General features: G+C 35.7%; 3 protein-coding genes and 3 long non-coding RNA genes across 10 annotated transcripts; 4 read left to right on the top strand and 2 right to left on the bottom strand.

Annotated features, from left to right (window-relative positions):
• Positions 1 to 7,073: 7,073 nt before the first annotated feature.
• On the top strand, positions 7,074 to 7,478 carry LOC147485942 (uncharacterized). Its single transcript, XM_086573613.1, has one exon. The coding sequence runs from the start codon at positions 7,074 to 7,076 to the stop codon at positions 7,476 to 7,478; it is 405 nt and encodes a 134-aa protein (XP_086429739.1).
• A 3,229-nt stretch (positions 7,479 to 10,707) lies between these two features.
• Positions 10,708 to 15,900, top strand: LOC147485943 (Sterile alpha motif (SAM) domain-containing protein). 4 transcript variants are annotated; one of them, XR_015200861.1, is made up of 5 exons: positions 10,937 to 11,069; positions 11,504 to 11,562; positions 12,291 to 12,358; positions 13,854 to 14,998; positions 15,568 to 15,900. XR_015200861.1 is itself a non-coding variant. In XM_086570171.1 (4 exons), exon 4 carries the CDS (start codon positions 13,866 to 13,868, stop codon positions 14,718 to 14,720), a length of 855 nt encoding a protein of 284 aa, XP_086426297.1. In that variant the 5' UTR covers positions 10,708 to 11,069; positions 11,509 to 11,562; positions 12,291 to 12,358; positions 13,854 to 13,865; the 3' UTR covers positions 14,721 to 15,233. The 4 variants fall into 4 exon arrangements, 3 of the variants coding, with proteins under 3 accessions (XP_086426297.1, XP_086426296.1, XP_086426298.1); XM_086570171.1 differs by lacking the exon at positions 15,568 to 15,900 and having other exon boundaries at positions 10,708 to 11,069; positions 11,509 to 11,562; positions 13,854 to 15,233; XM_086570170.1 differs by lacking the exon at positions 15,568 to 15,900 and having other exon boundaries at positions 13,854 to 15,233.
• Positions 15,901 to 17,799: 1,899 nt separating this feature from the next.
• Positions 17,800 to 38,484, bottom strand: LOC147485944 (uncharacterized). Of its 2 annotated transcripts, XR_015201463.1 has the most exons (4): positions 38,270 to 38,484; positions 33,716 to 34,611; positions 30,994 to 31,064; positions 17,800 to 18,035 (listed from the first exon to the last, which is right to left on the bottom strand). It is a non-coding gene; the product is annotated as an uncharacterized LOC147485944 (long non-coding RNA). The 2 variants fall into 2 exon arrangements; XR_015201462.1 differs by lacking the exon at positions 17,800 to 18,035 and having other exon boundaries at positions 30,561 to 31,064.
• Positions 38,485 to 38,683: 199 nt separating this feature from the next.
• Positions 38,684 to 40,266, bottom strand: LOC147485945 (uncharacterized). Its single transcript, XR_015202690.1, has 3 exons — positions 39,899 to 40,266; positions 39,400 to 39,507; positions 38,684 to 38,918 (listed from the first exon to the last, which is right to left on the bottom strand). It is a non-coding gene; the product is annotated as an uncharacterized LOC147485945 (long non-coding RNA).
• A 1,424-nt stretch (positions 40,267 to 41,690) lies between these two features.
• Positions 41,691 to 50,023, top strand: AMP1 (Peptidase M28 family protein). The gene is made up of 10 exons (XM_086571238.1): positions 41,691 to 42,959; positions 45,120 to 45,362; positions 45,968 to 46,120; positions 46,518 to 46,586; positions 47,370 to 47,457; positions 47,965 to 48,048; positions 48,152 to 48,240; positions 48,902 to 49,015; positions 49,221 to 49,355; positions 49,607 to 50,023. The coding sequence occupies exons 1-10, from the start codon at positions 42,018 to 42,020 to the stop codon at positions 49,787 to 49,789; spliced, it is 2,100 nt and encodes a 699-aa protein (XP_086427364.1). The 5' UTR covers positions 41,691 to 42,017; the 3' UTR covers positions 49,790 to 50,023.
• Positions 50,024 to 60,216: 10,193 nt separating this feature from the next.
• LOC147485947 (uncharacterized) lies at positions 60,217 to 60,619 on the top strand. The gene is made up of 2 exons (XR_015201231.1): positions 60,217 to 60,361; positions 60,556 to 60,619. It is a non-coding gene; the product is annotated as an uncharacterized LOC147485947 (long non-coding RNA).
• Positions 60,620 to 63,364: the final 2,745 nt, after the last annotated feature.

Below are 63,364 nucleotides of genomic sequence, written 5' to 3' on the forward strand. Positions count from 1 at the left end.
CTCCAAAAAATTGAATTCGAAACCCCAAACTTAAACGACCCGGGTAGGTCGTTTGGACTAAACCCCAAACGACTTGGCCACACCATTTGGGACTTAGTCCAAACGCGACCCGAGCCAGTCGTTTGGGACTAAGTCCCAAACGATTTGGGGACTTAGTCCAAACGACCCGGCCACACCGGTCAAGAGCCCAAAAAACAAAACTTTATATTTTTTCAAAGTTCAAATCCCAAACGACATGGCCATATCGTTTGGACTAAGTCCAAACAGTGTGACTATATCATTGGAGACTTAGTCCAAACGGTGTGGCCATATTGTTGGGGATTTTTCTAAGTCCAAACGGTGTGGCCATTTTTTTCTAAGTCCAAATCCCAAACGACATGGCCACATCGTTTTGGACTCAGTCCAGATGGTGTGGCCATGTCGTTTGGGATTTGAAATTTGAAAAAAATTTAAAGTTCTATTTTTTGGGCTCTTGACCGGTGTGGCCGGGTCGTTTGGACTAAGTCCCAAACGGTGTGGCCAAGTCGTTTGAGACTTAGTCCAAATGACCTAGCTGGGTCGTTTAAGTTTGGGGTTTTTGAATTCAACCTTTTTAGGACCAATGGCATACTTGTAATAATTGTTTTTAAAGATTTTTTTAGACCAATGGCACACTTATAATAATAGTTTTTTTTGTGGGAGTCTGCCCAACACAAATTGAGGTACGATTACCGTTTATTTTTGAAGTTAAAGGTATAATCATTATGGAACAACAAACAGAAGTAGAAATTCATAGAGCAAGACTTCGGGAGCAATTGCGCGCTCAAAATGCTGAGAATATTGAAGTATCTTTTTTACTCATAGCACAACTTCTCCAGTTCTTTTGTACTTTGTTAGCATCTACAATCTAAAAAGTAACAAACTGATTATGAGTTGTTATTTTTTATATTATTTATCTTATTCCTTATATTGTTTGTTTAAATCAATTTTTGTCACTTTTTGGATGAATGTATTACTATTAGCATTCAGGAAGGAAAATAAATAACGACAGAAACGATTACAATGTTTCTCAGAATTCAACTTCTTCAGCTCTTTCTCAACATTCCATCTCACAAGGATTAGTACAGAAGAAGTAGAAATTCATAGAGCAAGACTTCGGGAGCAATTATGCGTTCAAAATGCTGAGAATATTGAGGTATCTTTTTTTTTATTCATACCACTTTTCCACTTTTCCACTTCTTCTGTACTTTTGTTAGCCTCTACAGTAAAAAAAGTCAAAAAAACTGATATCTTGATGAACTAAGCTATAAAATACCTGTTTCTTTCTACCGTAGTATGAAGAATTTTTCATCTAATTCATGGAATATTAACCATCATCATGTATTAATAATTGAGAGGTAATACTACAAAGATGCATTGCGAATTCTTATTCTATATATTGTGAAGCAAAGATTTGATATACTATGTTTGTTTTTGTAGTTATCTCATTTGTAAGTTGTTGGTTAAACTATTAATTATGTTTAAAGTATTTTTGACAATTTTCAGATGCATGTATTAATATTAGCATTCATGTTTTTTTTTTTTTTCTAAAAGAAATATTCTTCATCTTATTCCTTATATTGTAAAGTGTATGTTTGTTTAAATCTATTTTGCACACTTAATTTATCTATTAGCATTCAGGAAGGAAAAGAAATAACAACAGAAACGTTTACAATGTTTCTCAGAATTCTACTTCTTCAACTCTTTCTCAACATACTATCTTACGAGGGTTAGTACCTACTCGGCGACAATTGGCTCAATGCGCTCGCCAAGAAAAGAATCGCATGCAACGAATATTCACCTCTCCAATGGATGTAGATGTACCTACTCCACGGAAAGGACAACATTATCTTGGTCGAATGGATGTGCAATGTGGATTCTGTTCTGCCCTACATTGGAAAGATGAACAATTATCAAAATCAACCAAAAACATACCTATATTTGGAATGTGCTGTTTACAAGGAAAGATCAAATTGCCTTTGCTTTCTGAACTGCCCCTAGCCTTTAAATCATTGTTTGAAGGATTTGATGCCAATGCGAGGTCATTTCGTGAGCACATTCGGTCATACAATACATGTAATGCTTTTACAAGCCTTGGTGTTAATCCGGACATGCGTGTATTGCATGGGCATGGTCCAATGTCATTTGTTATACACAGAGGACTCTACCATAGAGTCGGATCACTACTGGCAGATCTAGGAAGGGATCCTGTCTATTCACAGCTTTACTTTTATGATGGAAATGAGGCTTTGAATCACCGCCTTCGTCAGAATCCTCATTTGTCACGGGACGTCTTAAAAATCATTCAAGACCATCTTATTCAGTACAACGACTTCTACAAGTTCTATAAGAATGCTTTTGAGATTTTAAATTCAAATGGTTCTGCAAATAACAGTATTTCTGTCCGTCTTCATTACAGCTCTGGTAGTGACCGACGACGATATAACCTTCCGTCTACAGAGGAAATTGTTGTGGTATTACCAGGTAATGGGAATGAGGTTGATAGCTTGCGAGATATTGTTCTTCGTTTGAGAAGGGGAGGGTTAGAAAGGATAAGTGAGTGTAATCCCACTTATTTGCCACTACATTATCTTCTTCTATTTCCTCGAGGATAACTCGGTTGGTCTCCTGATCTACGCCAATGGGACGTCATAAATAATCGTCCAATAGATGTGCGTTTGACCCAGACGCAGTACTATGCTTATCGTTTGTTTGATCGCCCAGCAAAGTATTCAACGATCTTGCAGGCAGGGCCTCTATGCCAAGAATTTGTTGTTGACTGTTGGGCTTCAATCAAACAGAACAAGTTGCACTATTTCAGAGATCATCAAGCTGAGATTCGTGCAAAGTTGTATTCATGATTGACAGATGTTGAAGCACAGGGACTGAATCCAGATCAAGTGGGCCAGCGTTTTATTCTGCCATCGTCTAATACAGGGAGTCCAAGGCATATGTATGAGATTTATCAAGATGCAATGGTGATCACACGATACAATAAACATCCGGATGTCTTTGTTACGGTCACTGCAAATCCAAATTGGCCAGAAATTCAAAATGAGCTTAAGAGTCACCAGACAACACCTAATAAACCTACGTTGGTCGCCCGAGTATTTGAGATGAAGCGAAAAGCAATAATGAATGAAAATCTTAAAAAATAATTTGTTTGGACGTGTAGTGGCACATGTTTACACCATTGAATTTAAAAAACGCGGCCTCCCACGCATGCACGCTCTCATATTCCTTCAACATGAGGATAAGATTTGCACCACTGAACAAGTGGATCAAATAGTTTCTACCTAGATTCCAGACCCAGACACTCAACCTGCACTCTTTCAGACCGTTATGAAGTGCATGATTCATGGTCCGTGTGGTGCTGAAAACCCAGAAGCACCGTGTATGCAAGATGGCAAATGCAGGTTCCATTATCCACGAGAATTTGTTGAAAAGACAACGATGGATCGAGAAGGGTACCCTCTTTATATGCATCGTAACACAGGAAAAATGTACAAGGTCAAAAGCAAGATAAGAGGTGAGCGTATATACCATTGACAATCAAAATGTCGCTCCGTACAATCCGTATCTCTCTGAAATGTTCGACTGCCACATTAACGTTGAAATATGTGCATCAGTTCGGGCGGTTAAATATATCCCTAAGTATATTTACAAGGGATTTGACAAAATAACTATGGTGCTAACTGGAGTGAATGACGAGATCCAACAGTACATCGACGGAGGTATATCGGACCACCAGAAGCTGTGTGGCATCTATTAGAGTTTAGAATGCACGAGGAGGTACCAAATGTTGTTCGCTTTGCAGTCCACTTGCTTGGAATGCATCGGGTTATTTATAAAGAAATATTACCGATGGAAGAAATTCTTGCTCGAGCCAAGTGTTAGAAATCAACTCTAAATGCATTCTTCGAATGTTGTACTAAATATCTGGTAAAACGCGTTTTATTGTACGTTTATTGGTTTTCTTGATTAATTAAGTCCGAGGTCCACAGTCCAAAGTCCAAAGACCAAAGTCCCAAGTCCAAAGTCCGTATAGTCGTATGTTTTAGTCAAGTTACCTTACTCATGTGGGTTTGGTAGGATAGGTTGAGTAAGAGATCGTCCAAACCTTAGGGCTCGGAAAAGGTTCACAACTGGAATTACAACTGTTGGTGAGTAGGATTTTAGGTTTTTTAGTTGGTTTTAATTAAATTAACGGTAATGTAAATAATGTAAATTACTACGGTGATTTTGATGTAGATAACCAAAGATAGAGAACAGGGAGAGAGTTAATCATACTCATGCATGAATCATTTTTCAACAGTTTATATTACCACATCACTACATCTCTAATTCGTCTCGTGTTCGGAGACGACGTCGAGTATTGATCCCTAGCGCATGCCCACATCTCTGAAGCCGCATCACACTAGCATAAGAAGTTGAACTAATATTTATCTCTGGAATATCATTTCAGCTCCTGGCTCGATTCCACCACATCAGCTGGACAAATTGGAGAGTTGTCTGACACCATAAAGTCGCTACGACATTTTTAGGTCGCAAGACGAGACCTGTTTTGGAGCATCAACACTCCAAATTTGTACAGTCTTAGTCATTTTAGGACCGGATGTCTAATTTATGCCTAATTCCTAAGTAGTGATTCTAGAATATTAAATAGTCAATCCGGATTCTCACACGAAGCAAAGATAACCCTAACCCTCCCCTCCCGAGGGGATTAGCTCATGGTCATTGAAGGAATAATAAAACTTGCTATATACATTAAGTAAATAAATGCAGGACAGGAATTATGCTAGAAAAGAAATGATTGTTATTAAGGGTAAAATAACTTACGATTTTAAGTTTCTTTGGAATGAAAATGACAGAGTTTAAGTGCTGGAATGAAACTACAGACGTTAAAGTAAAACTAATGTATAGCTAAAGCATGAAAATGCTGAAGGAAAAATAATGAAGGCTACCCCCTCATATATATAGGCGAGAGACTGGAGACGGATTAATTGAGTTTTGGCCTTATGCTAATTGAGAGATTCAAAACTTTGAAATACAAAGTTTTGGTTTTACCTGTTTTAATTTAGCTTTGTCTTTTTCTTTATAAGGTTTTGTCTTATATGTTTTGGTTTCGTCTTTTAGCCCAATTCAATTCAAACATTGAATTGGTACGTGTCTTTCCTATTGCGAGGTGGAACCAAATTAAGACCATCACTTGCCACCTGCCTATGCTGACTCGTCATGCCTTTTGGGCCCGTAGGGTGGGTCCACTTAGTATGTCCAGTGGCGGCGCCGATTTTGGCGTTTTTACAACTTTCTGTCTTTGCATAGAGTTTGTCGCCCTGGTCACTCTGGCAATTCACTAGCCAACGTCGGCACCCTAGATTTATCGATTTGAGCTTCGAAGTTTGTTTGCTTCTTTATATGTGGACCCGCTCGCGACCGGGTTTTATTCTTTTGGAAACTTCGGCTCTAGTCAGGCTCTGTTGGGCTTCACTGGGGTTGAGTGGGAAACTTCAAATATTCCAGTATTCCCGTATTTCGATGCATGTTTTATCATTATATTCATTTTAAATGCGGAAACCTGCAAAAGTATGAAAATATAATTATTACATGATTATTAAACACATAATCGACCAAAATGCTATGTCTCTCGAGGTTTAATATTACAGTTTTGGGTGCTTATCAATATCCACATGCCAGAAAGTACATTTATCAAGAATTCCCTCAACACTTTGTTTACGACAATTATGAGAAAATTTGGACACCCAGGAGCAAAAGTTGTTATGTTATTGGTCAGATGTATTTTGTAAGTCCAAATGCAGGTGAACGTTTCTATCTTCGCTTGTTGTTAACTGTTGTAAAGGGCCCGTAGTCATTTGAATCATTGGAATTTGTAGATAGTGTTTCATATAGTACATTTAGAGCCGCATGTATAGCACGAGGACTGTTAGAAGATGATGAGGAGTGAAAATAGTGTTTAGAGGAGGCAGCTGTGATGCAAATTGGGTATCAACTACGAAGACTTTTCAGTGTTATCCTTCAAGAGTGCACTCCAACACGTCTAGAACTATTGTGGGATAGATTTGCATTACAAATATGTGATGATCTTGCACCCAAGATGAAAACATTATTTCTTATTTCAAATCTATCTGACGACCAAGTTAAAGACTACAACTTATTTTTATTGGACCAAATCCTTTTTGAGAGTGGTAAGAAGCTTTCAGATTTCCCAGACATGCCACTACCAAGAGAAAATTGGAATAAGGTAGTTGGAAATAGACTTATTTTGGAGCAACAACAACTTTAGTATGAGGGATTACAACAGGTGGAAAATGATAATGTCAGTCTTCTCAATGAAGAGCAACGCCAAGCTTTCAATGCAGTGATGGATTCTGTGCACAATGCTAAAGAAAAATTATTTTTCTTAAATGGAGATGCAGGTACTGGAAAAACATTTCTATACAATACAATTGTAGCATCATGTCGTAGTATCGGTAATATCTTGATTATGGTGGCTTATTTTGGAATTGCGTCTTTATTATTGTCCGGAGGTCGAACTGCCCACTCAACATTTAGGTTGCTACTAGATGTGTTAGAAGACACAGTATGTGGATTTGGTAAAGAATCATTGCAAGCGGGACTTTTCAAAGAGACGAAACTTATTATTTGGAATATTGAAGTCCCCATGCAACATATACATTATGTAGAAGCTGTTGATCGATCGCTCCATGATATATGTTGCAATAAGCAGCCATTTGGTGGAATCACTGTGATTCTCGGAGGGGATTTTAGGCAAACTTTGCCTGTTATACCAAAAGGTGTCCGTGAAGAATTTGTCGCTGCATCATTGAGACGATCTCCGCTCTAGATACATGTGGAAGTCTTGCATCTGGTTCAAAACATGCGGCTTGATATGACAGAGCCAGATAACATCGACTTTGCAAACTATTTGAAAGAGCTAAAATATCTACTTTAACCATTTATTTTGAACTATATTTTTGCAAATACTCTTACATAGTAGCTCATCGTCTAAGTTTAACTGATTTGTTTAGATTTGAATGAATCTGAAAGATACGGTAGAGCTTCCATCTGGGATACGACATTGTAGAAATCTCGAAGAACTCATTTACTCTGTGTACCCAAATTTGAACGTGGAGGGCACAACTTCAATTGATTTTCTAAGAGAGCGTACTATTCTAGCTACACGTAATGACGATGTCAAGGAAATCAATGACACTGCCTTAAAATTGTTTCCTGGAAATGTTATTGAATATTTAGTAGCAGATAAATCAATTGAAAAAGATGGCAACTCTCCCACGAATGGAGGTGATTATCCAAGTGAGTTTTTGAATTCACTTGATCCCTCAAGTTTACCTCCTTTCCAACTAAAGCTAAAACGTGGGAGCCCAATTATGCTGCTCAGAAATATAGCACCAAGAAATGGACTTTGCAATGGAACATGACTAATAGTTCTTCAATGTGCTCCTAAAGTGATTCAGGCTAGGATTTTAACTGGAGACAAAGCAGGTGAGCCAGTACTTCTCCCGAGAATTTCTTTGACCCCTTCATCTAATGACATGGCAGCTCCAATGACATGACATCAATTCCCTATAAGACTCTCGTATGGAATGATGATAAATAAATCACAAGGACAATCAGTCAAATACGTTGGGATAGATCTACGGACACCTATTTTCAATCATGGACAATTGTATGTGGCCCTCTCAAGATGCACATCATCAAAAAGAATTAGTGTCATCCTTCCACCAGATACTTCTAATTGCACTACAAATATCATGTATCCAGAAATTTTGTTGGAATAAACCTATATGTCATCCTTATTTGCGGAAGTTGTAGTCTTTTGGTTACTTTACTTCGTAATTTTGCAACTTAAATAATTCATTTTCTTGGTGATTCTGCAAAATATGTTGCAAGTTTTTTTTTTCCTTATTTTTTTGTATAAAGATATTAGTGTGGTGGAAATTTAACTTTATGCGCCTGTATCACATGAGAAAGTTTTATCAGTATTTCGATGTGGTACATTGAGATTTGAGGTGAAATCAGTGTGTGGTCCAAGTAGTAGCCCGTTGTGGCTGGTGAATGGACAGACATGGCCTGTTGGTTTTTACACTTGATTTCGCAAAGTTTATTAGGACATTCACATAGAAGTTCTATAATTCTATTGACCATGTTTATTTGAAGTGATAACATAAGACAATTTCTCACTTGTAGGTAATTTCTCAATACACTGACGTAAAGACAGTGTTGCCAATCCATGCAGGATGCAGGTGATGGCAAACTTAGATTCAGCATGCATAGAAAACTGTTTTATAATTTTTGATTTGTAATTTAGTTTGTTGTTCACAATATTCAATTGCTATGTTGAAAACATCAGCGTCCATGGAGTAGCCTCCTGATGGTCTGTTGTAGTTGTTGAATGGTTTGTCCCGTCCTATTGGTGGCCTCTATATGACCTTTAATTGCTTGCAGGTGGCCTAATATAGAAAAAAAAAGGTTGGAAATTAACTCTTTGCCTAATTCTATTGACCGTGGTTAGTTGAGCATCAATATTTGGGTAAAGTAAAATAAAGATGTATACTTATCCAAAAAAAAAATGTTCCTCACCTATAATCTCATATATTGTAACAATTAAGTGAAAAGGTTAAATGTACAAACAAGAAATAATTAGGAGAACAATTATTTTTAAAAGCTTCGTGACAAAGTCACGGGCAATTTCTAGTATAATAAAAGCAAGAAAGGAGGCTTAACCCCTTCGTTCTAACCCGGTTGAGTATAAACTCCCTCCCATCGGCCCATACCACATAACCTTCCTATTATTTAGGTATCATTAAATAACCTTCATGTTTTCCAAAAAAGAGAAAAATCCGGTCCGTTCCCATTTTATCTTATTTCTTTTTTTACCCTTTTGAGATTGAAAATTTCCCAACACCGGACAAAATACATGTAAAACTATATTTACATAGTCACTGGAGCTATAAAAACTTAAATTTGCATAGTAACTTGATCTATGAAATTTTAAATTTAGAATAGTGTGTTTACAAGTTTGCAAGCAGATAAGAAAACTATGCATGATAAATTGTTTTCACATGCATTTCCTTTGAAATTAACCAATCTAACATCTGACATAACGAACTCATGTAATTTTTATATGACCTGTTAAAATGTATTTTTATACAATAGATTATTACAACTGATATCCAACAGAACTAATCTATGTAAATTTAAATTTATACAATAACTTGACCTATGAAAAGATAACTTTTCATAGAGAAAACAGATCGATCATAACCTATGCAAAATTATGTTTAGACGGTATATTTCTGAAAACATAACAAACCCAATTGTTTTACCAATTGAAAAACTAGCTGAAAAAATAAACCAACTGAAAAAATAAAACAAATTCTCATTACATCATTTACCAACAACACATTAAGCCAAATTAGACTTTTTACATTCAGAATTATAACAATTGTAGTTATTACATCAAAGATCTAACAAATCCACCAAAAGCTAATTAAACAAAAATCAACTAATCATTTATTGCATTCTTCTTTTGGATCCCATGTTCTTTGTTGGGATATGGTAAGCTCTAAGCCGTTTCTCAAAAATATACCACAAAGGCCAAACGTAGCTAATGCGGAAACTCTAAAGGTCTTGTACGACTTATTTTCGTTTACCTTCTGTCACAATAAGAGAAAACCAATTAATAACAAAGATTATTTATGCAAACTTTAAAATGCATAAATGAATTACTATGCAAATTTAAAAGTGCAGAGTAAAACTAATATGCAAATTTAAGAATGCAGAGTAAAACTACTATACTAATATAAGATTGTAGAGTAAAACTACAATACAAACATGAAAATGCAAAATAAAACTACTACACAAATTTAAGAATACATAGTAAAATTATTATGCAAATTTAAAAAAATACAGAGTAAAACTATTACCACACATTACACAAACATAAAAAAAGCCGAGTAAAAATACTACACAAATTTAAGAATGCAGAATAAAAACTACTACGAAAATATAAAAATACATACTAAAACTACTACATACACAAACATAAAAATGCATAATAAATCTAAACTTAAAATTGTAAAAAAATATGAAAACTATAAAATATAGAGTAAAATAACAAAACAAATGTAAATTTATATTTACAAACTAACTAGTATATGAAATTTTAATTTTTTACACAAATTTAAAAAAATATGATTAAAAATTGAAAATTCCATATTTGGTTTGTTCACCGTAGTTTTTGGAGCAACCATTTTCTCAATTTCATTTTCATTTCTTCTAGAAGTGAAAGGTTTGATTTTTTTTGTTTAATTTGGATTTTCAGCTTTCTCGAAATTGTAGAGTTCTTCATTTTATCTTTTGTTGCTTTAATATTTTTTGTTGATGATTCATCCACTTTATTTTACTAGTCCTATTATGTTTAAGTGGGGTTTTTTTTTTAAGTTTCTTATTTCTAAAGAGGGTTTGTGAGTTATTACGATTTGAAGGGGTTTTTGCCATAAAAGTGGTTCCGTGCGAGCGAAATTTTCCCGCTGGCAAATCGATATTTTGCCGGCTGATTGTTGCGATATATGGGTCCGGCAAAAATAAAACCAATTTGCCGGCAAAACAAAAAAAAATCCAAGTCGGGTGGGCAAATCACAAGCGCTCCCTCTCTCTCAATTTTTAATGGTGATGCGACAGATGTATTTTCATTCTTGAAAACTCGATCTACTAGCACAAAACCATCCATATCCATGGTTTGCTATTGATCCAATTTTTCACAAGCAGGCTTTTAAGAAAGTGATTGGGCAACATCTAGAATATCAAGTATTTGAGTGTGCTTTCATTTCTGTCATTAGCTTTTGCACCCGAGTCCAGACTCCAGACTCAATACTGATTTTTAACACTCTTGGACCAAGTCAAAATTTTCAAATAGCCTAATTTGTTATAAGATGCCCTTATTTTGAAAAGTAATCCGACTGACCGTAGGGATGTCTCTTGACTCTTGGGGCATTGCTTGGTGCACGGTAATGTCTATTCTCTTGTTTTCTCTTTCATATTCTCACAAATGTCTCTTTCATAGTTCCAGTTAGTCATGATGCTTGTATTGTTTTGTGTTTGATCTTGATTAATGAATGATTTCCAATTCAATTATTATTGTTTGTTATGTTTTTGCTTTTGTTGGATAGTTCGTGCGGTTCTTGCAGTTTAGGTATTTTTTATTAGTTTGAATCATACGAAATATGAATGACAAGATATGTGTTTGTTGTATATATATGTCATTCTCTAAAAAGTTGTTACTTAAAAATTAACTTAAAATAAGTATATACGGTTATTGTTTTTTATTTTTTATTTTCCCTCTAGAATCACAATAATCTCATAGAACTATCTAATTGTACAGACTTTATACCTGTTATACTATTATTAGTTTGGAGGTTTCTTATTGTTGATTGATATATAGGACAGGACGGCCTGGCTTGCCGTGACTCAAGGTGACAAAACTAGATAAACACTCAAGAGGTAAGGATCTCTAGCTTTGAATTTTTTGAATATGTTTGTGCAAAGTTATATATGCGTATTTGTTGTGAAGTTAGGGTACTGAAGTTTCTGAATTAAATATTATAATTGCTAGGATTTCTTATATCACAAAGTAGAATTGGATGTCTTGTGAACTTTTCCCAGTAATGTAGTCTGAACGTGTAATATCAATTTTGAATTTTATCTTAAATTTTTTGCACTTCAGCTGATTGGTATGCTTAGCTTGACCTGGGACACATTCCCATGTTAACTTTGTAAAAAATAAAAACTATAAGAAAGGTTTATACAATGAATATTTGGCCACTACTGAAGTAAAATAGGTACTCTCAAGTCTTAGAAGTACTAGTGTACTACTGAATACTTTGCCACTACTGAAGTAAAATAGGTACTCTCAAGTCTCATGATGGCTCACATGCTCATCAAAATATATTCTCCTGAACCCATACCCTCATTCCTGTATCACCTTTGTATGAAACTCTAAGTGAGTTGTACTTTTTTGGTTGTGTTGTTGTAGATTCTTAAGCACTGACTTAAAAATATAATGGTATGTCCTTGTACATAACTCCTGTTTTTCTTCTACTTCTTGTTCTTCATGATGAACAAAGGGGGATACTTGGGCAAAAGAAAGACAAATGTGTTAACTATAACTGTTGTTGTTATGTTTTGATCGATTGCTGTGATTTATGTGTTGTTTGTTGTCTTTTGAGTAGAAGAGGTTCGAAGAAGGAGAAAGCAGCAAAGGGTCTTTATAAGCCATCAAGTGCTTTCTTCGTTTCATGTATGTAATTTGTTATTTTTTTCTTATGTTTTTATTCCCACAATCTGAGAGAAATTGATACTTTCTTTGATTACATAGATAAAATTGGGGACTTCAAAATTTGTGATTAACGGTTGCAACTTGCAAGCCCTCAATGCTATAAAAAGATAATAACAAAACTCGAGAAAGAAAATACAACAGTTGCGTCGTTGCAATAAACGAATATATATGAGAAACTATTTTGTTAGGGACGTGATTTATTTTATGATAAGTTATTAATAAATTAATGTAATTAAGGAAATGTGATATTGATCATTCCATCTTGCGTACGTGGCATTTGTCATTTTGTTTGAGTTTATGGGCATTTGTTCTATTTTGAAAAATCAAGACACTAAAAATAAAATTAAGACAAAACAATTATTAAAAAAATTGAATAAAATAAAAACCTAGTGACCTAAAACTTGAGACTTTAGAATGGGTACAAATGGGCTTCCATTTGTCAGAGTTGTGGCCCGTGGACTGAGGACACTACCTTAAAAGTTACAAATCAAAATCATTAGGGTTTCTTCAGTAACCATTTCAACGCTCAATTTAAAAGAAAATACAACCAGGTAATTCAACTTACCCCATCTTCTATTTAACTAGCTCAGTTACCATTATCATTCTTTTTCTTTTGAGTTCATTATAATTTCAATTCTTGTGAGTTTTAGCTGCTTAGATCATATTAATGATTAAATTGAATTGTTGGTCGTTTTAGTCAGTAGAAATATGCTTCTATGGTGTTTCTTTCGATTACGTTTGTGCCATCCATGGTCACCCAAAACCCAACTGCTTATTCACTTCAATTAATAAGAAATCAAAAATATAAAATGGAAGGAAGAACAAATGGGCGTTTTTATCTCCAGCCACAACTTACAACACACAGAATTAAGTTTCATTGTTCTTTGGGGTGAAGATATCTTCGAAACAAATCAAAGTCGACTCTGAAACCCATAAAGAGGTGGTTATTTGGATTGAATTCATTTTTATTTCCAGAAAACACGAAAGGGCGGCAAATGTTATACATCCTCTTTATATATATATACAATCATTCTCTAAAAAATAGCTACTTAAGTTAACTTAAAATAAGTACGTAAATAAAACTTCACCTAGAAAATGAATTTAAACCTAATTTTTTGTGGTTATGAAGCACTTACCATGAATATTATCTCCACAAAATTTCAGCTCATTTGGAAACCTCTAACATAAAGAAATCTAACAGTCCAGAAATGTTGAGTTTTTGCAATCATTTTTTGCCAATGTTAGAGGTTTCCAAATGAGCTGAAACTTTGTAGAGATGATTTTTATAGTGAGTATATCATATCCACAAAATATTAATGTTGAATTCATTTTCTTCCCCCCCCCCTTTATACGTGACATACTTCTTAATGCAAACATATACCCTGTTAGATGAGCACAACCATCTGATCGGTATTGCATTTTGTTTATGTTGTATTGAATATGTATGATTATGCAGGGTTTGTATCTAATGGTGAAAAGAAAAAGTGGGCAGACGGCTCCCTTAGCCACAAACAAAGAGAAAGTTCATAATGACCATGTGGAGTCTTCGAATGTTGGGATTGAAGACCTGCATGAAGATGACTGGGTGATAGTTAAGAAACAGAAAATAACCATTCTGATTCCTCCCATAGAGTTGCCTCTACAGCAAACACTGAAAGGATTAAGGTCAAATAAGGTCTCTGCCAAGTTCAGAAAGTCAAAAAGAAGTCGTGCACAAGTTCTGAATGAGGTAAATCCACGTACACGTTCTGGTAAACTCAAAAATTCTTTTGATGAAAGAAGTTGGGCTACTGTTCCCAATCGTAGGAAGAACATCACCAGGCCCACTTTGAAATCTGCACTAGAAGGTCCGGAACGTGTGTGCGGGAAATCAACGGCTCATCTATCATCATCGAAGTTTGTTAATGATCATAATATGTATGGTGGCCTTGGATCCTCGAAGCCTTTGATGGTTTATGGAGGTTTGAAAGCTGCCAAGAGACAAAATACTTGTCATCAAGGATCCACAGTTCTACTCAGACCAATCAGCTGCTTCAGTGTGACAGGAGTGCAAAATAGAATGATACGGGCGTCTAACCTAGAGAGGAAACTTGAAAAGGTTGGTGGACTGACCAGATGGCTCATGTCACTGGGTCTTGGGCAGTTTGTAATGATGTTTCGTAGGGCAAACGTTACTAAGTTTCAATTGTCAAACTTGACAATGGAAAAGCTTAAAGATATGGGTGCTAATGCTGTTGGTCCCCGCAGAAAGTTGATACATGCAATTGACTGCCTCTCGCACCCTTACTGTTTAAATAAATTATTGAGTGCTGTAGAGATTTAAAAAGTTTGGGAGCTACTAAGAAGTGAATGCAATGTTAGGCCACCTTCCAGGCCTTCCAGTTTGGGCATCCGTGGTTGAATGGTTAAGGTGCTGAGCTAATAATATGCAAACTCGTAGATTCCGTTCCTGCTGAATGGGATGATTGCCAACAGGAATGTTTAATACTTCTATTTGGATTGCTCTCAGGCATGCCTGCATCCACAATTGAGTAGATGGGAGTTTTCAGAAAACACCTGCTAGTGGAGGAAATAACTTGCTGACCACACAATAGAAACCTGGTAAAGAATGCCCGCTTTTGCTTCTATAGCCATTACTGACAGTGTTTCTCTTTCTTGAACTTTTGGATGGTGCCCTATGTTAACATGTTAGTATATCAAAATTTGTATCTTTGATCATTGTAAGCTGTTAACATCAAAATGGTTAAGTACCTCCCCATGCTAGTAAAGATGTTGTATAATCATTGAGAACCTTTTTCATGCAGCCCAAGCTTAATTTGAAATTAATTATTCTATCTATATGGGCATTAAACATGGTACTGATGAATTCAAGTAGTACAGTTGAGTGCATTAGTAAGAAAATTCCGAAGGGCTCAGAGTAACCTTCTGAGATATTTTTAGCAGCTAATTGAATAGAGTGAAGACACTTAATAGTCTGATGGATTGCAGTTTCTTGAATGGTGAAAATACCGACAGTAGTAGTTTCCACCGAGTCCTGTATAGTACAGAAGAAGTCTCATTCTGGTTTTGACCAGATTTTTGTTCACATCTTTTCAGATTAGCCCATAGTATAGTCTGGCTTACCAAATTCTGCATTCTGTAACGTTTGTTCCATGGAAACTGACTTTCAGATGGGAGAAAGAAAGCAATCATGGATATAATTTTGGAAGCGACATGCATCACCACCCATTGCCCCTGTCAACCTCACGGCCTTGTTGTTTGAAGAGATGTCATACAAAGGGCATATTATAGACCAAAGAGCGTTGTATGTTTTGGTTCTATGAATGTACAATGGTGGATTTGTGCTGTGCACTGTCTTTGTTGTTTTAATTGTTAATTAACTAGGTATCGTTAAAACATAAAAGGGAAATGAGACATACATGGCATTATTGATTTCTTGTACCCCTTTTATTGTTAAACCTTATCCAAATAACTAACTGAACATGAGTCTGTTTCTGCTTTCATCCGTTTGAGCTTTAAGGTCTTTTTCAAGTTTCAACGTTTCAATTGTAGCATGTAACAGACGGAATATTTAGTTTTGCTCACTTGCTGTCAATAGTTTATTTGGAACTGACTATAGGTTCATGATGTCATGTAATCTTCCCTCTGGCTTTAGTTTCAGGTTACATGATCTTGTTTCCATTTCAGAGTTTACGGATTGAAACTTGAACTGATGGAACCTACAGAGCATAGAAGAAGGGTTAACTAGTATTACCCCTACTCGATGAGCCAATTAGATTTCCCCATCAGATGAGAAATTAGGTCCCCCCATGTCCCAAGAACGAAAGTCCGTAATTTTTCACTAACATACAGTACTAATATATCCTTATCATGGTCACCATATCTACCTCACAAATAGCTTTAGAAGAACATGGGACACAGTGAAAGCTCGTGCATCGATTAGTTTGCTAATTGTGGCTGGTGGATTGCTTTACTTTGGTTATTTTAGATGTTGTTATTGGTTAGTCTCATGGGATTAGAGCGCGACGAGATGGCAATCATGACATATGTCTTTTCTAGGAGTCTTCCTTCATTTTGGAACTTTACCCAGTTCAGTTGTTGATAAAACCTGTTGTCATTTTTCCAGGCCTGCATTGAGCTTTGAGTTATTGTCATCAGTTTTCTTTTTAATTTGCACAACAGGAAATTAAAGTGTTGTCTTTTTTTTGTTTGTTTTTTTCTTTAAAGAATTAAACTGGGGTTAGGCAGGCCCCTACCTGTTTATTACTCAAGAGAATCTTACATAGCTGGTCCGTGAGGCATCAGCCTCCACAATGTCATTCAATTTCTCATCTATGTGTGGATCAAATTCAAAAGTAGAAATAGGATACAAAGAACAACTCAGAGAAGCAGCACAATTTGCTTCCCTATACGTTATGACTAAAGGAAACGTAGTCGAAATGCATACATATGCTTCCCTATACGTATTGACTAAAGAAAATTAAAGTGTTGCTTTCAATTTTTATTCAATTATTCTCTAGTGTATTATTATAAAGCTAAAAACATAGATTATTAAGTTATGGTTGATGGCTTGATGGCATTACATTAGAAATAATTTAAGATCTTTAAAGCTTTTAACATCAGCTTTTGGATAGATTGTCCGATGGTGTATGCATGAGGTTTTAATAGGAATCTCAAGAATATATATATGTTAATGTTAAAGCTCCTGTAAGGAGTATTTTTCGAATTCTATTAAAATTCCACGTCATCTTCTATTAAAATGAGAATTTCTGTTCTATTTGAAAAACGGGAATATTTTTTTACAACGAGAATTCCTCTCCTATTAAAACAAATTCTATTAAAACAAATTCTAATTAAATTAAAAGTTTAATCATTCTCCTATTAAAATGGGAATTCTTCCCCTATTGAAAAGCGAAAATCTAGCATATCTAATTAAAACGGGAATTATTCTCCTATTAAAACATGATCTCTCTCCCAATTGAAAAAAACGGGTTTTTAAAACTTAATTAAAACAATTTGTTAGAAAATTAAAATGGGTTAGCGACTAAAACGGTAGTCCCAATTTTCTAAAAAAATCTAAATATTTTCAAAAGAGTCGGTGTATATGCACGGGCCTACAAGCTAGTTTGTGTGTGTGTGTGTATATATATATACACTAGGTATAACCCGCACGGTTGTCTTTACATTTCTTGATGCACATTGTGGTTAGAAAAAGAAAGTTAATATAATTTAGTAAATTCACTCAATATCATTTGTTTAGTGTTCATGGCCTCGTAAGACACATCAATTTTAGTATGCAGTTTCTTTTGTAATTGAATAATTTTTAATTATATTACTCTAAGCTCTTGTGGTTAACACATTTTTATTAAGATACTTTAGCATGCAAGTTTACTCTCAAGAAAGAAGAACAACTTTTAAATAATATATAGGAGACAAATATCAGTCCAGACTCCAGACCATATTACAGTTTAATTTTACACACGATTCTGTTGTCATTCTAATTTCAGATACTAATTTTATTCTCAAATTAAAGCACTGACCAATAACCACCAGTTGCGCCACTATCACAACATCTGAAGCAAAATATTATACAATCTTCGACACGGAATATATTTGCAAGTCTTGTATTCCATTAACTCTGCTCATAAAATGGGAAGAAACGTGAAAATACTGTAGCAAATCTCAAGTCATTATCAAACAATAAAAAGTCCAAATGAATTTATTCAAATTCCTTTAGGCTATGTTTGGTTTGAGGAATCGAAATTTCTGAAAAAATGGTGAAGAATATAGAAATGAAGAGTGAAGAGGAGAGATGCAGCTTATTAAAAAAAGATAGTATAAGTTGAAAAAAAAAAAGACTAATCAAATAATTACACCAGTAGTATTTAAAATACAAACACTATGCATTGTTTTTAAATAAGTACAAAAAATTAATTACAATGTTTTAATTAGAGAGTTGTATACCCTCTCCAATTGCTACACAAATTTCAAGTATGTTGTATATGGCACTTCCCACCTAGAAAGCCAATTGGGTTTACAAACTCTAATCTCATGATTTTGCTGGCCAAGTGTGGCCGCATCCGTAAAGTTTGTTTTAGGCCAAGTACTTGACAGAAAAGAAAATTCTAGCCATATTCAACACTTTAGCCATCTTCACACTTTAACCATTTAGGCTTCACAAACTATAGTAGCTCCGAAGATCCATATGCCCTCACAGCAGCCATAGAGTCTTATTCCACCCATAGTCTCCTCAACCCTTTGATGACACCCTCCTCGATGCACTTCAAAATCGTCAAACACTCGACAATAGAGCTTGTGTTAATACTAATATTCATACATAGCACCTGAAGTATGGCAGTCACAATCTCTATATATCACTCCAAAACCTGCTACGCCAAGATTGTCATTTGATGACTCTATTTACATTGATTGGTCAGGTAGTTCCCATTTAATCTCCTTGACCCTGACTTCAGCACCATGTCCTAAAACCCCCACTTCTTAATGTCATAGTGTCAACTACAATGTTAAACATACAACCCTTGAGAGCTAGAAAATATTTATATATTCACCTGCTTTTTTTGAATTCATTTATGCTCCTAAAAAAAATAATCCTTTCTGCGGAAAACTTTCCTCCAGTTTCTTGCCTTCTAACATTTCGAAAGTGAAACCATTCTAGAAATAATTACAACTACCTAAAGATATTTCATGTTTGTGTTATCCCCCTCACAATTAATGTATTAGTGCCTCTTCTTTCATGTTCATTCATAAAGTCGGTCCTGAAGCCAAAGATCTTTGCAACCCATTTCTACAACCAGTAGCCACCTCGAGATGAATATATTTATTATCAGCCACCTTTTCATGCCAAGATCAATGCATTTAATGTGCATTTAATTTGTGTTTCAATTAAAATGATAAGGATTTAAAATTTGATAGTTGGGTAAGACTTAATAAAGAATAAATGAAAACATGAAACTGCAAAAGGCAATTTCCTTGATACATCGCACCTTGCATATCGAAAGTTCGAAACACCAAAAGCATAGAGAAAAACAATAGTTCGAACTAAGAAGACACTCGACTACTAATAGAGTTAATTATCTATCACCGCTAGAATTCAAAGGTTGTAATCATTAAGACATGCTTCGTGAGGTTGAAAGCCTCAAAATCCAATTTGATTAGTGTTTCGGCAGTAAACTGCTTCAACACAACGAGAACAATGGTAAAGAACACACTAAGAAACAGAGGAATTTGATGTTGGGGGAAATGAAACTGAACCAAATAATGGCTGCATACGTACCCAAGATCTATTCTCTAGGGATCAAGTTTCCACGTAGTTCCTTATGAAAAATAATGTTGTATCTATATAGGTAGAGTAGAGAGTCCTTGTAGCTCAAGTATTCTTGTATCTTGAGTAATTGTGATAGAATATAACTTTCAACTGATAATTATCTCTTTTATAAGAAATGAATCTGGACATAAATCAATGTATATTAGTGGCAAGCCATGTGGTTAAGGTTCAGCCTTAGACACATGAGTTAATGGGCCTGTACATTGATTCATGGTATTGCAAATTGGGCTTTAGCCCTGTTGATTAAACGAATAAAATGGAGACCCCTACTAATGGACGTTTGCCATGTATGTGGGGGTCGAAACACCGCTCCCTCTTTGTCATGCGAACAAAGTTCACATGGCAAAGAAGAGAAGAAAAAGCAAGAAAAAAATGGAATACGAAAATAGTAAGCGAAATGTATAACAAAGTGTCGTGTGAACGTAAACGATAGGAAAATGGACAATTGGAAAAAATTCGTGAATTATCGGAAACGAAATAATTAGGATTTGAAAAAATGTACCAAAGTAGGTGGAGTAAAACAGGACCAAAGAATTGTTCCCAAATATGCACACAAGTAGCGTGACAGGTGGACATAAAGAAATATAAAGAAGTGTACATGTTGATGAATAGCAAAATAGACTTGGAGTGCACATGCAAAAATTGCACATACGGAATTGTGGGTGATAGAATAATAATATATACTAGGTGGTACGAATAATTTATTTGCATGTGAGAGCAAGTCCTAGTAACCTTACATAACCAGAAGATGTGCATGTGATAGGATCAAATACCATAGAAAACTAGGACTCTAAAATTAAATCCGGATTAGATAAGGCTTATAAGCGAGTCTCCCACTTTAAGTTGATTTGGATAATAGAATCATATAACGGCTGGGATACTGGACCAACGCAAGATCGAAAAAAAGGACAGAATATATAAACAGATGGAACGGGATGATCACTAATCCAAAACCAATAAACACAATTCAAGCACAGATAAAAGAAACAAGTCCAGGCCTAGCACAAATCTGTTTCGAGGAGGGAAACGAGTGCGAGAAGATGAAGAAAAGGTAAGTACCGTTTTTGACGTTTGTGTAACAAGGTATGAGATCTGGTAGTAAAACAATCGAAATTTTCTAAGGCCATGCTAACATAAGAGGGTTGTTCATCAAGTTTATTTGGTGAAAATAAATCTCGCAATGACATCGGCTTGAAAAATTGGCTAGAGATACCAAATTAAGTATTAAACTAAAGAATTTGAAAAAAGCACACAAACTGAAAAATCATGTGGCTGACATAGATGAATGAAGGAAACGAAGGTCAGGTGCTTGTTTGAATCTCTTTGTTAATTCCTGAATATAAACTTGTAATATTGAAGGCTGAGTCGGTTTGCTGATTCAAGTCCAATTCATTGGCTCTACTTCAATTAGATCTCCATATGCGGATTCTTAATTGGTTTTTGATTGGAGAGCTCAATCTCTTGTTTCTGGCTTTTTTTTATTGGTAATCAGATTTCTACTAGAGTCATGAATTGGTGATTTGATAAAGGAGAACACGAAACGCGGTGGAGGGAACGCTGTGGTGGCAAGAAATGACGCCATTTTTGAAAACTGTTGGAACAAAGATGATACGGTGCAAGCGCCAGCAAAGGAAGTGCACCGTACCTGCGTCACGCACTCGATTTGGCCCGGTGCAACCAATTTTGGATAAAGTGAACCCGATTTTTGAACAATCTGACGAAATATATATATATACATATATTTTTTCGGGTAGAAACAACCGTATTATACGGGCGAAAGATAATCGAGAAGAGAAAGACTGGATGACGATCGTAGACTTGGTGAGGTGGAAATAAAATGACAGATATAGCGAACACCCGACGCCATGACGACGGTCACTTAAAGAACTAGGGAAAATACTAGTACTCGAGAGATTTGAGATGGACTAAGTTTATGCATTTGAAACGAAAGTCGAAGAAGATGAAGTAGTAACGGCTTACTCACAATTAAGTTGCGGGAGTGCAATTCCGTTAAGCAAAGAAATTGCGCAATTATTGAGTTATTTTGGGCTGTCGAAGAAGACAGAGAAAAGTTCGGAGAATATGACAAAGAAGTGGCAAAAAAATTCGACAGCATAAAACAGGTATGTCAGTATTTTTTTTCCAGTTAGCTTCAAATTTTGGTTAAGTCTGAAAGACTAACGAAAAGATTTGTATTTTCGTCGCAGGTTGAAACGGCGGAATCACGAGCAAAAGATATTGACGAAAAGTTTCGAACGGAAAGATCACAATACCGTAGAAAAATAAATAAAAAAGCTGAGTAAAGTTTTCGCTTAGAAAGTTAACGTAATGCGAATTTTTGCCACACGGAAAAACAACGGTTGTACGAGCCTCGGAAAGTTTCGCTCAGAAAGTTCGGCTTAATGCCTTAGAAAAAATAATGAAGTTGATGAAAATTTTCGCACGGAAATTTTTTCGTAGAAAGATCGGCACAATGCCTTAGAAAAAATAATGAAGTTGATGAAAATTTTCGCTTGGAAATTTTTTCGTAGAAAGATTGGCACAATGCCTTAGAAAAAATAATGAAGCTGAATAAAGTTTTCGCGAAGAAAGTTGACGTAATGTGAATTCTTGTCGCACGGAGAAACGGCGGTATTACGAGCAAATTATATTCATAAAGAGTTGACGGAGAAAAGTTTAGCATAGAAAGGCGTCAACTAATGTCGTATATGAATTAAAGAAGCTGACAGAAGTGTCGTTGAGAAAGAGCGGCACAATGCCTTAGAAAAAGGAATGACTGCGGAAAATAGTTAACCGAAAGCGCTAAACGAAGCGAATGCAGATTTCGAAGATGAAAATTAAGATTTAATCGAACAACCGTAAGACAATTGATAGAGACAATTGATTAGGTAATCATGTGAATGTAATACCATAGAGCTAAAACTTCTTTTGATGAAAAATAAAAATAAAGATGGGTTTGTTATTGAATATTGTTGTTGTATCAGATAACATATTTGCGGAAAACTGACAATGTTGTATATTTATGCAATTAAAATGAAATAGAACAAGATGCCCCCATGTAGAGAAAAATGCCCCTAATGCTAACGTAACTCGGCAAAACTAGACTAAACGAGTGTAAAAACGTTCAAACTTCGACTGACAAAACGAAACGCGATGACTTAGTCAGATATTGTCGTAGTGATAGTAACGGACTAAGCGAGTGTAAAAACATTCAAACTTAGACTGATAAAGCTAAACGTGGTAACTTTGTCAGATTTTGTTATAGTGATAGTAACGAACTAAGCGAGCGTAAAAGCGTTCAAACTTAGACTGGCGAAGTTAAACGTAGTAACTTCGTCAGATTTTGTTGCAGCGATAGTAATGACTAAACGAGTGTAAAAAGTGTTCAAACTTAAATTGACAAAGCTAAATGTGGTAACTTTGTCGATTTTTTTTCGTAATGATAGTAATGAACTAAGCGAGCGTAAAAAGCGTTCAAACTTAGACTGACAAAGCTAAATGTGGTAACTTCGTCAGATTTTTTCGTAATGATAGTAATGAACTAAGCGAGCGTAAAAACGTTCAAACTTAGACTGACGAAAAGATGACTGCAAAACTGATGTGTCAAGCCCTTCGCTTCTAACGGCGGCGAAGAGATAAGCCAATGAATCTGCATGACGTAAGTCATTTCGGGTCTTTGAGTGATAGAGATGCTATCAAATTGTCGAGAAAGACTATGTATCAAACTAAGATAAGCCGCCATACGCTCATCTCTTGCTTCAAAAGACCCACCAAACTGATTTGCAACAAGGCGAGAATCCGTGTATAACTGGAGCTTTCGCGCCCCCAGTGTCAAAGTTGTTCTCAAGGCACAAATGACATCCTCATACTCGGCTTCGTTATTTGAAGCGGTGTAGCCAAGTCGCACAGATTTCCCAATCTTTTCTCCGCCGGGTTTAACAAAAACACATCCAATTCCAGATCCAAATTTACTATGGGAGCCATCTGAGTAAACAATCCATAGGTCAATGGGATTAGGAATTGCGTTTTCATGTTGGCCTTCGTCGCCCCCAGTTAGCGGCGGCAGAATGTATTCCATAGATTCTTCTTGGCGCAAGAAATCGTCAATAGGAGAATCATCAATTGAAAAATCAGCTATCAAAGAAGCCAGAGCATATTCTTTTTCAGTAGTACGACTTTCAAAGACATTGCTATATGCATTAAGATAACTTTCCCATTCGGCTAATCTACTTGATTATGATAAAAAAGACGGGGCTACCATCATCAATGAAAAACAAAGACACTAACAGCTTGAGTTGTAGCTACCAGGTATATGCCACTAGGTTGACCCGTTGAAGGACTTGTCAATATAGGAGGACTGACCAAGTATTTCTTTAGTTGTTGCAATGCCATCTCACAATCAATGTTCCAAGTTGCCGCCCTCTTTAAAGTCTGGAAGAAGGGATGACAACGATCGGAATATTTAGAAATAAATCTATGAAGAACGGCAAGCCGACCAGTAAGTCGTTGAATTTCCTTCTTATTTTTGGGTGATGACATATCAATAACGGCGTGTATCTGATCAGGATTAGCCTCAATACCTCTACGAGTCATGAGGTATCCCAGAAATTTTCCGGAAGAGAGGCCCAAAAGAACATTTGGCGGGATTGAGTCTCATGTTATACTTGTTAAGCCTATCAAAAATAAGTTAAAGATCGGAAAGATGATCACCCGTATCCTTCGATTTAACGACTATATCATCGATATAAGCCTCCATTATTTTTCCCAGCAGATCGGAAAAAATTGTATTGAAGAGTGAAATCCATTTCACCCAGAAGATTTAAACAGACAGACGCCCCCAGTCGAGCCTATGTGGAAGATGACATCTGCCATTACCTCTTACAAGAGTTAAAGATTTTAGGCGGTACACACTTTCGGGTCCAACTGGAGATTGTCCTTTTCTTTGCGTGTAACCAACCTATCTAGGTCGGTAGTTTGTCTGGGATTGTGGTCTTCCCTCTAGTTGCTTCTGTGACACCTTCCATCCCTGCCTAGTCGGACCTATCTGGGATGGCAGTTTTTCTCAAATCTGCGAGGTCGGTCTAGTCTAGGATGAAGGTTTTCCTTATATTTTCTTCCGTGATGCCTTTTTTCCCTGTCTGGACGGACTTGTCTAGGATGACGATTTTCCGCAAATCTGCGAGGTCGGCCTTCCCTGTCAGGTCGGTCTAGTCTGGGATGAAGTTTTCCCTTATACTTTCTTCCGTGACGCCTTTTTTCCCTGTCTGAACGGACCTGTCTAGGATGGCGATTTTCCGCAAATCTGCGAGGTCGGCCTTCCCTATCAGATCGGTCCAATCTGGGATGAAGTTTTTCTTTATATTTTCTTCCACGACGCCTTCTTTCGGAGGCGTTTGTACCGCCATTTGCGATAGCGGCGGCGGCGGTGCTGCTGCTTTTCGGAACCTAGTAACAAAAGTACGTAACTTTTCGTCACGTTGTTGGTTGATGTTCAAAAGTGAGTCGACATCCTTTGGTGTCTTGCAATTATAGCGGAAACGATTAACAAACTGATTTTCTAGTTCATTGTATTGGTGAATTGATCTTGAATGCAACTCACTAAACCAGTGTAATGCTTCTCCCTTTAGAGTTGATGGAAAGAGCTTACACATGAGCGGATCATCTCCACCCCATAACACCAACTTATTTTTGAACGATAGAACATGCAAGCCAGGATCTCCTTCCGACTCATCATAAAGTTCAAAATCGGGTTGTTTGAAGTCGGGATGGTGGTAAGCTTCCTGAATGTCGGCGAAAACTTATCAAGTCACCATCATTGGTATCAAGTTTTTCATTCTTACATCCCTTGACTCTCTATTGTTAAGTTCTTTTGCAATCAACTCTTTCAACTGTTGTTCTGTTAGAGTTAAAGTATTGGCTCGAACAACTGGACGCCCCCGATCGTGCCCATGTGGAGAAGGATACCTTCCATTATCTCTTATTGGAGTTAATTAGAGATCTTTGGCGGTACGCACGATCAGCTCCGACCGGTGATTGTCTTTGTCTATCCATGTAACCAGCCTGTCTAGGCCGGGTGGTCGGTATAATTATACCACTTCTCCATGTTTTGTTGCTCTTGTCTGGGATGCCCGTATTCCCAATCATGTCGGACATATCTCGGATGGCGGTCTTCCCTGAAATTGCTTCTCAGAGGTAAATCTTCCATTTGAGATCGGACATGTCTAGGGTAGTAGTTATCCCTGCCAATCCAATTCTCCCCATAAGTACGGATAATAGGGTCATTACTCTTAGAGTGTGCACTGGTTGATTGTGTTTGATAAATAACACGTTGTTAAGGACGGAAGTGGATCTTCAAGATGGTCCCATACACTGGAATGGCCTGCGTCCCTTCGTGGTCGCCTGATGTTGTTGAATTTGTAGCCTCGTCCACCGGCCTTTGCCTCTCTGCCAGCTTCCTTCTCAAGTTCCTATTTTAAAATTTTTGACTCGTTAAGTAACTCCGCTCAACCGTATTAGGAGTGGCGGTAGCGGAGGCGGTGGTGGTGGCGGTGGCGCTGCTACGGTTGGATGTTGAGAATTGATCTTACCACTAGGAGCAACTTGATTGTTCAACGGTTCTTGTATTGGCCGATTTGAATTTCGAGGGTTGCAATTCCTATTATTAGCAGGAGGAATATGTTGACTATTTGGTCTTCTTCTTGTGCTTACCATCTTGATTGTTTCATGTAACGCCCATATTTAAAAATACATATTTATCTATTTATTAATTTAATTATTTAGTTTTAAAATTCGCTGGATTGGATTTTGGAATATATGGACCTGATTTATGGGCTCGAGTCTGTGTTGGGCTTGGGTTTCAAACCCAAGTATATAATCACATTGTTCTAGAGAATAGGGTTTGGAGAGAATAAAATATAATAAAAATGGATGCAGAGATAAAAGCTGGATTGTTGGAGGGTGGAGCGCGACGATTCGGACTACGAGGGATTCGTGAAGCTGTTAATACAGGTGAGTAGCTATTTTTGCTATTTCACCGGATTTATAGTTTTCCGTGTATCGGTGTATACTGTCTAAGGTTTCTGCCTATTGTTACTGCTCATTATCTTTGGAGTCCTGTTAAACTAGGTAAGGTTAGTATATCGTTTTGCTTAGTTATTGAACTGTTGATACCCTTCATTAAAATTGTTGGAACGGTTCAAGCTTCGGAGTTTTGTTAATGGAGGCGCGAGCTCCATGAAATGTACTGCCTTTTATTATGTTGTTTGTTTTGGTGAAATGATGTTGGGTTGTAGTGGGAGGTTGGAAGGTTGAAATTGGATGAGGCTGTCGAAGCTTTGTATCCGGCAGTAATGGCGCTCGACAAACCCGAAACCGAAAGTCCCGATTGTTTGGTTGGAACTCGTTGTTGGGATGGTTAGGATGTTGTGGCATTGGGGGGAATTTATGTTTGGTGCTGTGGGGAGCTTTTGAAGGGTGTTAATGGTGTTGTCGAAGCTCCCAAATGGTTCGTTAATGGCGACCAATAGAAAATCGCCCAGTTGTATTAAATTTTGTTGTTTGGGTTTTGGTTGGGTATTTGAAAGGGGTTGTTGGTGATGGGTAGCTAGTGAGGGTGCGTGAGGGCTGTCGAGTGGAGCTTGTGGAAGCCATTAATGGAGGTCGATGGATTCCAGATCTAGTTTGGTTGAAGAGTTTGGAATTTAAGAATTGAGGGTTTCGATTTTGTTAAAGTAGTGGGGGTTTTTCCCCTGAGCATTTTGGAGTAGGTTGGGAGGAGTGGAAATCGGAACTGGCGGTGGCCAAATCGGTGGCTGCTGGTGGAGGGAGAAGAAGAACTGTTGGTCGGTTTGGGCTTGGGCTTTGGCCAAAGCCAATGGGTTTTGTTTTGTCTTGGGCCTTAGTTGGTTTTTGGGCCCAATTTTAGTTTGTTTTGGTTTGGGCCATTTTCCAATTAGTTGTTATGGGGCCAGTTCTAATTTTTGTAATCATGGGCCGGTTTTCTTTTATTTTGTGGGCTGGGCCATTATTGTTTTAAGTGGATATGTTCCCTCTAGATATTTCTAGTTGGGCTAAATCTATTGTTGGGCCGGTTTCTAGTTTGGTTTTTGTTGGATCCGGCTAACATTATTTGAACCTTTGGTTAAGTAATAGGCTTGGCCAGTTGGGTCCGAACCATGACCTTAGTCATGAGCCCACGAGTCATGCACCTTTGACCTTAGCCATGAACCATGGTTATGACCATGAACCTATTGAACATAGAAATGACAGTTTGACTTTGACAATGACAGTTTGACTTCGACCATGATGTGTTGACTTTGACCATAACGTGTTGACTTTGACTTTGACCGTTGACTTTTTCCAGTTTTTCACATATTTAAGAATATGGACAAATATAGTAATAAAATATTGTTGAAGCTTGTATAAATTTAGTTGTCATTATCTAATTAAGATTTGACGTTGATATTGTGTATATTTTAACACGTGACGAGATAGAAATTTTAGGAGATATAATATTCCTAAAACGCTATAAAAATGTTATGCGATACATTTGAATCAATTGTGACATTATATAATATGTTGGGATATATATATTAAATGCAATAGTTTTGGAGAAATAAATGTATAAACGCTCCATTATTTTATCTGTGAGATGCTACTAGGAGGTAGTATAGTATTTGTGGATTTTCCCACGGGATTGTGGTGTAGTGCAATAATATATTGGCACGTGAAAGAATGAAAGTGGTTATGAGATATTTCTAAATGTTATGGCTTAGTGCAATATATAATTGGCACGTGAAATAATAAGTTTTGAGATTTGATATAGAGATATTCGGATAGCGTGCAATGAATAGTATTGGCACGTGATAATGTGGATTGTATTATAACAAGAAATGTTGAGCTTCAGTACAATTAAGTATACTGGCATGGGATAGAATAAAAATTATTCTGAGATATATATGTATGACACTTGAATAAATTATGTAATGAAAATCCTAGAACCTAGCTACCACAACTCATGTGATTTGGTCCTTCGGGCGTTTCAGTGAATTTGAATGGCCCTTCTGGCGTAAGTAATTTGATTGGCCCTTCTAGCGTTTCAGTAAATCTGAATGGCCCTTCTGGCGTAGCCAAATGGTGGCTTGATTATTCCGTTCGCAAAATAGAATGAGACGCGCGATATTTTATGCCGAATAGTGGCAGTACTTACATAATGGCTTTCGTGTGAGGGTTACCTGGTGTGCGGCATCCCGCTCAGGGTAGTTACGCACGGAGTGGTTCATTATGTAAGGGGAGGCATGTGGATGTACATGTTCGGCGTTGGGAAGCGATTGTGGTAGCCAGGGAAACTAGGTAAGACATAGATACGACGTGATTTTAGGGACATGCAAAGAAAGCCTTAATTAATATAATTATGATAATGTGTTTGTTAATGATGTATCTTTAGATAGATGATTGTATATGGTTTTGCATAAGGGTGGGTCAAACTAATTACTGGTGCAGGGACGACCCACTCTGTAATTGAGCATTAAATGCGGTAAGTATAGAATATACTTGGCTGGTTATTAGATTAGTTAGAACCTAAGGCGCCTCGTGGAGGAACTAAATGCCTTTTATTATGCGTATGGTTTGTTGTGTGGTTAGTGAGAAGTTAAGGCGCCTCAGTGGAAGAACTACCTGCCTTACTTATTGTAGTTAAGAATGTTGTATTAGTTGTTGGAAAGCTAAGGCGCCTCAATGGAGGAACTACCTGCCTTAATTATGGTACTTAAGGATGTCGTAGTAGTTGTTGGAAGTTAAGGCGCCTCGGTGGAGGAATTAACTGCATTAGGGATTATGTATATGTATAAGTATATGTTGTATTTTAGAGCTACTCACACCAGCATTTTTATAATGCTGACCCGATTTGCATGTGACATTTCACGTGATAATGAATTCTAAATTCCCTACAGACGGCGCCAATTATGTTTTGGCAGTAAACTGCTTCAACACAACGAGAGCAATGGTAAAGAACACACTAAGAAACAGAGGAATTTGATGTTGGGGGAAATGAAATTGAACCAAATAATGGTTGCCTACGTACCCAAGATCTATTCTCTAGGGATCAAGTTTCCACGTAGTTCCTTATGAAAAATAATATGGTATTTATATAGGTAGAGTAGAGAGTCCTTGTAACTCAAGTATTCTTGTATCTTGAGTAATTGTGATAGAATATAACTCTCAACTGATAATTATCTCTTTGATAAGAAATGAATATGGACATAAATCAATGTATATTAGTGGCAAGCCATGTGGCTAAGGTTCAGCCTTAGACACATGAGTTAATGGGCCTGTACATTGATCCATGGTATTGCAAATTGGGTTTTAGCCCTGTTGATTAAACGAATAAAATGGAGACCCCTACTAATGGGCGTTTGCCACGTATGTGGGGGTCGAAACAATTAGAAACTATTCCCTGAAAAGAAATCTTTGTGTTGTATTTCATATAAATTAGTGCGTCTAATACTGACACACATTTGCAGTAAACAAATCTATCCTTGGCAAACTCTTCACATAACATATAAAGGGGGAAAAAAAAAGAAGTGAAGGAGATTTAGCATAGCCTAGCCTAACAACACAATCATTGCTCAATTGATGTCGTCAATTTGGTGATATCCCAACCAAGGCCTGAGATGGCATTCTAAAGTTAAAAGCTAGATGATGTCATTGCCATATCAGGAAATGGTTTTCATAGAGGTTTTATACTTTTATTTCAGTCTATTAAACTCAAAAAGTTTATAACCTTACTAGAACTCAAACTAACATTGACAATAGTAGCCATTCTCCATGAATTTCCAACAACAACCATTTTAAAAAGTTCCACTGAAAATTTCAATATCCTGTTGAAAGTTTAACCACACATTCTCTAACCATAATCGACAATAAGATATTGCAGCTCACCATGTTAAGCCAATAATATATGCAATGCTTATATTACAACCCAAAATAGTAAATAAAAATATTACAATCCCCTATTCTGATAATACTTAAGGCACTTAATAACACCAAAATTTGTTTAATGTGTATAACCAACAATTAAAGATGAAATAACCAACAAAATTTTGAGATTTACATACCATCCAATATCCAAAAGGGATACAACCACATTCCAATAATAGCCTAAGTTCTCGTCCATATGATATTTCAAATAAATAATATAATTAATAGAAAAAATATATTCATGATTGATAAATGAGGGGTTTCAAAGTCGTACCTGAAACCTGATGCTTAAATTGATAACTTTGTACCTTGAAATTTATAAGACCCCAATACTCGACCAATCATCTTGACGCAAGAAACAATAGTTATTATAGAATACATATGAAAGAAATTATCTAACAATAATAAAAATAGAAAAGAATCCCTAACATGGTTTTGTCCGTGAAAAGATAGAAAACCCAAAAACAAAAATTATTAAATATATAAATCAAATGACGCTATCACGCAAAGGCAGTGTCATGCCACTGGAAGGCGGCAAACACTGACGGACTTGGACAACACCAAAGACCACCAAAAATCCATTAAAAGGGGAAACAATATTAAATCTACATAATAATGCTAGAAAAATAGAAAATAATCCTTAACATGGGTTTGTCCATGAAAAGATAGAAAACCCAAAAACAAAAATTATTAAATATATAAATCAAATGACGCTATCAAGCAAAGGCAGTGCCATGCCACTGGAAGGCGACAAACACTGACGAACTTGGACAGCACCAAAGACCACTAAAACTCCATTAAAAGGGGGAAACAATATTAAATCTACATAATAATGCTAGAAAAATCTGATGGAATATGAAACTACTTTATCTAAAAGTAAGATTCCACTATGAATAACCACTACAACAGATGGAACCTTTTACGACGTTTATAAGCGTAGCAATAGAGTCCAAAAGCGTTGCAAAAGACTATTATCAACGGTTTTAAAAGTGTGTCGTTGCTGTTGATGCCGACGCAGAAGATAACTAACGACTCTACAAAGCATAGCAAAAGGCATTCGCACCAACTACAGACTCAAGCGTTGCTAATGTTATAAAAGCGTCGCTGGTTATTTTATTTTCTTATTTTGATCATTTCCATTAAAAACGTTTACCGACGCTTATAAGGGTTGCAAAAGCTTAACTAATTGCAATGTTTTTTTATGTGTTGTTGATTGTCTAGTTTTGCTACGGTTTGGAAGCATTGCTGATGTTATACTTGCTGGCTACGCTTTTTTTACCATTGGTGAAGTACTATTATTTGCCACGCTTGTAACAGTTGTAAAAGTGCTATTTGCATGATTTAAGCATCTACAACGCTTTCAAAAGCGTAGCAATCACTCTTTTATATTTGCAACTATTTTAATGTGTTGCAGAAGATCTTTTCTTCTTCCCTGTATAATTTCCTAATTGCAGTTTTCATACATTCATTTAACAGTGGCCTAAATAAAATTTTAGACACTCAAAAACATTTTACTAACAAAAGATTTAATTTCATAAGTTCCAAATGTAGAAAAATGTCACAATATCCAAAATAATTTTCATATAGCCTTGCTATTTACAATAATCGCATCCTTCCTAAGCTTACAAAATTCAGGGGCTAAGTATTGCATTTATGATCGTCTTCCTAACTTTTCAACCCCAACAGTCCATTTTTGCTAAGTACTCAAGAAGTTGAACCATTTTGCAATTCCAAAAGAGAAAAATGGTTATATGTGAGGACCCCAAGAAACGGCAAATAGAGTTTAAGTGACTATCAATTCAACATGTCAAAGTTAATACATGTGCACCCACAAAATATACACTCAAAAATGATTTTCAATTCCACGTAACTTACGTTATTGTTGAGAAACTTCAATTCTATTGGATTTCTTAGCATTGCATGCACTTAAGATTAAAACAAAACAGGTTGAATAGTTCAATGCTAGAAGTGCTAACAACTATGACATATATATTACACCTCACATGTGCAATACAAGTCAAGACAATGACACTGTTGCCTAATCCATTCAACCACTACTTTGCACTAAAGACTAATGTACAACAATATCTAACTAACTCAAGAGATTCTGAAATTCAAACCTCCTGTCAGATGCAAAAGATGCAAAAGAAAAGGTGCAGTGGTGACACCTAGGATTTAATTTGCACCTTTAAGCCTCATAGACATGCATAACTCAGGTGGAGCAATCCAACGGTTAAGGTATGCGGTTAAATGCGGCACTTCACTCTCAAAATTGGGAAATGGTTGTATTAGTGAAACATATTGTAATTCTTAGTTTATAATAGACTGAATTCATACATATGAACTGCTTTGGTTTGTACTTCTTAGTAATATACTTTGTTCCCAATAATGTATGAACTCTCTAAATCAGTCTTGAGACCTTCAAATAGCATGCATTTTCAGCTTCAGAACTCAGGGTCTCTGGTTAGCCTGATACCATGTCCCATACTCCCACAATTAATGATCTATACTTTTCAAACACTACCTAGTACCTACGTACAAGTCACAAGCAACCCACTCAGGCTGAGTTTATAATCTCTTATAAAAGTTTGCAAGTCCATCAGACCCGTAAAGCAAATATTCAAACCAATCCTAGCAGGAGTACAATAATCTATCAATCTACTACATCCTACACAATTATTTTTTGCCCGAAGTGCAAACATTCAAAGCTCCCATTCATGTACCAGATCCTACACAATGTTTTTTACCCGTAAAACAATTAAAACTATTATAAAATCAATTTAACAAAGGGTAACCCGCAACCCATCCTCCAAGTAGATTCAATCATAATACACCCATCACTTTATATTAGATTATACTCCAACATTAATCCAAGGGAAGTGCAAAAGAAAATATCAAAAAAATTCAAAACAAAAACCAACAGACATAAAACTTTATATACTTTCATACCATAGATAAAAATAGATATGAACACATTATAATATGTAAATACATACCACAGTAAAGTTGGCCCCAATGTGCGCCATGATAAAGTTCAATTTAGCTTCAGATGTTGCTTTCCAGTTTTGTAAATCCTCAACCTTGTCCTCGTAAAGCGTACAGATATTAGTGTGCACGTATTATACTATGCATGCCTTATTAGTATGCATATGATCAATGCATCATCATTAGACTTTCTATTTTCTTTCTCAAGCTTCACTTAATAATCTATATATAATTGGAAAAGAACAACTCAGAGGTGTTGGTAAAAAGCTAAATCCTGTAATACAAAAATGTCCAAGTAATCTAAAACCCACATCAATGAAATAGTAACAGATTTCCAGGAGATGTGCCAAGTACTAGTAGTCACAAATCTGAGCTACACTGAGGTTTCTATTGGTTATAGGTTTGACAATTCTCCATGGGGCATTGTAAGTTAAGTTCTTTCCTAAGTTTTTTCTAAGGTGTCTACATGTCAGTGTCATGTCTTAAAAAAAAGATCATCATCACGTAGCCAAGAAGACACGACATGAAGAGGCCAGAAACAAGGCAAAGACCCTCTGAGCCAAAACAAGTACCATACCCAGACACAAAACATTTACTATAACCTGGACTAATACCTTGGACTCCGTTGAGAGGTGAACCATAGATCTAGGATATAATTTTATGGGCTAAGCTATAAAAAGTTAAAATAGGGCTTAGGCTGATCACTTAGGAATAGAAATTAACATGGATTGGAAATGAAAAAAAATTGCGAATATATGCAGGATTCCAACCCACAGCCTATAAGGAGTATTGATTAGGACTCATTGTTTTCAGACAGAATAGGTTGAGCTGTATCAGTTAAGATTATTTTTCCAAAAAGAGTAAACTGGCTCGATTTATGATTTAGCATTCATCTTCTCCTACTTACCTATTGTCACACCCCAAATTTCCAGACAATATTTAAAACAATTATATTTAATTATCTGGAAACCCGGGGTGAAACAAAACCCAAAACCCTGTTATCAAACACGATATATACAAAAACTGAAATCAAAAGAAACTAAAAGGGAAAAAAAATCCTTAAATTACATTATTAAACTATAAAGAAACTAACCCACTCTTCAGAAAATCTTAAACCAGAAGACTCCAAGAGCAACTCCAAATCACGTCTCCTTATCCACTGCACTCCACCATCTATGTTCCCAAGAACACACCCACGTTATAAAACAAAGCAAACATGGGTCAAAAAATTGAATTTGGCGGGTATGAGTAGACTAACAACAAAATATATAATAATCTTTTAAATGAATAAATGTAACATTTCAAACAATTTCAACTTGAAGACAATATAGTTCCGTTTTCCAAAAACGGTGTAGTTTCTTCCCAAGTAAGATTTCACCCCAACATACAAATTCCAAGAATCTCATATAACAAGATTTTCGCCATTCCAACTTTCCAAAATAACTCACAATACAATACCACTTACATTCCATTTATTAAATGCACATATGACAACCTAATTAAATATGTGTTTGGTATACCTTACCTTTAAAAGCCAACACGCCATCTTAGGGTAGGATATTTACGTCCCTCGCAAAAAGATTAATAGATCCTACCCTCCCCGCAAAAAACGAGTTAGACATCACAATAAAATGATTTATCTCACCAAAAAATTCCATTCATAACCAAACCTCATTTTAAGACAATTAAGTCTAATTGATATTACCTGGTTCGTCCCAAGATATTCGGGAATACCACTTATCATAATACCTTCATCAAGGGTAGTCATTCATATGACATCATTACGTCATAAAGTTTCAAGGCGTGCATAACCATAGATCTCGACTATCATAAGTCATTAATAGTTTCAGTAATAACATATCAAGTTATAGTCATTTCACAAATCACATAGAAATCACAATCATTTACTAATATTATTTACCGTTACACTTCATATCCATAACATTACACAATTCATATACTTTTACTTTAGTATCACTCGTCTACTTATGAGAACGAGGAAAAGTCACAACCAAGGAGTACATTCATCCCTTGTGAGTATCAACTCATACAAACCACGTAAGCATTTATCATAAGAAATCATATACATCATATGCAATAACTCCATCACACGTAAAATCAATATTTTACTTTTGCTTATTAATTATCTCGTTGACTCATTTATTCAAAGACACAGCCCAACCTTTAGTTCCTACTCCACGATTTGCACTACACACATTTGCCAAATCACACATATCCGTGTGCCTCACTCACACCGAGTACCACTACAAGACATATGTCCCAAGCGGATATCGCCTCCAGAAACATATTTTTATCTTGTAAACTCGAACTTGTGAGTCACGACCATCTCTGGGCTTTCCATACACATAATCACAAAGCCTCCTTTGGGCATAACAAAATATCGGTCATTCATGGTACATTCAATGAATACCTTGGGTCATTCCCGCCACATTCAAGGAATACCCATCATAACACTAACGGGCCATTCATGGCACATTCAATGAATGCCCTGAGTCATTCCCGCCACATTTAAGGAATACCCAAACCTACATTCCCGTACATTCAAGGAATACGACCAACCAAGGCTTAATACCTTAGTTCCTCTCTAGGGCAGTCCAAACTATTGGGTCATTCATGGCACATTCAATGAATACCGGGTCATTCATGGCACATTCAATGAATACCCATCTATCACATGACATCACAAGTCATAATATCTCATTACCAAATCCCGAGGCATGGAGAGTTCTAAAGATGTGGGCTTACACTTTAAAACATTATTATCACTTATAATTATACTAGCATTACTCATGTCAAAGCGGACCACACATGTAGAGAGTCATTTCAAGGGGTCAAGGCAAATCAAGCACTTAAGCATCATTTAATGTAAAATCACTTTATAATCAAACAAATACAATTTACATAACCACACTCATATATACAATATTGTAAACAAATAGTTCATTAACCCAAATTCAAGTTCACACACACTAATGTCCAAAACAGATCTACATATACTAAAGTCTATATTCATATACAACTTATCTCTCACACATATATATTTTATGTAGTATCAAAACAACAAGACTTTCTAACACAATCACATAGTTATCACACAAACTAATATATATATTATAGATATAGTGATCTTTGTACATAAATAATAAAAGGCCTCACGTATCCAATCTTTTAAGATTAGAATCAAGCCTTACGTAGCTCTTAACCAATTCTCCAAATATTTTAATAATCACGATAAAATAAAACATATAGATATATTTTCATTCCACACCAATATTTTCACGATAGTAAGAATATATCGAAAGTATAATAACCACTCCACCATCTAATGCCATCATGTAACCACCCAACTATATCTATTTTAAACTTGAGCTAATTCTAACAACCTTGTTAATCCGTGCCTTGACAGACAACCCACCATTGGATCTGCCTAAAATTTGTATATGTCATTTAACTGGATATCAAGAATCTATGGATTAAATTTGAGGTCAATCCGATAATAGGTTGACCTCCATCTAAACAGAAACAAAGGACTGAACCCATCAGTTTTCTGGTGTAGTTTCTACTACGACTAGTCCCACTAATGGAAGCCTCGACAGATATCAAGCCATTGGATAAATCCTAAAAATCTAATATGGAAGACTAAAATGTGTCAGGAAACTATAGATTAAATTTCATACAAATCCGAATATGGAAAGGTCACCATCTAAGAAGAAACAAAAGACTGCACACTGCAGTTTTTCTGGTGTAGAAACACTACGACGTGTCACGCTTATGCGCGCCTCGACAGAAATCCAACCGTTGGATCTGTCTAAAATTTTAATATGTCAGACTACAATGTGTCAGGAAACTATGGATTAAATTTGAGAGACATCCGTGTGCGGAAAGATCTCCATCTGAACAGAATTAAAAGACTGCGCAGACAACTTTTCTAGAATGGTGTTTACTGTTAACTGTTCATCTTCTTCACAAAACTCTATACAATTTATTAATGGCTTTATCCTCCCAATATACAATCCATATGATCACACATAACAAACAACATATCCTATTTCTATGGAAACAATAAAAGAAATAAATATAACTCACCTTATTAAGTCTACAAGATGTAAACAACTATGAATATCAATAGTCGCGGTGAGCCCAATACTTTCGTCCCCTTTTTCTCTTTTCTTCCTCTTCCCCTCTTTTTTTTATTGGAGGCTAGGGTTTTGATTTTGAATAATCATATTTTTAAAAAAAATTCGCAATTTATTCCATGTTTTAAGTCTGTTTTTAGGTAACCTATGGGCCTCCAATGGGTCTAAAACACCCAAGGTCCATACCTATATGAATGGGTACATTTTAACAATGTTTTCAAGCCCAAAATGATTATAAAATACCCACATAAGTTCTAACAAACAATTCAAGTAAAAACATTAACTTTTTTTTTTTTGAAAATCAACAATAGCTAAACAAATTCTAGAATAAGCTAGACTTCATAATATAATAGTTATTTTCAATCAAATAATTTAATTTATGTTGTTTAAAAATTGGGGTTGTTATACCTATCTGATGGATAACAAAGTGCTCATCCTAAACTGTTTTACACCCATCAACTATAAAGTGTAACAAATATACATTATGGAAGTGTCATGCACCCTACCTTCGGTAAACTACACAATAGCTATGAGAGTGTTTTCATAGGTGTCTAACATACGGGTGAAAAATGTTGTCCATTAAAAATTTCCTTGAAAATAAAGATTTGCTATTGCTAAAGTGTAAGATCGGTTTACAAAACATACAATAGAGTGGAAATTGATTGTCAAAAGAAGGTATTGCTTACCTTGATTGATAACTGCTGAAAAGCCGTTGTCGAAAACATAACCACGAACCTACAAGAATGGAAAGAGAACTGAGAAAAGAAATGGATAATGAGAAGGTGCAAGTAAAGATTCTCGCTTTCATCAATTAATACATGCTATGACATCCACCCTCTACTTTGTGTCTTCTTCAAAAATTTATACATGTAATAGGGAGATAGTGCTTGATATACTTGAGGATTTCAGTGAAAAATATTATATACACCAATCGAGCTAATGCATAAAAGCCATGTTATGACAATTGGAGCAAACAGGAAGCCCACCCGGTGAGTTCCGTAATGTTGGAGGGCAAACAAACATTCCAGTATGACACAGGCAACATGAAGCTCTACATCTGCAAAATTGATGAACTTTAGCTAGGAAATAGAGTATTGAGCTAGACAAATACAATACCATCAAACATCAGCTGATTAGTAGACACACTAGAGTCAAATTTTTTGACAAGGATATTTAAGAAAGGGGAAATGGTCATTTTCTGTGAAAGTTGTCTAAGTTGTTACATTTGATAGCTTAATTAGCCTGACAGAGAGCATACTATTTAGAAACAATGAGTCACTAAGGTAGTGACAGTACTTTTGAGGGTTAGCAGTTCTGGTTAATTTACCGTGCTTCAACAATCTTCATAGTTTCATCCCTATTTCGCAGAATACCACCAAATTAAATAAATTAATATACATGTATGAGCTGTAAATCGATCGTATCTAACCCAATTTCTAGAACTTGGGGAAAATGTCCCACTGTTAGTAGTTTTGGTTATTTTAAGATTCATTTTTGAAAAAATAATGTTTATCGCTCTACTAAGAGTAAAAAGGAACCTGCAGTTTTGGCTTTTAAGTTTCTCAGCGAATGCAAGCCTCAAGCTCCAAGGTTCATATTGAACGTGGAATTCGATAATTCTTCTGAGACAAATACTTTAAGCTAGACTACACCAAAATAAAGAAAAAAACTTATCAAAACCTCAAAAAAATCACAACTTTAAGAAACATAAAAAACCTAATGGAAAGTTCTGAATTAAAGAACAACTTAAAGATAACTGTTTCAAAGTTCATAACCTCAGAAGGTCTTCTATCCCTTTCTCTTCTATAATTTCTAGTCTAACTCTATTTTGATAATTATTGCAAGTGTGGCAAACCATCGATTACTCTAATGAACAGAACACCAGAAAATTAAACTTACGACTTTAATCACAAGGACTAAATGATTCAAAGAATATCGCCATTTTGAAATATTAAGAATACTTAAACATTCAAAGAATATTTTTCTAAGCTTCTGATTTGAAAGCATGTGGAAAAGAATTGGTGATAACTTGCTAACCTTGGTTGCTGGTTCGATGTAGGTTCGTGTTTGATGCTTGGGTTCGCGTTAGTCGTTGTTCCTTCTAGCTCCCTAGTGCGGTGGTGAAGAGAGAGAGGCAGATTGATGGTGCGGTGGTGGTTCAGTGGAGCGGAGACAGAGAGATTGTTGTGGTAGTGCGATGGAGAGAGAGAGGGGAGATTGGTGTGGGAGGAGAGAGAGTGCTAGGGTTATGTTTTGTTTCCGATTTTTATTTTTCAACTTTTGATGAAAATAAAAGAGCAAAAATGGGCATGGTCCAGTGAAATATTAGCGCCAGAGCATCTACAACGGAATACATGTAATATATTTACGATGTCTTCAAGTAACACCATCGACGGATTACAAAGCGTAGCCAATATTGGGAGTAAGAAAACAAAAAACAAAGTTTCCCCAACGCTTTGAAAGCGTTGTTGAATAAGGTCACCACTTGCAACGCTAAAAGCATAGCTACTACACTTCAAATAACTTTAAAAAGATTTTAAAAAAATATTAAGTGCAGAAAAATTATCAACAATGCTTACAAGCGTCGCAGATAATGTCCTAATTACACTCTACCCAAATAGAGTTGCTACGCTTTAAAGCGTTGCCAATGATGTGTATTAGCAACCCTTTGAAAGCGTCGGAAATAAAAACGTTGCAAAAGACCCATATGTTGTAGTGAACAAAAAAAAAACCAATTTTAAATTGAAAAACTATATATATATACCATAACACTCCATGTTGTTAATGGTGAAATTGGGATTTGGGGGAAAAAAAAAGGAATTTGGGAGAGAGGAGTTGTGGAAGTGAAAGACGTTTCTTTCCTTTCAATTGTGAATTTAAGGAAAAAAAAACCTCATAATAATAATAATAATAATAATAATGTAATTGTTTCAAATGAAACCTCTCAAGTCATTAAGTGTAAAAATAAAGAAACCAATTAATCAATAACATTTAATTCATTCAAAACGATCCCAACCGCATGTGTCTCCCATATTAATTACCGTTTAAATAGTTGAGCTTTAAAAGTGGGCTTAATCCCTAACTCTCCATGACCATCAAACCCAACCATTAGAATTATTATAAAGCAATACCATGCATGTATAGTAGAAAATTTAATACAACTCTTTAAAACCATACTATTTATTAGTAAGCGTGCCTTTAGTATGAAAATTAAATAATAAATTAATTAACCGTTATAAATTAATACAGTCCATTGAAAAGGTTTATGCAAATCTTTATGCCACATCTAACTCAAATCTCCACGCGATCTCCACGACATTTTTGTCCACCACCATGTATATATATATATATATATGTAATGGAGAAGTGTGATGAGCTAACATGAGGTTCTCTTCTAGCGCGTTTTGAAGCTCATGGTGCCTGATTGCTTGGGCATCTTTCTTTCTTTTCTCTTTTTCTTTTGGGAGAATTGGAGATATATAATATACATAATCATAAGGTAATGCCTTTTCCACTCAGAGTCATGACCCCACAAACTAAAGTTATAAGATTTTGCGAAGATTTGAAGGAGACAGAATTACAGAAATGGCTCTTTCTGTTTTTGTGAAGTGTTTTTTGTATATTCCGTTTTTAATCAGTGATAACACTATAACAGTATCTCTGAAACTGAAAGCTTAGAACAATTTCACAAACAAACATGCATGTCGCGTACACCACTTTCACGAATCAGGTGTGCATAAAGTGCTAAGATTCTGACCTTTAGGAACTTTGGATCTAACTTTTATACTTGTACGCATTTCATTTTGGTTAATTCCCCTGATGATTTAAGAAGTTTGATCAATTTACATATTTTGAGTCACGTGATTATTTTATGCAACAGGACCACAGGAGTACTGGAACTACAACTCCTGTGCAGACCGCCAGAACAGCAAAAGTACAAAAAAAACCTTAGTACACAACCAAACTAACTAAACCGTACAGTTGGACCACATTCTAAACACGTGAGGTCCAATCTCGAGGTAAACATCAACGGCTAGGTGAAAACCAAAACCACAACATTCTCTCTTTTTTTTTTTTTTTTTTTTTCTCTCTCCTATAAATCAGCACACACTCTTTCCCATGAACTCATCATAAAAACAGGAGAAACTTCTTCTTCATGGCTAAAACTGTCTCACTAATAAGCTCCCCAACCCATTTTCTTTCTTCTTTTACATGTACACTATTTTTCATTATTGTTCTATGTGTTCTAGCTATGTACACACTTTTCCATCACCCGACTTCATCAACTTCACTATTTAAAATTACCAAAACACCCTTATATTTTCAAGACATTTTCCTTTCTTCTTCTGATAATTACACCCTCTCAGAGTATCTACGCGCCCTTACACTACACCCACATGTTACGGGCACCCCATCTTCCCTACAAACACTTGACTACGTACAAACTCAGTTTCAAGACTTGGGCTTAAAAACCCACACTGTAGAATTCGAAGCTTTGCTTTCTTACCCTGTGCATTCTTCAGTGTCGTTGCATTTTAACGATGGGTCTGTTCAAAACTTGGTTTTGACTGAACCGGGTCAAGCGGGTCGGGTTATTGACCCGTATCATGCATACTCACCTTCCGGGTCGGCTTTTGCTAAAGTGGTGTATGGGAATTATGGTAGGGAAGAAGATTACAGTATGTTAGTGAGGTTAGGAGTGAAGGTTAAGGGGTGTGTGGTGATTGTGAGAAGAGGGGAAGTTTCAAGAGGTGGTGTTGTGAGAAAAGCTCAAGAGAATGGTGCAGTAGGTGTGTTCATTTATGTTGATGGTGATAACTTTGATGGAGTTGAGAGAGGAACAGTTATGAGAGGGTTGGGTGACCCTTTAACACCTGGTTGGACTGGAGTTAAAGGCGGAGAGAAGTTGGGTTTTGATGATAGTGAAGTTTTGAAAAGGTTTCCGAAGATTCCATCTATGCCCATTTCTTTTACTAATGCTGAGGTGATTTTAAAATCACTTGATGGTGTGAATTTGCCTTTTGAGTGGAGGGATAATTTACAGTTCAAGTTTGGTAGTTTGGGTGTTGGTCCTACTTTGGTGAATTTCACTTACCAGGTAAATTTTTATTCTCATGTTATTTGATTTACCGATAGTAATTTTATGTTATGCAGTGTGAGCTACTTATGTTTTTTTATTATAAAACATTATTGACTTATGTAATTAGGCTATATTTTGTATTGTTAATTTGTTATGTTGTTTGGGATGATGTGCCCCTTACATTTTTGTTTGGACTATACCTTTGTGAGAATGCTTGTTCTGGTTGGTTAATGATTGCACAGTAAAAATAAATTACAAAATTTAATTTTATAAAATTGTTGAGAAGTGGTTAGGGATTTTGTAAGTGGTCAATCAGGAAATGTTGTGTGAAAAAGTCAAGATATTGCAGAATTTAGATATAGGTGGACTATACCACGCAAGTCCTTATACAAATTAATAAATGGTGTTTTTTGGATTATAACAAAGTACCTTTCAGCTGAAGTAACATAAAATTAAGTTGGATTTTGTCTATAACAAAGTACCTTTCAGCTGAAGTAACATAAAATTAAGTTGGATATGTGCATTTCTTGGTTTACCTGCAAACCCTCGCCGGTTGAAATTCTCCTTGGAAAATTTTAAAGCTTGTAAATGATATTAAAACTTGTAATGAATATGTACATTTCTTGGTTGAATTATATTCTATGATTTATAAGTTAATTATATCTTCACCTTTTATGGGAACAGTCAATTTTCTGCAGATGTGTTGATTTAGTAAATGATTCAACACCACCCATGGTTGGGTAGCAATAGGTGAAGAAATAAATGGGAAAAACACAAAACCTTATCACAATTGTGAACATACACCTCTTTCTGGTGAATGTTTGTTAACTAGTTTGGGAGTTTATAATGTAAGCTAGGAACTTAGTTACTTACTTTGTTTTTTTCTCAGATGCTTGCATACCGACGTATGGTTCTCTATTCCATAAACGGAATATTAATTGAGTTGGTATAGATGTGTGGTCCATAATTTAAGGTTAGATAAGATGAGACAAAACTTTAGATGCTGTGTATCTTAAGATTTAAATGATTTATCCACTTGGTCTAACTAAGGGATTGCCACAGTTTGCTGTGGTCCTCAAGTCTATTCTCACGCATATTTCAGTTGGTAAGTTGTACTTGGACGCAAGACCTCGTGTTGCTATACATTCTATCAGAATTTTTTACAGTTACCCGGAGCAAATCCAATTATTTTTGGATTGCTATTAATTTGGGGTTCTTGGCATCCCCGTGTCAATTTCATGGGACTTAAGATATTTTGCACGGCTTCCAAAGAAACAAGTGCACTTTTTGGGTTTTTTTTTTTAATTTTATTTTTGGATAGTTAATAGTTTCATTCCCTAAACCCCTCTACCCTGATCACTGGACACCTTCAGAGACAAACAATGTGTATGCTTGAACATTCTAAGGGAAAAGAACTGTGCGCGCTACGGGAGGTTTTTGAAAAATTCTTACACAATCTTAAGAGATAGAACTCACTAGAGACTTGCGGAGTTTGTAGAAATGGTGACAATGTTATGGAAAATTAAATGAATGGATCATGACATACACATGCAATCACTACAGAGTATAGAGGAGTGCACATTTTATAGATGTAGTGAAGTTATAAAATTGAGTTAAGAAGATTGTGATTGATGTGCTACACATTGATTCAGAGTTATTTTATACCTAAATTTTAATTGCTACTTATACTTTAACCAAATCTTGATTTTGATAATGACACGATATGAGTCTTGTTCAAATAAGGACTCAATTTGTTATCCAAATAATTTGTAGTGTTGGATACTTTTTAAATGCTGTTCATATTATATACCTGTACATTGAGAATGCAGCACCCAATTTATCATCTGCCCTACTTTAAGATCTTGATGCCAAAATATATGACGACTTAAACAACCACTTGGTATATTTTCTAGCCGCCGAATGATGCAATGGATCATACATGTCTAATATCTTATTGGTAGATTTTCATAGTTTAATTAGGTGCATCAAACATCCACTAATAAAGCAAAGGGCCATTAGCATCTCATTTTACTGTAAGGTTCTCCTCCTATTCACAATATGCTCCACAATCTAGGTATCATCAATCTTGATGCGTTGACATGCTTTCATACTTAGTAAATGTCCCATTATGACTCCCTTGACGATTTCACGTTTTCTTCACAACTCTTTGTATTCCAGGAGGAGAACAAATTAGCAAAAGTTTATAACATTTTTGCTGTCCTAAGAGGGTGGGAAGAGCCTGACCGCTATGTTCTCCTTGGTAACCACAGAGATGCATGGACTTATGGCGCTGTTGACCCTAATAGTGGAACTGCTGCATTACTTGATATTGCTCGACGTTATGCCCTTTTGATGCGATCTGGATGGGCCCCAAGGAGGACCATTGTTCTCTGCAGCTGGGATGCGGAGGAATTTGGGATGGTAGGTAATGTTCATTCTTTAATACCTATCACCTTACTGGTTAGCACCATGTTGGGATCTGTGATATATCTATTAATATGTGAAGGTGATTGCTATTAATTTGATATATCGAAGTGATAGCTATTTTAATATGATTATTTGATAGATCTCTCTCTATTGTGCTCTTTAGTAGTGCATGGTGGCAAAGTTAAAGCTAATATAGTACAATACTTTCCTCCTCTAACATTATCGGTCTAAAAGTATTCTGTTACATTTTATAGCTTCTTCTAGCTCGATAGAAACTTTAATTGTAAGTTCAAGCATATTATCTTTTTTTTTTTTTTTTTTTTTTTTTTGGTAAGCCTGTTTTAAATGAGATCAGTAACTCTTTGATGCTGGCGGAGTTCAAGTATATTATCTATTGTCAGCTCTTTTACATTACTTCCTTTAAAGTTATCTGAACTTGAGGAGCAAAAGTGACAGTGTAGCTTTGTCTACTTTTATGTCACATCTATAAATTCCAAGTTTTGGAACCAGATTAACCTGCTTTCTCAGATATGAGCACCAGTTATCTCGATGTAATTGTGAGGCTTGGACAAATGAATTGGTAGAGTTTATCTTTTCAGGTTGGATCCACTGAATGGGTTGAACAGAATCTTGTCAATTTGGGTTCTAAAGCTGCTGTGTACCTTAACGTCGACTGTGCAGTTCAAGGGGAAGGTTTCTTTGCTCGTGCAACTCCGCAACTGGATAATCTCATAATAGAGGTCACAAAGAAGGCAAGTGAAATAACTTAGAAGAGGATATATACTATTTTCAGATGCAATTGTCATTGCAAATGCAGAATGATGACAGTTCATACTGTTTTGAAATCCCAACTGATAGATATAGAAGTATGAAACTATAATTAGCTTTTGCATGTTTCAGTCACTTTTAAACTTTAACTTTTTTATACTTCACACACCTACTTTCAGTAAGTAAGCTCAACTCCTAAGTTCGTTTCACTGTTTGTAGAGAAGTCAGCTTTGACTGAGTGTAATTTAGTTTAGGTAATTGATTGGGGTCATGAAATTTATGCATATACACACTTCAGAAATGGAGTAAGGAAAATTGATTTCAGATATGTCTGAGATCCCATAATATTATGTTATGTTTTTAAGCTGAAACTGGTTTCAGATCAAAGATCCTGATTCAGAGGGCATTGACGTATATGAGGCATGGGCCACTACAAATGAAGGCATCAATGTAAGCTGTTCGAAGGCCTTCACAAATCCTTTCCTCATCACACTGTTGAACTGTATGATGTTTCCTTTGATAATATGTACAATAATGCAAAACTATATTCTCAGATTATACGTTCATGTATGTAAATAGACAATAATGTCGAGTTGGTGAATAATTTTATCAACCATTTCTAATACAATCCAAATTAGAAATTGTATATTGTGCTTAGCTAACCTGCATATTCTTGTCTGGGCCCCTTGATTGACAAGTTTCTGCAAGTCAATTTACCCCAATGTCCAATATTTTATATTTGCATAAAATTCGTGGGGGAGTCCTAAAATTTTGTATTTGCAAAAACAGTAGACACTCCTGCTTACTTTTCGGCTAAGGACCTTGATATTGGTATTTTTAGGGAAGATCACAAGGAGATGTACTGGCGCACAGGATATCTGCTTGTTAAAAGTTGAGATTGGATATTCACAAACATCATTCTATTATAACTTTCTTAAGCATCTTCATGTTGATCAACCATTCTATAAATTCCTTTTGTCAGATACTTGTAATCATTTTGTCATTTAACATTTAATGTATAAGATCTAGGGGGTATCTAACACTGTCCAATTATAACCAGAACCAAGTATATCAGTTTCTCCTATTGTTTCTTAGAAGCAGTGTTTGCGCTCTAATAGGTTTTTTGTCTAGGATGGAGGAGTAATTTTGTAGACAACAATTTGGAAACCTTGAGCGAACATTTTTTCCAATTATCTAGAACTTACGTAGATTTTTCTTGAATGTTAATGGCAGATCCAGAGGCTCAGCGGGGTGGATTCTGATTATGCCGCATTTTTGCAACATGCAGGAGTTTCGTCTGTCGACTTGTACTATGGAAGAGGTGCATATCTTTATATTGATAGGAGCACAGTTAAAAAAAAGCTAGAAATGGAACTACCATGAGGCTGTTCATGTGTTTTTGTACTAGAGCAGAGTCCAATGTTAAAAAACTTTAATAAAAAATTCTAGGGAATAGCATTTTTGGTTATGATTATATATACGTAAGATTTGAAAGATTAGTCAACAGATTGATTTTTTTGGGTTAGGACAATGGCGTCTTGTAGTGTAAACGATCAAATGTCTCTTACCTTGGAGAGAAAAGCCTATCTTATCTCTGGAAAGTCATATTACACTGTCACAATAAAGTGAATCAACTCGTGCTCACATCTGTATGAGAGACTTTGAGGATTTTGCCAACATTATGATGCATATGTTTTAAGAATTCTTTTGTCTCTGTAGTTCAATTTTTAGGTTGTAATCTGGAACGTTATTTGTTAGTAAAAGTGAAAAAAAACTTGGAACTCTTCACCTTTGGCTAAATAAAGACTTAGTTTCATTTTTTATTCAGATTTTCCAGTCTATCACACAGCTTTTGACTCCTATGACTGGATAACGAAGCATGGAGATCCATTGTTTCACCGTCATGTTGCTGGTATGCTTTATTTGGACTTAAATTGCTCTAATTGCTCATACAAATTATCAGGTAAAATTAATCAACGTTTTTCTTTTATCTTTTTATTTTTCCCCTCCTTCAGTTGCTGGAATTTGGGGACTTTTAGCCCTTCGCCTGGCTGATGACCCAGTCCTTCCTTTCAACTATCTCTCTTATGCAGCTCAGTTGCAGGTGGGGATGTTGTTAGCTAAGCATTTATATGAATTACATTCTTAACTTCTTTCGATTTTTTTTGAAACTTGTCTTCCTATACGAGTTATTAGTCAGTGCCAGGCTGCCAGCTAGCTTAGTTAATGTTTGTGTGATGATACCAGAGGTCTAGGGTTCGAACCCCGCCAGCATTTACAAAGTTACTGATCTCATTAATAGACTTACAAAAAAAAAAAAAAAATGTTAATTTTGTGTATTAACATTACAGAAATGTCAGCAAAGTAACGATTGCCTATCGGATGGTGTTTTTTTATCAGTTTGGAACCAATACAAAGCTTAACCTGTTATATTTTCGAAGATGTGACCTATATCGTAAAAGAGTTAATACTGTTGTAAGTTGTTGCCCCTAAAAGAAAATATACGCCAGAAAGTGTAGGATGGTCAGCTTGTCCTTACAACTCTGTAACCATTTAGTTCATTCGGTCTAACTAGGTCTACCTAGGAGTCCTCATTGATTTTTTTTCTGCATTGTAAGTGGAGAACAAATACGCCAATGCCCTAAACTTTTAATTTCCTTGAATCTTTTTTAACATAATGATGACACTAAACAATTTTTAAACTTTTCAACCACATTCACCTGTTCTTGTTTCCCTGATTCTTAAAATTTGAATGTTTTATGTAGGAATATTCAAATGCCTTGGGTAGTGTGTTGGATGGCAGTGTATCTTTAGTTCCTATAAATGTTGCAATCCAGCAACTTATGTCTGCTGCTCAAGGAGCTGAAGAGGAAGCAAAGGTATTACAGATGAGACTGCCCCTTTAGTATTTTATAACGGACATAACTGTAGTATTGAAAATCAAAGGGTAAAACTTGGTATACTAATTTTCAAGTGTTTGGAAAAATTACGTTATAATTCTCTTGATTAATTGCTTCTAGTGCCATTTTCATCTTTTATTATCATCTGTCATACACAACTCTGATAGTATGATGATTTTTGCAGAAACTGAGAGACCAAGTAACAGCAGATGATTTTTTAGAGTTAAAGAGACGGGCTCTGAATGACAAGTTGTTGCTTGCAGAGAGAGGCTTCTTGGATATAGAGGGTCTTCGTGGAAGGCAATGGTTCAAGCATCTGGTAAGCCATCCACAACTTAGAATCCTCTCAATGAATCTAGCTGGTATAGGACTAATTGTTGGGCCCAGAGATCTCACTAGCATCGATGTTGCCCCCACTTAAACACCTTGAATCAGGGTGTGGAAAGGCCTGGATGCTAGTTTACAGAGATCCATGCGTGTATGCTTAGTGACTACTTTATTTCTTGGATATGTGGGACTATTGATGTCGGTCCACACACCTAAACACTAATTTTTATTGGCACTGGACAGGTTTATGGGCCTCCAAAAGACTATGAAAGTAAGCTGTTTTCTTTTCCTGGAGTAGCTGATGCTATTTCTCAAGCTACAAGAATGCAAAAGAAAGAAGGGCAGGCTGCAGTTCAACATGAGATTTGGAGGGTTGCTAGAGCCATTCAAAGGGCTGCCACTGCTCTTAATGGAGAACTAACATGAACTAACCGACAAGATATATAACAATCAATTTTTTTTTTAATAGATTTTGGGAGGTTAAGGCAGACCCCTACCTATATCATTAAAGCATAGGAATTTACATGTCTTCTCTAAGAGTATAGTCATTAGAGGAAGGTTCAGCATACATCACTTTCAAAGGCTACGAGCCTGACACAATTGAATCTTCAAAGCATAACATTACAATAGAAGTACATCACAACTATTTCATTTTGCAAATTCATTTTGCAAATTGTTTAACCAAGGCTGGGTGATCTTTCAAAATGTGTCTTTGGATTTTCTCAAAGTCTCGGAAGAAGCTACAACAATGGATGCAAGCAAATGGCGATCCCATTGAGTCATCCCAAACTTTTTTAATGTAGCCATCAAGATGCTTAACTTTTTTTCTTGCCATAGATGAAGTTCTTTTCATCATAGCGATGGTAGGATCATCAATACCACCAGGAGAACGTTGTTTATGCTTCATAGCTTTCTTTGGTTTCATAGCAGTCCTCCATTTATCGTTATGAATCGAGGGTGTTGTTGCTATATTTTCATAGCCAACCTCAACAGATTGAGAACTAATGCCTTCAACTCTGTTAGTTGTATTCGAATAATGTGGTGTTTGAAGACACTCTCAATCTCTTTCTCATTACTATCCTCCTCATCAATGGCATATGAGTATTTATCTTCACTTGTATCCACAATAGCTTCATACATATGATGGTATTTGTTAACAAGACCAGGTGGACTTTCAAAGATTTAGCTTCGGTTTCTACAACAATTACACAGTCTCCAAGTATAATAGAAGATGTTTGGACATCAACGTCAATTGTATTATTAGCAAGAGCAGCAAATCTATTACCTTGGTTACTTACAATTGTAGTTGATAGCCTACCCTGAGATCCATGTGCAGGCAATGAGTTGTTTCCACTATCAATCACGCCTTGACTAAGGACTTGTTGGGGTGTATTAGAACTAATCACGATGTTAGATAGTTTAGCACTGCTAGTGTCTTCTAGGCACTTAGTTTCCTTCCTCTTCCACTATTGGACATACCTCTTCTCACAATTTCCTACATTTTCTTTTGTAATCGAGTGAGCGGAGCGAACAATTTTGGTAGAAAGGGGGGGGGGATATGCGGACAAAAACCAACTTAATTGGTTGGTTTCTGTCTGTCTGTCCTCATCTTCTCTCTCCTTTTTTTTTCGCCCAAATATCTTTCTTCTTCACCCATCTCTCTCTCCCCTGCATCACCCAACTCTCTCTCTCCCCCGCAGCTCTGCTCACTCCCCACTGCCACGCAGTATACTAGTAGTATTGTTCTTTGGTTTTGATTTTGGTAATTGCCTTTCACAACCAACCCTATTATGCCCAAACATTTGACAATCTATGCAATTAAATGCTTCCAAGTAAATTCTAGAGGAATAAAAATAACCTTGTTAGTGTTCACTTTTATCTTCAAAGATGACGGGAGATCCTTTTCAGCTGAAATCTCAATGCAAACTCTTGCAAAAGAGAGCATTTGTTTCCCTTATGTTGCTTTATCTATAAAAAGAGGTTTACCCATAGTACTAGCAAGCAAGCTCAGGCCTTTCTTGTTCCATAGTTCCATAATTGTTTTGGTACATTGAAAATTTAACCCATATAGGTATATTTCGGATTGAGCCCCGATTCTCTTCGACTTCTCTCGTCCATGGCATGACACAATTTACCTGCATTGTAGAAAGAACCAACATCAAGTACATCTTCTTTGTCAATGTTGAACTTGAAGTAGTAGATATCTCCATCCAAAGCTATATCTACATCTCCCAAAAGCTTCAATCTTTTCTTCACATTCTCTTTGACTAGAGTGTAAGGCAGTTTCTTATCAAGAAAAAACCCAACAATTCTATCCTCCCACTCTTTCGCTTCTAGTATAGATTTTTCACTAACCAATACATCATCAGAAAAGGTGGTTTGATGTAGCATAGCCCTTCACTTCCCGCAGATGGTGGTGGGATTTTAAGGAGGGAGCTCCATGTTCTTTGCTTGGGAGAGATTCTTGTTTGAAGAGCTTGGAAAGGGATATGAGAAGGTTGAGAGTGGGAATTTGATGTATTTATTTTCTCCCTTTTTTCTTCCCTGAAGAAGCTGATGGGATTTGTATATTGGAGCTTCAATCCCTGACATAAAGCTGTTCTACTGGTACCTTTTCTTCTTTTCCGTGTGATTTGTATCAACACTGATCAACTTTTGGTTAGCATGCCGGTGCAATATATATTTTTGGCTTCGGCTTATCGGGTCGTTCATAAGTAGAGCACTGTAAAACTTTGGAAAGCGTGGCAAATCTTCAAAGGTACACATCTTGATCCAAGACTCTCTCACGCTATATAATCTTGCATAATCCAAACATCTAATTCTGCCACCGGAGCAGGCCTATGATAAACACATGTACTCGATACCAAGTTCAGGCACCTCATAAAATTTTTTCGTCCCTGCAAGAATACTTACCCGTTCAGAGACTTGCACACTCTCATATGCCAGCCAATGAAGAAAGCCATTAGCAAATACACATCTTCGATCGGCACAAAAACTATTGTGGAGGACCTTTCTCCATGTATAGTATTATTCTCAAATGAGTAGACATACACGTTGGTCGTTTCAGAAATACAATCGTAATCATCAAACACCACAAGCGAAACAAGATGTACAAACTTGTAGCTTTTCGTTGTTTCATCATAACCAAAACCAAAGGTTGACTGTCGAGCTCTCTTACATCCAGCAGAAGGATTGTATACATAAATCAAGCTCTACTAGTTTCTCATATACTTCCAACGATTTTTCTTCGGTACCTGCTTTTAGTAGTTCATCATTCATGATCTAATAAAAAGAAGCGGCGTAGTCTTTCTCCCTGCATGATTAGTTTAACATTGTCCTTCTCCTTGGACCACTTCAAGTGAACGTCGATAAAGTAAGGATTGTCAATTAACGTACACCACACTTTAGATACGCACCTGAATCGCCAAAAGAGTCTTAGACGGCAGTCTGGAAAGTATGTCCTCAATGATATCCCCGGGGAGGTACTCTGACATTGTTTTATTCGTCTTCTTTGCTTATCTAGATGCGAGGTAGCTGAGATAAGGGAACTATGTAAGAATTTGAAAACTCCAACTCAAGTTTGTGTTTAGGCTTCAGAAGGACAATCCGAGCAGTGAGTTGGCTCACCAAATAGTGAAACTATACTGATTTATATGTGGTTTTCTGTAATAACCCAATTTCGAGGAACCTGGGTAACATAGTAGAAGGACAAAGGCGACCAGACCAAATTCTCCTTACTAAGGTTATGGACTGTACACATCCTAGTAACATGATTGAATTCGAATCAGGTGAGCACGTGGAAAGTCATGAATCCCGCCACGAATCCAAACCAGCACTGCATTGGTCAAAATTACTCTGAGAGTCCTCTGATAAGGATGGTGAAACATATACCAGAAGCCACGATGACACACATAACAAAATATTGCAATACGGTGACAGAAAGAACCTTTGGAACAGTGTCAGAATCCCCTCATTTGAACTCTCTTATTGTGAGTTGTGACTAGAGATGAAATTGTTAATTGGATGCAATCCCCATCCCGTAACATATGACCAAGAAAAATGAAAGTTGCGACTCTCGGAACTTGGCAGCTCATCCAGCTTGCTCAGGTTCCCCAAGAGGGACCATCATAATGTCTTCGATAGGGAGGTTACCGTTCCAGGATACAAGTAGTTTGATCTGTTGGGATATTTGGCCTTTACAAAGTCAATGAACATTTATTATTTATACATGATGATTAAATACACAAATCTTATTATTATCCATATGGGAGAACTAATATCATATAATGAAACCATAAGTTCCATAGGTAATAGAATTAGAACAATTAAGCATATGAAGAGTCATGTGTAGGAGATTTGATTGTATTTATTTACCTAAAATGCTCATAGTTAGGGGTGAAGTCGGACGCTTCACTTATAAGACTGTAATAAACATAACTGCTATATGATAGGATGATGATATCTCAATCATTTGAGTATGACTCTAAGTTTGTATATTGGTGTAGTTACATGACTGACACTGAGGGGATCAAAGTGAGAACACATTATAAATTCACTGTTAAGGTTAATGTGCAAATCTCACACTATCAATTAATCCCTGGACTTGAGGAATTGTGAAAATTCATTGTGTCTTAAATTTATTACTTTGAGACGTTAAAAAGTAATGTCTATTCATAGACTAGACTTACGTTTTGGATAATGAATGTAGGACATCTTGAATCACGGATTCTAATAAAGGATTCACCACTCTACGGAGTTATGTATTAGGAAATTGTGACATAACTAATTGAGCTCAAACCCCGGCTGGTATAAGAAATAGTTTCTTAATACTCAATTGATGTTAAATGTCACATTGGGTCAATTAGACATGGGCGTGACAGTGAAGAACAAATTTCCAATGGTCTAATTGTGAATACAAGTAAAGTGGATGGACTTAGATATAATTAATGGTAGGAAAAGACTTTCTTGAAAGTTCCAAGGGCCTTATTGTAAATATAGATTTGTTAATGGGCACTTTCCATATTAAAAGTGTTTTAGTATATCAAGTATAAGTACTTGTATGACAAGAACTTGTCCTCTTAAGATAAGACTTGGAATTCTAAGTAGATCCCACTACACACACTTACGTATTCTCAAAGTTTCTCTATATAAGAGAATTACTTTTTGGAGAAAGGGACTATTAGTCTTTCCACGAAAAGTACAACTAAAAGTAGAAGAAAAACAAAAGTGTTTTGTGGTGTGTTGTGTGGTGAATCTACTAGAAGGCTGAAGACTAAGTGATTTGGATTCAGCTTTGGAAAGTTTCTCTTTACTGTCAATCTCCAATTCCGGCTTTGAAGGTATTTTTCTTTTAATTTTTTTTTCATCAATAATATATTAGCATGTCAAAGATATATGATTAAAGTAATCCCAACAATTGGTATTGGAGCGGGTTATGTTATTATCTATTTTTGATTTACTTTTAAAAAGAATAATCATATCCAAAAAATTTATATGAGATATATGATTATTTCAAATTTGTATGTTCTAATTAATAAAGGTGTTTTTTTTTAAGTATTGATACATACTATAAAAGAAAAGAGGGTGACATATATCACATACTGAATAGCGCATGCAATATTAGTAATATATGATTGCTTCCGTTAGGTATTATTATTTTTATGCGATTCAGTTACGTGATAAAAAAAAAATTATTGTTAAAGTGGTACTGTAGTTGGAATCTAGAGGATCAAAAGTCTGATTTCGATTGAAGTGCCAATTTACTTGTTGATGTAAAGCATATAATATGCACTAAAGGACAAAACTACTATTCACTAAAAGATGGATACAATTGTTTCATACAGTTTGTTTTGGGCCGTCAGTAATAGTAATCTATATGCCTAGTCTTGTTTTGTCCTGTTATTACACATGATATCTTTGCACTAAATACAAGAATGATGCATAAAGACTTGACACGTGGCATGCAATGTTTCTTTTCCACCACATACATACAAAGTGTACTAATTATTAGTAAAGAAATAAAGCAATAGTAAGTAATTATGTTTGTGTGTGAGGGAGAATTGACATGTAATAGTACTGACAAGGACCTCTTTTAAACTTTAAGCAAAAGTTTCTATGCACTGTTTCACATGCATACAAAGTGTACTTATTCTTAGTAAAGGAAAAAACACAATGACAAAAATAGTGATTAGTTAGTAGACTATTTGGTCAACACCTTTTATCTACTAGCTCATGCAGGAGATGCTTATAAGGCTTCTAAGGTTTGTATAGTAAACATGACTAACGTTTTTTTTTTCGTTATTGACACTACACCATAATAGGATATTTGCAACACGCACCTTTTTTTTCTTTGCAACGCTTATTTAACGTTAACAAGTTGCCAACGCTACATAAGCGTTGGTAATGTTGTAAAGCGTTGCTTTATTTCGAGTGAATTTAAGGAATTAATTGCTAACGCTTAAAAAGCGTTTGAGAAGTGTTACAAAATAAAACACTTGAAATATAAAACATAATTTTACATTCTCTCCTCTCTCTCTCACCGCCACTACACTCTACAGTCTCGTCCCTCTCTCTCACCGACGCTACACTTTTTCTCGTCACAGCGTCATAACTAATGAGAGATAAATCAACGAAAAGAACTTAAAAGAATTAAGTTCTATCTTGAAAATAATAACGGATAAAATAAAGGAAGAGATAAACCAATGTTTGTCCATCCTCTGCCGCTATTTTTGTCCCTTCTCTTATCATCCATTATCGAAACCGCTTCCTAAGCCACTTGGAGTTCGCTCAACCACTGAACGTGTTTTGAAACTCTCGGGGGAAGATTTTCGCTGCACAAATCTTGAACATCCTCTCAATTAATTTAACAGACATGGGGTCATAACTATTATTCGATGAACCTTCTATTGCATCTCCTCTGGGCATGGAGAAAAAGGTGTCTCCTTTTCTCCCAAAGTTTGATCTTTTTTTTTTTTTTTTTTTGTTTTCATTTTTGAATCTTCGTTCCAGTTTTGTCATGATTAAATGGAAGCCTTAGAAATAGAGCTTTGGACGGATTGAGGTATGCATCTTTGGTCAGATTGTTTTTCTGTCTGTTGAACTTGGGTGGATTTTGTGTTGTTTTGGTTCCAGTTAGTGCTACTTAGGCAAATTGCATGATTTATTAAAACTAAGAGATTTGCTTTCATGAATTTACTGTTTCCTAGCTTATTTTTATTTTTCAAGTTCATGCCACTCATTATTAATAATATTTTCTTCTTAGATTTATGTAAAAGTAGATCCGAAGTTGTTGTGAAGGCCTGAGTTCACTGAGTACATTGTTTGCATTTTGTTATGTAACTCCAAGTTGCTATGTTGGAGCACTTTTAAGTGTTGTCTGTTTCTTTCACTTGAAGTACTTTATAATTCTAAAGGTGCATATCTTGTCTTTATACTTGAGCTATTGTAGTATAATGAACAACTAACGTAAATGTCTGAACTAATACATTTTGATTGGACATATAGTTTCGTTAGATTTAACTGCATTTAGTTCAGGTTCAGTATCTAATTGGAGTTTGGTAGCAATATCCTAATGTGACAAAGTTAAAAATTAATGGGCTCTATTTTTTTTCACGCACCAAGTTCTTGGAACTTTTTTGCAAAACCAACTAGCCAAAGGAAATTGTGGTAGGATCTTAAATGGAATAGTGGGAAAAAGGATGTTGGTAGGGTCTACATTTGCAGCATGGGGGTGTGGGTTCGACCTTTGTCTCAAACTCTCATTTGCTTAATAGGAATAAACACCAATAGCAGCAACTTTGGGTTCTCTTGGGATCGCTTACAGGTTGATGGCAAAACAATTAAGAGTTGTTAAGCTTTCATTGTATTTGTTTGATCCAATTATATGGCTTCAAGATATAATTATATGATTGCTCTTTCTTAGTTAATTATCCCATGTGGGACTATATTAATATCTCAACAAGCCCCCTCACGTGTGGCGTTACTTGAACCTAACATGAGGACAATGTACTTGGGAAACATGGAGTAAATGGTCCCATTTGGGCCAAATACAATTGTCTGCTCTGATATTTTCTAAATTTGGGCATCCAACTCAAGGAACTATATACTATTATGCAAAGCTTTAATTATCCCATGTGAGACTATACTAACATCTCAAAAGATACTACTACTTGATATGCAGTAAAAGAAATTCCCACATAAAAAAACTACATTTTTCATGTCACTAGTTTTATATACTATGTCCAAGTGAAACATAATTGACCAACTGAGTTGGCGTTTCTACTTTGGTACTGCAGATAATATGCACTTAAATCACAGTATGTTATGTATATATCTTCTTACGTATGAAATAACTCTCTCTCTCTTTGCCCCCTTTAAATAGGTACCAATCGGGGAGCTGCCATGTTAAATTTAGAAACTGGAGCTGTATCGTGGTTGTGCCACAACAAAAGTGATGTCTTCTCACTACAATTTAACGAGTCGGTAATATTGAATGTTATTTAGTTTTGTATAGTATGGATAGGTGCTCTTATGCCATCGTGAATGTCTATTTACTTGGATGTATTTATTCAAGGGGTCAAGGATCTATATGAATATTTTAATATCTACACTTGGACTGTCAGAAATTATGAGTCCAGGTTTTTAGTAGGCTTGGTTTTGGCTAGATGCAATTTGTACGTGTAGTTGCAGTTTTTCCCTTCCATCTGTTGAATAGGGTGCAAACATTATATCAGATAATCGCATATCAAGATTCGTTATGCAATCTATCTTACTCCCGGTCCTTTCACAATCATTTCATCGAATTCGATTGGTCGTGGCTCTTCATTTTACATTTTGTTTTATTATTGCAATATGTTTAATTTGATGTAAATGGCATCTTATTGCTAGGTTGTCGTACTAGTTACTAAAGTCTCATCCCTGGAACTTATCATGTTTATCTTTTGTTGCAGGGAAATGTTATGTTGTGTGGCTTCAGAAATGGTGGAATTGTAACAGTTGATGTTCGACAGAAACAACAAGGAACAATGGTTTCTAGACATCGAATACCTTTCTCATCAAATACATATCATGAGGATTCAAGTAGGAATGCTCATAAACAGACTAAGGCATGGTTTGAGGTATTGTGCTGCTTGTCTATGGCCTTTATAACATGTTCAAATCTAAATGTTATTATTCTTTATTATTTCCTTCCAAAAGCTTTGTATTTTCATCCAACATATAGACTTGAGAATTTTATCAAGCGATGAGTTTACAAATATATTGATGTAACCGCATTTGCAGTCACAATTTTTCTGCTGCTTTTGGAAGTAGCTTCTTAGTTAGAGTGCAAGTTTTACAAGTATGAAAACAATAACGAGCATTATGCAAATAACTTCAATGGATCAAATACTCAATACTGATTATATCGTCATATCCTGAACTTACGTGGAATTGATTGTAGTCTCAAAATTTGTGATTGGATTCCATTGTTATGCTTTGCAGGTCAAATCCTTCTTGTACCATTTTTATGCCTTCCTCTATCTCCAGGTACTGATAGACAAATTAAGCATCAACTTTTTAACCTACATTTCTTATATGAGATATTGTTGAATTTTTTCAATTATGATTTTGTAGTTTGAAAACACTTCAAACCGATGACTAGTACTTCTGGGCAAGTTCAATGGATGATTCGGTAAGTTTTTATATGAATTTATTTTGCGACAGTCATTTAATGTTCTCCATAAAGTTAATCTTATCTTGAGGTGGTTTCTTCCTTCCAAAATGACATGTTATGATGGAAGTTGTGCTGGTAGATTAAAGTAATAGTCAATGTGGTGATGTAGTTGCAGGATGCTTTATCATATGTTATATGAAGATCTATACATTCATGACAAATTACTATTTATCTTATTTTATTTTGTTTGTTTATTTATTTTTCCTCGAAAGAGCACATAATATACAAGTAAAAAGTTTCTTGAAAGCCACCTCTATTTTAGCACCCAAGTCCCCATTACATGATAAGTGGCTTACAAACACCCTCCCCCCACACACACACACAAACTTATGCAAGTGGGAATCAAACCCAAGGCCTCCCCGATAAACCACTGGGCCTTGACCACCGAGGGGTGACACTCTACAAGCTGGGGTGCAAATTCTTTTTGTCTTTCATACTTTAGAAAAATTTCTTCGAGCTATCTTATGTTCTTTTGTTGTAGATGCTACTTTATTTACTCTTATGTTTGAAGTATAGAGTGAACTGATTTCAAATGTATATATGTACAATTTTACAATTGGATTTTATTATAGATCAAACCATATGATCACCGCCTGATTTAGAGAGGATCTATTCAATATTATGAAGGGCATGTAAATTCCCACTCACAGATACAGCTAGGAGTGGATCCATCTGAGAGACTAATGATGTCGTACATTATGTTTTGGCTACTGCCAATTGTTGTTTGAAGTTTTCAAGAAGTTGAGTTAACGGATGAGATTTGTACTAGGAGGAGAGAATGGTAACATCGCGATTTGGAGCATCAAGACAAAGGAGCTGCTCTTTGGGAAGAAAGTATCACATTCCGCACCCACAATAACAAGCAGGCCGCCAGAACCGGAGGTACTTCTCTACCATTCACTTTGGGCTTTTCTTTGGTAGTGTATTTTTTTTCTCTTGGTTTTTACTTATCCATCTTCTTTGTGCAGCAGAGCTAATGGGAAAATCGTTGTTATGCCAAAAGTATGAAGAATATTTGTATAAAAAGAATCACACGCTTAAGTGCATGGCTTGTATCTGGGTGGGGTTCTTTATTTTTTTTCATTTACCATAGGGTTTTGTAATTAGCAAATTATTTCAACTCGATTTGATCATTAACAGATGAGGAACTTGACCAAGGAAGAATTTGTCCACATTCTTCGCCGCCATAGCACTAGATTCGCAAGGGGGAGCTCCAAATATAGAGGTGTCACACTTCACAAATGCGGTCGTTGGGAAGCTCGTATGGGACAGTTCCTAGGCAAGAAGTAAGAAATCTTCGACTCGACGTAGCCATACATTTACATAATGTCTGAATGTAGCTGTTAGGCCTAATTTCGAGACTGCTTGCTCTTATAACTGAGTCGCTATATTCTAGTTGTGGGGTTGTTTGGTTATTGGACACAGTATGTATGCATGGAAACCGTGTTATCATCATTGAGAATACGACACTTGCTTGCAGGTATATATATCTTGGGCTGTTCGATAGTGAAGTAGAAGCTGCAAGGTCCTCCAGAGTACGTAGATCCAGTCTTATGTGTTCCACTCTTTTAAATATTTATCAATTTATTTTTTCAATTTATTTTTATTATTAGTTAAATCAATATCGAGAAGTCCTTAGTACTTACAAGAATTAGAGAGCATAAAGCCAATTTTATGAAGAAAAAATAGTTTACGTACTGCAAGTCCTAGCACTTTTCATTATGCAGGTCTTCTTCAAATTTGTTGAAGGTGGCCAACTAATCAAGTTGGAAGGATTCCGGCAATATCTGTTTTAGGTTTTTTTTTAATGCATATATTTGTTTTTTTGCAATTACAAGAATTCCTTTTGTATATAGTTCGAACTTAGAAAATTGTCAGAGTAATAGTTGTGTTCTTTTTTGGATTGAGTTATAGTAGATATAGAAAGGTTTAAAGATTGATTAGTTAGCCCTTAAACATACATTGTTTTTTGTACGCCCATAGTTAAGGTTCCAAGTTCTTATCACTTCACGTTATAAGTTTACAACCCATGCTCTCATAGACATTAGAATTAAAGTGTGATGCCTCGAGATAGGTCCTAGGTGTTGTCCTTCGAGTTTTCTCGTCTTTGAATCTATTTGTTCTGAAGGTGAGGTGAGAGTAACCATTTCTCTTAGATAATTAGCCTAAACCAGTTAACATAGTGCTAGATTTTGTTGGATTGTTATGTATTTTGAAAGACTAACAGTTGGTATTGGAAGAAATGATGCCTTCAGAAAATTCAATCAAGAAGAAGGAATAATAGCAATGATTGAATTCACTTGCTGATTGGTGAATAACTATAATAACCATTCTAGTTTGCGAGAAGCACAAATTCTACACCTTGGTTTATAGATGTGGACAATATTTTTGGACAGTCCTAGGTTTATAGATGTGGTGCTTTTGTTTATATATAAAGTGTTTCAAAGCCTTTTAGAATAGCTAGATAGATCATTTTGTTGTCATTCAATGTGTTGTTCAGTGTGTTGTGTAGGGTATCAATTTGATGGAGGGAAAAGCAAGAAGCATACCAAAATAATTGTTCCCCAATCAAATGATCATGCTCACTTCAAGCTCCTCGTCAAGGTAAAAGCTTAAAATTCCACCCTCCATTTTCTCATTTGTTTAACTTCTTACTTCCTTTAGGTGGATTTTCAAATATTTAATTAATTGCATGAGTTTTATTAGTACTATTGTATTTCTAAGTTCATTATTTGTTTTGTGAATTTTTAGGAATTAGATGGACTTTGTGGAGCCGCACTAGGATTTATAGTGAGTGAAGCCATCACCAATATTTGGTATTGCAATGATTTGAGATTGCTTGGAAAATCGTATGGAATATGTTACCCTTATTTGTAAATATGAATTTGTAACTCTTAGAAAATATTTTGAAGTTATATTGCATACATGGTTTAATGAATATCCTATATATATATATATATATATATATATATATATATATATATATATTTTTTTTTTTTTTTTTTTTTGTTTTGCTATTATTTACTTGTCAAATGGTATGAAAAGGCAATGGGGATTTTATCATGGAATTGAGATGTTTGTTTCAATATAGAACAAGTAGTGTTATTTTTGCAGGTTAAGTGCTTCCTAATAAAAGGCAGGTTTAGTTGGTTGTTACAAAATATGATTTTTTTTTTATTTGCAACCCATCAGCAACGGTTCAGAATCGTTACAAATTTAAAAACGTTGCTAAAATTTTGTACAAAATAGGCATAAACAAGCATTACAAATAATATTTGCAACGCTTAAAAACCGTTGGAAAGTTTTTCTTGCAACGGTTAATAAGCGTTGGAAATTTTAGTTTGCAACGGTTAATAAGCGTTGGAAATTTCAATTTGCAATGGTTAATAGCCGTTGGAAATTTCTGTTTGCAACGCTTATTAACCGTTGCAAATATTTTCAACACTTTACCCACGCTATATTTGCAACGCTTAAAAAGCGTTGCGAAAATTATTAGCAACAGTTTTTTGCCGTTGCAAATACCCTGTTATGGTGTAGTGTGAGATAACTGAATATGCTTTTATCAATATATTAACGGTAAAGTAACAGTTGGAATTCATGTGCTATGGTATGCTACTATTAGCAATTTTAAGGTACACAAATTGCATGCTAATTAATCTGATATTTTGGTAAGATGCATACATGATCTGTACCAGAGGATTTCAACATGTATATGATTCTGGCGGTTAGCTAATCCACTATTGATTTAGTATCACAATGATATATTTACACTTATTTATTGTTGGCATGAGATGCATGGTCTGTTAAATAGGTAGTATATCATTGTTAATTAGTGACATATACATAATGTTACATTCATATTAAGAGTTGTCGATATATGTTGATCATTAATTGTTAATACCCTCGGTTTATATAAAGCAAGTGGTAAAGACATTTAATTTACGAATTGAATCCCTTGCTACACCGTTATCAATTCAATAGGAATTATATTTTTAGATGTGATTAATATAATCCCTACGGATAAATTAATTGCATGCTAAAATATTTTTGTCTATTGTCTATTCTTAAGAATAAAAATTCATATATGGCTAGTGAGAGTATTTTTCCTTACGAATTCATTATCCCGCGGTTACATTAATGAATTATGATGATGGTACACTTGGCTGAAATATAGTTGACAGTCCTACGATTTGTGCAATTATGTTTTAGTAGCAAAAGGAATAATAATGGAAATCATATTACATGTATGTAAAATTGATGGGTCTAGTAGAACTCGCCTAATTAAGTTA

The sequence above is a fragment of the Coptis chinensis genome, chromosome 7 (genome assembly GCF_015680905.1).
Source record: "Coptis chinensis isolate HL-2020 chromosome 7, ASM1568090v1, whole genome shotgun sequence".
Lineage (NCBI taxonomy): Eukaryota > Viridiplantae > Streptophyta > Magnoliopsida > Ranunculales > Ranunculaceae > Coptis > Coptis chinensis.

What these genes read in the sequence shown, in the direction of transcription:
- LOC147485942 (XM_086573613.1), top strand. Translation starts at nt 7,074, where the DNA reads ATGAATCTGAAAGATACGGTAGAGCTTCCATCTGGGATACGACATTGT.
- LOC147485943 (XM_086570171.1), top strand. Translation starts at nt 13,866, where the DNA reads ATGGTGAAAAGAAAAAGTGGGCAGACGGCTCCCTTAGCCACAAACAAA.
- AMP1 (XM_086571238.1), top strand. Translation starts at nt 42,018, where the DNA reads ATGGCTAAAACTGTCTCACTAATAAGCTCCCCAACCCATTTTCTTTCT. An exon ending in GTTTCACCGTCATGTTGCTG is followed by an intron (nt 48,049 to 48,151) that starts GTATGCTTTATT and finishes CCCCTCCTTCAG; the next exon opens with TTGCTGGAATTTGGGGACTT. An exon ending in CTTATGCAGCTCAGTTGCAG is followed by an intron (nt 48,241 to 48,901) that starts GTGGGGATGTTG and finishes TGTTTTATGTAG; the next exon opens with GAATATTCAAATGCCTTGGG.